Below are 72,089 nucleotides of genomic sequence, written 5' to 3' on the forward strand. Positions count from 1 at the left end.
CTATCAGATTAGAGCAATAAGGGAGCCTAGACATCAACCACTATCAGATTAGAGCCATAAGGGAGAATAGACATCTACCACCCCACTACCACTATCAGATTAGAGCCATAAGGGAGACTAGACATCTACCACCCCACTACCACTATCAGATTAGAGCCATAAGGGAGACTAGACATCTACCACCCCACTACCACTATCAGATTAGAGCCATAAGGGAGACTAGACATCTACCACCCCACTACCACTATCAGATTAGAGCCATAAGGGAGACTAGACATCTACCACCCCACTACCACTATCAGATTAGAGTCATAAAGTAGACTAGACATCTACCACCCCACTACCACTATCAGATTAGAGCCATAAGGGAGACTAGACATCTACCAACCACCTACCACTATCAGATTAGAGCCACAAGGGAGTATAGACATCTACCACCCCACTACCACTATCAGATTAGAGCCATAAGGGAGACTAGACATCTACCACCCCACTAACACTATCAGATTAGAGCCATAAGGGAGACTAGACATCTACCACCCCACTACCACTATCAGATTAGAGCCATAAGGGAGACTAGACATCTACCACCCACCTACCACTATCAGATTAGAGCCATAAGGGAGACTAGACATCTACCACCCCACTACCACTATCAGATTAGAGCCATAAGGGAGACTAGACATCTACCACTATCAGATAAGAGCCATAAGGGAGACTAGACATCTACCACCCCACTACCACTATCAGATTAGAGCCATAAGAAAGATTAGACATCTACCAACCTACTACCACTATCAGATTAGAGCCATAAAGTAGACTAGACATCTACCACCCCACTACCACTATCAGATTAGAGCCATAAGGTAGAGTAGACATCTACTACCCCACTACCACTATCAGATTAGAGCCATAAAGTAGACTAGACATCTACCACCACTATCAGATTAGAGCCATAAAGTAGACTAGACATCTACCACCCCACTACCACTATCAGATTAGAGCCATAAGGGAGACTAGACATCTACCAACCACCTGCCACTATCATATTAGAGCCATAAGGGAGACTAGACATCTACCACCCCACTACCACTATCAGATTAGAGCCATAAGGGAGTTTAGACATCTACCACCCCACTACCACTATCAGATTAGAGCCATAAAGGAGACTAGACATCTACCACCCCACTACCACTATCAGATTAGAGCAATATGGGAGTCTAGACATCTACTAACCAACTACCACTATCAGATTAGAGCCATAAGGGAGACTAGACATCTACCACCCAACTACCACTATCAGATTAGAGCCATAAAGTAGACTAGACATCTACCACCCCACTGCCACTATCAGATTAGATACAAAAGGGAGACTAGACATCTACTACCCTACTACAAATATCAGATTAGACACATAAGGGAGACTAGACATCTACTACCCCACTACCACTATCATATTAGAGCCATAAGGGAGTCCAGACATCTACTGCCCAACTACAACTATCAGATTAGAGCCATAAGGGAGACTAGACATCTACCACCCCACGACCACTATCAGATTAGAGCCAAAAGTAGACTAGACATCTACCACCCCACTACCACAATCAGATTAGTGCCATAAAGTAGACTAGACATCTACCACTATCAGATTAGAGCCATAAGGGAGACTAGACATCTACCACCCACCTACCACTATCAGATTAGAGCCATAAGGGAGACTAGACATCTACCACCCCACTACCACTATCAGATTAGAGCCATAAGGGAGTCTAGACATCTACCACCCCACTACCACTATCAGATTAGAGCAATAAGGGAGACTAGACATCTACCACTATCAGATTAGGGCCATAAGGGAGACTAGACATCTACCACTCTCAGATTAGAGCAATAAGGGAGACTAGACATCTACCACTATCAGATTAGAGCCATAAGGGAGACTAGACATCTACCAGCCCACTACCACTATCAGATTAGAGCCATAAGGGAGACTAGACATCTACCACCCCACTACCACTATCAGATTAGAGCCATAAGGGAGACTAGACATCTACCACCCCACTACCACTATCAGATTAGAGCCATAAGGGAGTCTAGACATCTACCACTATCAGATTAGAGCCATAAGGGACTCTAGACATCTACCACTATCAGATTAGAGCCATAAGGGAGACTAGACATCTACCACTATCAGATTAGAGCCATAAGGGAGACTAGACATCTACCACTCCACTACCACTATCAGATTAGAGCAATATGGGAGTCTAGACATCTACTAACCAACTACCACTATCAGATTAGAGCCATAAGGGAGACTAGACATCTACCACCCAACTACCACTATCAGATTAGAGCCATAAAGTAGACTAGACATCTACCACCCCACTACCACTATCAGATTAGATACAAAAGGGAGACTAGACATCTACTACCCTACTACAAATATCAGATTAGACACATAAGGGAGACTAGACATCTACTACCCCACTACCACTATCATATTAGAGCCATAAGGGAGTCCAGACATCTACTGCCCAACTACAACTATCAGATTAGAGCCATAAGGGAGACTAGACATCTACCGGCCCACGACCACTATCAGATTAGAGCCAAAAGTAGACTAGACATCTACCACCCCACTACCACAATCAGATTAGTGCCATAAAGTAGACTAGACATCTACCACTATCAGATTAGAGCCATAAGGGAGACTAGACATCTACCACCCACCTACCACTATCAGATTAGAGCCATAAGGGAGACTAGACATCTACCACCCCACTACCACTATCAGATTAGAGCCATAAGGGAGTCTAGACATCTACCACCCCACTACCACTATCAGATTAGAGCAATAAGGGAGACTAGACATCTACCACTATCAGATTAGGGCCATAAGGGAGACTAGACATCTACCACTCTCAGATTAGAGCAATAAGGGAGACTAGACATCTACCACTATCAGATTAGAGCCATAAGGGAGACTAGACATCTACCACCCCACTACCACTATCAGATTAGAGCCATAAGGGAGACTAGACATCTACCACCCCACTACCACTATCAGATTAGAGCCATAAGGGAGACTAGACATCTACCACCCCACTACCACTATCAGATTAGAGCCATAAGGGAGACTAGACATCTACCACCCCACTACCACTATCAGATTAGAGCCATAAAGTAGACTAGACATCTACCACCCCACTACCACTATCAGATTAGAGCCATAAGGGAGACTAGACATCTACCAACCACCTACCACTATCAGATTAGAGCCACAAGGGAGACTAGACATCTACCACCCCACTACCACTATCAGATTAGAGCCATAAGGGAGACTAGACATCTACCACCCCACTACCACTATCAGATTAGAGCAATAAGGGAGACTAGACATCTACCACTATCAGATTAGGGCCATAAGGGAGACTAGACATCTACCACTCTCAGATTAGAGCAATAAGGGAGACTAGACATCTACCACTATCAGATTAGAGCAATAAGGGAGCCTAGACATCAACCACTATCAGATTAGAGCCATAAGGGAGACTAGACATCTACCACCCCACTACCACTATCAGATTAGAGCCATAAGGGAGACTAGACATCTACCACCCCACTACCACTATCAGATTAGAGCCATAAGGGAGACTAGACATCTACCACTATCAGATTAGGGCCATAAGGGAGACTAGACATCTACCACTCTCAGATTAGAGCAATAAGGGAGACTAGACATCTACCACTATCAGATTAGAGCAATAAGGGAGCCTAGACATCAACCACTATCAGATTAGAGCCATAAGGGAGACTAGACATCTACCACCCCACTACCACTATCAGATTAGAGCCATAAGGGAGACTAGACATCTACCACCCCACTACCACTATCAGATTAGAGCCATAAGGGAGACTAGACATCTACCACCCCACTACCACTATCAGATTAGAGCCATAAGGGAGACTAGACATCTACCACCCCACTACCACTATCAGATTAGAGCCATAAGGGAGACTAGACATCTACCACCCCACTACCACTATCAGATTAGAGTCATAAAGTAGACTAGACATCTACCACCCCACTACCACTATCAGATTAGAGCCATAAGGGAGACTAGACATCTACCAACCACCTACCACTATCAGATTAGAGCCACAAGGGAGTATAGACATCTACCACCCCACTACCACTATCAGATTAGAGCCATAAGGGAGACTAGACATCTACCACCCCACTACCACTATCAGATTAGAGCCATAAGGGAGACTAGACATCTACCACCCCACTACCACTATCAGATTAGAGCCATAAGGGAGACTAGACATCTACCACCCACCTACCACTATCAGATTAGAGCCATAAGGGAGACTAGACATCTACCACCCCACTACCACTATCAGATTAGAGCCATAAGGGAGACTAGACATCTACCACTATCAGATAAGAGCCATAAGGGAGACTAGACATCTACCACCCCACTACCACTATCAGATTAGAGTCATAAGAAAGATTAGACATCTACCAACCTACTACCACTATCAGATTAGAGCCATAAAGTAGACTAGACATCTACCACCCCACTACCACTATCAGATTAGAGCCATAAGGTAGAGTAGACATCTACTACCCCACTACCACTATCAGATTAGAGCCATAAAGTAGACTAGACATCTACCACCACTATCAGATTAGAGCCATAAAGTAGACTAGACATCTACCACCCCACTACCACTATCAGATTAGAGCCATAAGGGAGACTAGACATCTACCAACCACCTGCCACTATCATATTAGAGCCATAAGGGAGACTAGACATCTACCACCCCACTACCACTATCAGATTAGAGCCATAAGGGAGTTTAGACATCTACCACCCCACTACCACTATCAGATTAGAGCCATAAAGGAGACTAGACATCTACCACCCCACTACCACTATCAGATTAGAGCAATATGGGAGTCTAGACATCTACTAACCAACTACCACTATCAGATTAGAGCCATAAGGGAGACTAGACATCTACCACCCAACTACCACTATCAGATTAGAGCCATAAAGTAGACTAGACATCTACCACCCCACTGCCACTATCAGATTAGATACAAAAGGGAGACTAGACATCTACTACCCTACTACAAATATCAGATTAGACACATAAGGGAGACTAGACATCTACTACCCCACTACCACTATCATATTAGAGCCATAAGGGAGTCCAGACATCTACTGCCCAACTACAACTATCAGATTAGAGCCATAAGGGAGACTAGACATCTACCACCCCACGACCACTATCAGATTAGAGCCAAAAGTAGACTAGACATCTACCACCCCACTACCACAATCAGATTAGTGCCATAAAGTAGACTAGACATCTACCACTATCAGATTAGAGCCATAAGGGAGACTAGACATCTACCACCCACCTACCACTATCAGATTAGAGCCATAAGGGAGACTAGACATCTACCACCCCACTACCACTATCAGATTAGAGCCATAAGGGAGTCTAGACATCTACCACCCCACTACCACTATCAGATTAGAGCAATAAGGGAGACTAGACATCTACCACTATCAGATTAGGGCCATAAGGGAGACTAGACATCTACCACTCTCAGATTAGAGCAATAAGGGAGACTAGACATCTACCACTATCAGATTAGAGCCATAAGGGAGACTAGACATCTACCAGCCCACTACCACTATCAGATTAGAGCCATAAGGGAGACTAGACATCTACCACCCCACTACCACTATCAGATTAGAGCCATAAGGGAGACTAGACATCTACCACCCCACTACCACTATCAGATTAGAGCCATAAGGGAGACTAGACATCTACCACCCCACTACCACTATCAGATTAGAGCCATAAAGTAGACTAGACATCTACCACCCCACTACCACTATCAGATTAGAGCCATAAGGGAGACTAGACATCTACCACCCCACTACCACTATCAGATTAGAGCCATAAGGGAGACTAGACATCTACCACCCCACTACCACTATCAGATTAGAGCAATAAGGGAGACTAGACATCTACCACTATCAGATTAGGGCCATAAGGGAGACTAGACATCTACCACTCTCAGATTAGAGCAATAAGGGAGACTAGACATCTACCACTATCAGATTAGAGCAATAAGGGAGCCTAGACATCAACCACTATCAGATTAGAGCCATAAGGGAGACTAGACATCTACCACCCCACTACCACTATCAGATTAGAGCCATAAGGGAGACTAGACATCTACCACCCCACTACCACTATCAGATTAGAGCCATAAGGGAGACTAGACATCTACCACCCCACTACCACTATCAGATTAGAGCCATAAGGGAGACTAGACATCTACCACCCCACTACCACTATCAGATTAGAGCCATAAGGGAGACTAGACATCTACCACCCCACTACCACTATCAGATTAGAGCCATAAAGTAGACTAGACATCTACCACCCCACTACCACTATCAGATTAGAGCCATAAGGGAGACTAGACATCTACCAACCACCTACCACTATCAGATTAGAGCCACAAGGGAGACTAGACATCTACCACCCCACTACCACTATCAGATTAGAGCCATAAGGGAGACTAGACATCTACCACCCCACTACCACTATCAGATTAGAGCCATAAGGGAGACTAGACATCTACCACCCCACTACCACTATCAGATTAGAGCCATAAGGGAGACTAGACATCTACCACCCACCTACCACTATCAGAATAGAGCCATAAGGGAGACTAGACATCTACCACCCCACTACCACTATCAGATTAGAGCCATAAGGGAGACTAGACATCTACCACTATCAGATAAGAGCCATAAGGGAGACTAGACATCTACCACCCCACTACCACTATCAGATTAGAGCCATAAGAAAGATTAGACATCTACCACCCTACTACCACTATCAGATTAGAGCCATAAAGTAGACTAGACATCTACCACCCCACTACCACTATCAGATTAGAGCCATAAGGTAGAGTAGACATCTACTACCCCACTACCACTATCAGATTAGAGCCATAAAGTAGACTAGACATCTATCACCACTATCAGATTAGAGCCATAAAGTAGACTAGACATCTACCACCCCACTACCACTATCAGATTAGAGCCATAAGGGAGACTAGACATCTACCAACCACCTGCCACTATCATATTAGAGCCATAAGGGAGACTAGACATCTACCACCCCACTACCACTATCAGATTAGAGCCATAAGGGAGACTAGACATCTACCACTATCAAATTAGAGCCATAAGGGAGACTAGACATATACCACCCCACTACCACTATCAGATTAGAGCCATAAGGGAGACTAGACATCTACCACTATCATAGTAGAGCCATAAGGGAGACTAGACATCTACCACTATCAGATTAGAGCCATAAGGGAGACTAGACATCTACCACCCCACTACCACTATCAGATTAGAGCCATAAGGGAGACTAGACATCTACCACCCCACTACCACTATCAGATTAGAGCCGTAAGGGAGACTAGACATCTACCACCCCACTACCACTATCAGATTAGAGCCATAAGGAAGACTAGACATCTACCACCCCACTACCACTATCAGATTAGAGCCATAAAGTAGACTAGACATCTACCACCCCACTACCACTATCAGATTAGAGCCATAAGGGAGACTAGACATCTACCAACCACCTACCACTATCAGATTAGAGCCACAAGGGAGACTAGACATCTACCACCCCACTACCACTATCAGATTAGAGCCATAAGGGAGACTAGACATCTACCACCCCACTACCACTATCAGATTAGAGCAATAAGGGAGACTAGACATATACCACTATCAGATTAGGGCCATAAGGGAGACTAGACATCTACCACTCTCAGATTAGAGCAATAAGGGAGACTAGACATCTACCACTATCAGATTAGAGCAATAAGGGAGCCTAGACATCAACCACTATCAGATTAGAGCCATAAGGGAGACTAGACATCTACCACCCCACTACCACTATCAGATTAGAGCCATAAGGGAGACTAGACATCTACCACCCCACTACCACTTTCAGATTAGAGCCATAAGGGAGACCAGACATCTACCACCCCACTACCACTATCAGATTAGAGCCATAAGGGAGACTAGACATCTACCACCCCACTACCACTATCAGATTAGAGCCATAAGGGAGACTAGACATCTACCACCCCACTACCACTATCAGATTAGAGCCATAAAGTAGACTAGACATCTACCACCCCACTACCACTATCAGATTAGAGCCATAAGGGAGACTAGACATCTACCAACCACCTACCACTATCAGATTAGAGCCACAAGGGAGACTAGACATCTACCACCCCACTACCACTATCAGATTAGAGCCATAAGGGAGACTAGACATCTACCACCCCACTACCACTATCAGATTAGAGCCATAAGGGAGACTAGACATCTACCACCCCACTACCACTATCAGATTAGAGCCATAAGGGAGACTAGACATCTACCACCCACCTACCACTATCAGATTAGAGCCATAAGGGAGACTAGACATCTACCACCCCACTACCACTATCAGATTAGAGCCATAAGGGAGACTAGACATCTACCACTATCAGATCAGAGCCATACGGGAGACTAGACATCTACCACCCCACTACCACTATCAGATTAGAGCCATAAGAAAGATTAGATATCTACCACCCTACTACCACTATCAGATTAGAGCCATAAAGTAGACTAGACATCTACCACCCCACTACCACTATCAGATTAGAGCCATAAGGTAGAGTAGACATCTACTACCCCACTACCACTATCAGATTAGAGCCATAAAGTAGACTAGACATCTACCACCACTATCAGATTAGAGCCATAAAGTAGACTAGACATCTACCACCCCACTACCACTATCAGATTAGAGCCATAAGGGAGACTAGACATCTACCAACCACCTGCCACTATCATATTAGAGCCATAAGGGAGACTAGACATCTACCACCCCACTACCACTATCAGATTAGAGCCATAAGGGAGACTAGACATCTACCACTATCAAATTAGAGCCATAAGGGAGACTAGACATATACCACCCCACTACCACTATCAGATTAGAGCCATAAGGGAGACTAGACATCTACCACTATCATATTAGAGCCATAAGGGAGACTTGACATCTACCACCCCACTACCACTATCAGATTAGAGCCATAGGGGAGACTAGACATCTACCACCCCACTACCACTATCAGATTAGAGCCATAAGGGAGTCTAGACATCTACCACTATCAGATTAGAGCCATAAGGGAGTCTAGACATCTACCACTGTCAGATTAGAGCCATTAGGGAGACTAGACATCTACCACTATCAGATTAGAGCCATAAGGGAGACTAGACATCTACCACTCCACTACCACTATCAGATTAGAGCCATAAGGGAGACTAGACATCTACCACCCCACTACCACTATCAGATTAGAGCCATATGGAAGATTAGACATCTACCACCCTAATACCACTATCAGATTAGAGCCATAAAGTAGACTAGACATCTACCACCCTACTACCACTATCAGATTAGAGCCATAAAGTAGACTAGACATCTACTACCCCACTACCACTATCAGATTAGAGCCATAAAGTAGACTAGACATCTACCACCCCACTACCACTATCAGATTAGAGCCATAAGGGAGTTTAGACATCTACCACCCCACTACCACTATCAGATTAGAGCCATAAAGGAGACTAGACATCTACCACCCCACTACCACTATCAGATTAGAGCAATATGGGAGTCTAGACATCTACTAACCAACTACCACTATCAGATTAGAGCCATAAGGGAGACTAGACATCTACCACCCAACTACCACTATCAGATTAGAGCCATAAAGTAGACTAGACATCTACCACCCCACTACCACTATCAGATTAGATACATAAGGGAGACTAGACATCCACTACCCTACTACCAATATCAGATTAGACACATAAGGGAGACTAGACATCTACTACCCCACTACCACTATCATATTAGAGCCATAAGGGAGTCCAGACATCTACTGCCCAACTACAACTATCAGATTAGAGCCATAAGGGAGACTAGACATCTACCACCCCACGACCACTATCAGATTAGAGCCAAAAGTAGACTAGACATCTACCACCCCACTACCACAATCAGATTAGTGCCATAAAGTAGACTAGACATCTACCACTATCAGATTAGAGCCATAAGGGAGACTAGACATCTACCACCCACCTACCACTATCAGATTAGAGCCATAAGGGAGACTAGACATCTACCACCCCACTACCACTATCAGATTAGAGCCATAAGGGAGTCTAGACATCTACCACCCCACTACCACTATCAGATTAGAGCAATAAGGGGGACTAGACATCTACCACTATCAGATTAGGGCCATAAGGGAGACTAGACATCTACCACTATCAGATTAGAGCCATAAGGGAGTCTAGACATCTACCACTATCAGATTAGAGCCATAAGGGAGACTAGACATCTACCACTATCAGATTAGAGCCATAAGGGAGACTAGACATCTACCACTCCACTACCACTATCAGATTAGAGCCATAAGGGAGAATAGACATCTACCACCCCACTACCACTATCAGATTAGAGCCATAAGGAAGATTAGACATCTACCACCCTAATACCACTATCAGATTAGAGCCATAAAGTAGACTAGACATCTACCACCCTACTACCACTATCAGATTAGAGCCATAAAGTAGACTAGACATCTACTACCCCACTACCACTATCAGATTAGAGCCATAAAGTAGACTAGACATCTACCACCCCACTACCACTATCAGATTAGAGCCATAAGGGAGTTTAGACATCTACCACCCCACTACCACTATCAGATTAGAGCCATAAAGGAGACTAGACATCTACCACCCCACTACCACTATCAGATTAGAGCAATATGGGAGTCTAGACATCTACTAACCAACTACCACTATCAGATTAGAGCCATAAGGGAGACTAGACATCTACCACCCCACTACCACTATCAGATTAGATACATAAGGGAGACTAGACATCTACTACCCTACTACCAATATCAGATTAGACACATAAGGGAGACTAGACATCTACTACCCCACTACCACTATCATATTAGAGCCATAAGGGAGTCCAGACATCTACTGCCCAACTACAACTATCAGATTAGAGCCATAAGGGAGACTAGACATCTACTGCCCCACGACCACTATCAGATTAGAGCCAAAAGTAGACTAGACATCTACCACCCCACTACCACAATCAGATTAGTGCCATAAAGTAGACTAGACATCTACCACTATCAGATTAGAGCCATAAGGGAGACTAGACATCTACCACCCACCTACCACTATCAGATTAGAGCCATAAGGGAGACTAGACATCTACCACCCCACTACCACTATCAGATTAGAGCCATAAGGGAGTCTAGACATCTACCACCCCACTACCACTATCAGATTAGAGCAATAAGGGGGACTAGACATCTACCACTATCAGATTAGGGCCATAAGGGAGACTAGACATCTACCACTCTCAGATTAGAGCAATAAGGGAGACTAGACATCTACCACTATCAGATTAGAGCCATAAGGGAGACTAGACATCTACCACCCCACTACCACTATCAGATTAGAGCCATAAGGGAGACTAGACATCTACCACCCCACTACCACTATCAGATTAGAGCCATAAGGGAGACTAGACATCTACCACCCCACTACCACTATCAGATTAGAGCCATAAGGGAGACTAGACATCTACCACCCCACTACCACTATCAGATTAGAGCCATAAAGGAGACTAGACATCTACCACCCCACTACCACTATCAGATTAGAGCAATATGGGAGTCTAGACATCTACTAACCAACTACCACTATCAGATTAGAGCCATAAGGGAGACTAGACATCTACCACCCCACTACCACTATCAGATTAGAGCCATAAAGTAGACTAGACATCTACCACCCCACTACCACTATCAGATTAGATACATAAGGGAGACTAGACATCTACTGCCCAACTACAACTATCAGATTAGAGCCATAAGGGAGACTAGACATCTACTGCCCCACGACCACTATCAGATTAGAGCCAAAAGTAGACTAGACATCTACCACCCCACTACCACAATCAGATTAGTGCCATAAAGTAGACTAGACATCTACCACTATCAGATTAGAGCCATAAGGGAGACTAGACATCTACCACCCACCTACCACTATCAGATTAGAGCCATAAGGGAGACTAGACATCTACCACCCCACTACCACTATCAGATTAGAGCCATAAGGGAGTCTAGACATCTACCACCCCACTACCACTATCAGATTAGAGCAATAAGGGGGACTAGACATCTACCACTATCAGATTAGGGCCATAAGGGAGACTAGACATCTACCACTCTCAGATTAGAGCAATAAGGGAGACTAGACATCTACCACTATCAGATTAGAGCCATAATGGAGACTAGACATCTACCACCCCACTACCACTATCAGATTAGAGCCATAAGGGAGACTAGACATCTACCACCCCACTACCACTATCAGATTAGAGCCATAAGGGAGACTAGACATCTACCACCCCACTACCACTATCAGATTAGAGCCATAAGGGAGACTAGACATCTACCACCCCACTACCACTATCAGATTAGAGCCATAAGGGAGACTAGACATCTACCACCCACCTACCACTATCAGATTAGAGCCATAAGGGAGACTAGACATCTACCACCCCACTACCACTATCAGATTAGAGCCATAAGGGAGACTAGACATCTACCACTATCAGATTAGAGCCATAAGGGAGACTAGACATCTACCACCCCACTACCACTATCAGATTAGAGCTATAAAGGAGACTAGACATCTACCACCCCACTACCACTATCAGATTAGAGCCATAGGGGAGACTAGACATCTACCACTATCAGATTAGAGCCATAAAGGAGACTAGACATCTACCACCCCACTACCACTATCAGATTAGATACATAAGGGAGACTAGACATCTACTACCCTACTACCAATATCAGATTAGACACATAAGGGAGACTAGACATCTACTACCCCACTACCACTATCATATTAGAGCCATAAGGGAGTCCAGACATCTACTGCCCAACTACAACTATCAGATTAGAGCCATAAGGGAGACTAGACATCTACCACCCCACGACCACTATCAGATTAGAGCCAAAAGTAGACTAGACATCTACCACCCCACTACCACAATCAGATTAGTGCCATAAAGTAGACTAGACATCTACCACTATCAGATTAGAGCCATAAGGGAGACTAGACATCTACCACCCACCTACCACTATCAGATTAGAGCCATAAGGGAGACTAGACATCTACCACCCCACTACCACTATCAGATTAGAGCCATAAGGGAGTCTAGACATCTACCACCCCACTACCACTATCAGATTCGAGCAATAAGGGGGACTAGACATCTACCACTATCAGATTAGGGCCATAAGGGAGACTAGACATCTACCACTCTCAGATTAGAGCAATAAGGGAGACTAGACATCTACCACTATCAGATTAGAGCCATAAGGGAGACTAGACATCTACCACCCCACTACCACTATCAGATTAGAGCCATAAGGGAGACTAGACATCTACCACCCCACTACCACTATCAGATTAGAGCCATAAGGGAGACTAGACATCTACCACCCCACTACCACTATCAGATTAGAGCCATAAGGGAGACTAGACATCTACCACCCCACTACCACTATCAGATTAGAGCCATAAGGGAGACTAGACATCTACCACCCACCTACCACTATCAGATTAGAGCCATAAGGGAGACTAGACATCTACGACCCCACTACCACTATCAGATTAGAGCCATAAGGGAGACTAGACATCTACCACTATCAGATTAGAGCCATAAGGGAGACTAGACATCTACCACTCCACTACCACTATCAGATTAGAGTTATAAAGGAGACTAGACGTCTACCACCCCACTACCACTATCAGATTAGAGCCATAGGGGAGACTAGACATCTACCACTATCAGATTAGAGCCATAAAGGAGACTAGACATCTACCACTATCAGATTAGAGCCATAAGGGAGACTAGACATCTACCACTATCAGATTAGAGCCATAAGGGAGACTAGACATCTACCACTCCACTACCACTATCAGATTAGAGCCATAAGGGAGACTAGACATCTACCACCCCACTACCACTATCAGATTAGAGCCATAAAGTAGACTAGACATCTACCACCCTGCTACCACTATCAGATTAGAGCCATAAAGTAGACTCGACATCTACCACCCCACTACCACTATCAGATTAGAGCCATAAGAAAGATTAGACATCTACCACCCTACTACCACTATCAGATTAGAGCCATAAAGTAGACTAGACATCTACCACCCCACTACCACTATCAGATTAGAGCCATAAGGTAGAGTAGACATCTACTACCCCACTACCACTATCAGATTAGAGCCATAAAGTAGACTAGACATCTACCATCACTATCAGATTAGAGCCATAAAGTAGACTAGACATCTACCACCCCACTACCACTATCAGATTAGAGCCATAAGGGAGACTAGACATCTACCAACCACCTGCCACTATCAGATTAGAGCCATAAGGGAGACTAGACATCTACCACCCCACTACCACTATCAGATTAGAGCCATAAGGGAGACTAGACATCTACCACTATCAAATTAGAGCCATAAGGGAGACTAGACATATATCACCCCACTACCACTATCAGATTAGAGCCATAAGGGAGACTAGACATCTACCACCCCACTACCACTATCAGATTAGAGCCATAAAGTAGACTAGACATCTACCACCCCACTACCACTATCAGATTAGAGCCATAAGGAAGATTAGACATCTACCACCCTAATACCACTATCAGATTAGAGCCATAAAGTAGACTAGACATCTACCACCCTACTACCACTATCAGATTAGAGCCATAAAGTAGACTAGACATCTACTACCCCACTACCACTATCAGATTAGAGCCATAAAGTAGACTAGACATCTACCACCCCACTACCACTATCAGATTAGAGCCATAAGGGAGTTTAGACATCTACCACCCCACTACCACTATCAGATTAGAGCCAAAAAGGAGACTAGACATCTACCACCCCACTACCACTATCAGATTAGAGCAATATGGGAGTCTAGACATCTACTGCCCAACTACCACTATCAGATTAGAGACATAAGGGAGACTAGACATCTACCACCCTACTACCAATATCAGATTAGACACATAAGGGAGACTAGACATCTACTACCCCACTACCACTATCAGATTAGAGCCATAAGGGAGTCCAGACATCTACTGCCCAACTACAACTAACAGATTAGAGCCATAAGGGAGACTAGACATCTACCACCCACCTACCACTATCAGATTAGAGCCATAAGGGAGACTAGACATCTACCACCCCACTACCACAATCAGATTAGTGCCATAAAGTAGACTAGACATCTACCACTATCAGATTAGAGCCATAAGGGAGACTAGACATCTACCACCCACCTACCACTATCAGATTAGAGCCATAAGGGAGACTAGACATCTACCACCCCACTACCACTATCAGATTAGAGCCATAAGGGAGACTAGACATCTACCACTATCATATTAGAGCCATAAGGGAGACTAGACATCTACCACCCCACTACCACTATCAGATTAGAGCCATAGGGGAGACTAGACATCTACCACCCCACTACCACTATCAGATTAAAGCCATAAGGGAGTCTAGACATCTACCACTATCAGATTAGAGCCATAAGGGAAACTAGACATCTACCACTATCAGATTAGAGCCATAAGGGAGACTAGACATCTATCACTATCAGATTAGAGCCATAAGGGAGACTAGACATCTACCACTCCACTACCACTATCAGATTAGAGCCATAAGGGAGACTAGACATCTACCACCCCACTACCACTATCAGATTAGAGCCATAAAGTAGACTAGACATCTACCACCCCACTACCACTATCAGATTAGAGCCATAAGGAAGATTAGACATCTACCAACCTAATACCACTATCAGATTAAAGCCATAAAGTAGACTAGACATCTACCACCCTACTACCACTATCAGATTAGAGCCATAAAGTAGACTAGACATCTACTACCCCACTACCACTATCAGATTAGAGCCATAAAGTAGCCTAGACATCTACCACCCCACTACCACTATCAGATTAGAGCCATAAGGGAGTTTAGACATCTACCACCCCACTACCACTATCAGATTAGAGCCATAAAGTAGACTAGACATCTACCACCCCACTACCACTATCAGATTAGAGCCATAAGGAAGATTAGACATCTACAACCCTAATACCACTATCAGATTAGAGCCATAAAGTAGACTAGACATCTACCACCCTACTACCACTATCAGATTAGAGCCATAAAGTAGACTAGACATCTACTACCCCACTACCACTATCAGATTAGAGCCATAAAGTAGACTAGACATCTACCACACCACTACCACTATCAGATTAGAGCCATAAGGGAGTTTAGACATCTACCACCCCACTACCACTATCAGATTAGAGCCATAAAGGAGACTAGACATCTACCACCCCACTACCACTATCAGATTAGAGCAATATGGGAGACTAGACATCTACTAACCAACTACCACTATCAGATTAGAGCCATAAGGGAGACTAGACATCTACCACTATCATATTAGAGCCATAAGGGAGACTAGACATCTACCACCCCACTACCACTATCAGATTAGAGCCATAGGGGAGACTAGACATCTACCAAACCACTACCACTATCAGATTAAAGCCATAAGGGAGTCTAGACATCTACCACTATCAGATTAGAGCCATAAGGGAAACTAGACATCTACCACTATCAGATTAGAGCCATAAGGGAGACTAGACATCTATCACTATCAGATTAGAGCCATAAGGGAGACTAGACATCTACCACTCCACTACCACTATAAGATTAGAGCCATAAGGGAGACTAGACATCTACCACCCCACTACCACTATCAGATTAGAGCCATAAAGTAGACTAGACATCTACCACCCCACTACCACTATCAGATTAGAGCCATAAGGAAGATTAGACATCTACCAACCTAATACCACTATCAGATTAAAGCCATAAAGTAGACTAGACATCTACCACCCTACTACCACTATCAGATTAGAGCCATAAAGTAGACTAGACATCTACTACCCCACTACCACTATCAGATTAGAGCCATAAAGTAGCCTAGACATCTACCACCCCACTACCACTATCAGATTAGAGCCATAAGGGAGTTTAGACATCTACCACCCCACTACCAATATCAGATTAGAGCCATAAAGTAGACTAGACATCTACCACCCCACTACCACTATCAGATTAGAGCCATAAGGAAGATTAGACATCTACAACCCTAATACCACCATCAGATTAGAGCCATAAAGTAGACTAGACATCTACCACCCTACTACCACTATCAGATTAGAGCCATAAAGTAGACTAGACATCTACTACCCCACTACCACTATCAGATTAGAGCCATAAAGTAGACTAGACATCTACCACACCACTACCACTATCAGATTAGAGCCATAAGGGAGTTTAGACATCTACCACCCCACTACCACTATCAGATTAGAGCCATAAAGGAGACTAGACATCTACCACCCCACTACCACTATCAGATTAGAGCAATATGGGAGACTAGACATCTACTAACCAACTACCACTATCAGATTAGAGCCATAAGGGAGACTAGACATCTACCACCCAACTACCACTATCAGATTAGAGCCATAAAGTAGACTAGACATCTACCACCCCACTACCACTATCAGATTAGATACATAAGGGAGACTAGACATCTACTACCCTACTACCAATATCAGATTAGACACATAAGGGAGACTAGACATCTACTACCCCACTACCACTATCAGATTAGAGCCATAAGGGAGTCAAGACATCTACTGCCCAACTACAACTATCAGATTAGAGCCATAAGGGAGACTAGACATCTACCACCCCACGACCACTATCAGATTAGAGCCAAAAGTAGACTAGACATCTACCACCCCACTACCACAATCAGATTAGTGCCATAAAGTAGACTAGACATCTACCACTATCAGATTAGAGCCATAAGGGAGTCTAGACATCTACCACCCCACTACCACTATCAGATAAAAGCCATAAGGGAGTCTAGACATCTACCACCCCACTACCACTATCAGATTAGAGCAATAAGGGAGACTAGACATCTACCACTATCAGATTAGAGCCATAAGGGAGACTAGACATCTACCACTCTCAGATTAGAGCAATAAGGGAGACTAGACATCTACCACTATCAGATTAGAGCCATAAGGGAGACTAGACATCTACCACCCCACTACCACTATCAGATTAGAGCCATAAAGTAGACTAGACATCTACCACCCCACTACCACTATCAGATTAGAGCCATAAGGGAGTCTAGACATCTACCACCCCACTACCACTATCAGATTAGAGCCATAAAGGAGACTAGACATCTACCACCCCACTACCACTATCAGATTAGAGCAATATGGGAGTCTAGACATCTACTGCCAACTACCACTATCAGATTAGAGACATAAGGGAGACTAGACATCTACTACCCTACTACCAATATCAGATTAGACACATAAGGGAGACTAGACATCTACTACCCCACTACCACAATCAGATTAGAGCCATAAGGGAGTCCAGACATCTACTGCCCAACTACAACTATCAGATTAGAGCCATAAGGGAGACGAGACATCTACCACCCACCTACCACTATCAGATTAGAGCCATAAGGGAGACTAGACATCTACCACCCCACTACCACAATCAGATTAGTGCCATAAAGTAGACTAGACATCTACCACTATCAGATTAGAGCCATAAGGGAGACTAGACATCTACCACCCACCTACCACTATCAGATTAGAGCCATAAGGGAGACTAGACATCTACCACCCACTACCACTATCAGATTAGAGCCATAAGGGAGTCTAGACATCTACCACCCCACTACCACTATCAGATTAGAGCAATAAGGGAGACTAGACATCTACCACTATCAGATTAGAGCCATAAGGGAGACTAGACATCTACCACTCTCAGATTAGAGCAATAAGGGAGACTAGACATCTACCACTATCAGATTAGACCCATAAGGGAGACTAGACATCTACCACCCCACTACCACTATCAGATTAGAGCCATAAAGTAGACTAAACATCTACCACCCTGCTACCACTATCAGATTAGAGCCATAAAGTAGACTCGACATCTACCACCCCACTACCACTATCAGATTAGAGCCATAAGAAAGATTAGACATCTACCACTCCACTACCACTATCAGATTAGAGCCATAAGGGAGACTAGACATCTACCACCCCACTACCACTATCAGCTTAGAGCCATAAAGTAGACTAAACATCTACCACCCTGCTACCACTATCAGATTAGAGCCATAAAGTAGACTCGACATCTACCACCCCACTACCACTATCAGATTAGAGCCATAAGAAAGATTAGACATCTACCACCCTACTACCACTATCAGATTAGAGCCATAAAGTAGACTAGACATCTACCACCCCACTACCACTATCAGATTAGAGCCATAAGGTAGAGTAGACATCTACTACCCCACTACCACTATCAGATTAGAGCCATAAAGTAGACTAGACATCGACCACCCCACTACCACTATCAGATTAGAGCCATAAAGTAGACTAGACATCTACTACCCCACTACCACTATCAGATTAGAGCCATAAAGTAGACTAGACATCTACCACCCCACTACCACTATCAGATTAGAGCCATAAGGGAGACTAGACATCTACTACCCCACTACCACTATCAGATTAGAGCCATAAGGGAGTCTAGACATCTACCACCCCACTGCCACTATCAGATTAGAGGCATAAAGTAGACTAGACATCTTCCACCCCACTACCATTATCAGATTAGAGCCATAAGGGAGACTAGACATCTACTACCCCACTACCACTATCAGATTAGAGCCATAAGGGAGTCTAGACCTCTACCACCCCACTACCACTATCAGATTAGAGGCATAAAGTAGACTAGACATCTACCACCCCACTACCACTATCAGATTAGAGGACTAGACATCTACCACCCCACAACCACTATCAGATTAGAGCCATAAAGTAGACTAGACATCTACCACCCCACTACCATTATCAGATTAGAGCCATAAAGTAGACTAGACATCTACCACCCCACTACCACTATCAGACTAGAGCAATAAGGTAGACTAGACATCTACCACCCCACTACCACTATCAGATTAGAACCATAAGGGAGACTAGACATCTACCACTATCAGATTAGAGCCATAAAGGAGACTAGACATCTACCACCCCACTACCACTATCAGATTAGAGCCATAAGGGAGTCTAGACATCTACCACCCCACTACCACTATCAGATTAGAGCCATAAGGGAGACTAGACATCTACCACTATCAGATTAGAGCCATAAAAGAGAGTAGACATCTACCACTATCAGATTAGAGCCATAAAGGAGACTAGACATCTACCACTATCAGATTAGAGCCATAAGGGAGACTAAACATCTACCACTATCAGATTAGAGCCATAAGGGAAACTAGACATCTACCACTATCAGATTAGAGCCATAAGGGAGACTAGACATCTACCACTATCAGATTAGAGCCATAAGGGAGACTAGACATCTACCACTTCACTACCACTATCAGATTAGAGCCATAAGGGAGACTAGACATCTACCACCCCACTACAACTATCAGATTAGAGCCATAAAGTAGACTAAACATCTACCACCCTGCTACCACTATCAGATTAGAGCCATAAAGTAGACTCGACATCTACCACCCCACTACCACTATCAGATTAGAGCCATAAGAAAGATTAGACATCTACCACCCTACTACCACTATCAGATTAGAGCCATAAAGTAGACTAGACATCTACCACCCCACTACCACTATCAGATTAGAGCCATAAGGGAGACTAGACATCTACTACCCCACTACCACTATCAGATTAGAGCCATAAGGGAGTCTAGACATCTACCACCCCACTACCACTATCAGATTAGAGGCATAAAGTAGACTAGACATCTACCACCCCACTACCATTATCAGATTAGAGCCATAAGGGAGACTAGACATCTACTACCCCACTACCACTATCAGATTAGAGCCATAAGGGAGTCTAGACCTCTACCACCCCACTACCACTATCAGATTAGAGGCATAAAGTAGACTAGACATCTACCACCCCACTACCACTATCAGATTAGAGCCATAAAGTAGACTAGACATCTAGCACTATCAGATTAGAGCCATAAGGGAGACTAGACATCTACCACTCTCAGATTAGAGCAATAAGGGTGAAAAGACATCTACCACTATCAGATTAGAACCATAAGGGAGACTAGACATCTACCACCCCACTACCACTATCAGATTAGAGCCATAAAGGAGACTAGACATCTACCACCCCACTACCACTATCAGATTAGAGCCATAAAGTAGACTAGACATCTACCACCCCACTACCACTATCAGATTAGAGCCATAAGGGAGACTAGACATCTACCACTATCAGATTAGAGCCATAAGGGAGACTAGACATCTACCACCCCACTACCACTATCAGATTAGAGCCATAAGGGGGACTAGACATCTACCACTATCAGATTAGAGCCATAAGGGAGATTAGACATCTACTACCCCACTACCACTATCAGATTAGAGCCATAAGGGAGTCTAGACCTCTACCACCCCACTACCACTATCAGATTAGAGGCATAAAGTAGACTAGACATCTACCACCCCACTACCACTATCAGATTAGAAGCATAAAGGAGACTAGACATCTACCACCCCACAACCACTATCAGATTAGAGCCATAACGTAGACTAGACATCTACCACCCCACTACCACTATCAGATTAGAGCCATAAGAGAGACTAGACATCTACCACCCCACTACCATTATCAGATTAGAGCCATAAAGTAGACTAGACATCTACCACCCCACTACCACTATCAGATTAGAGCCATAAAGTAGACTAGACATCTACCACCCCACTACCACTATCAGATTAGAGCCATAAGAGAGACTAGACATCTACCACCCCACTACCACTATCAGACTAGAGCAATAAGGTAGACTAGACATCTACCACCCCACTACCACTATCAGATTAGAGCCATAAGGAAGATTAGACATCTACCACCCCACTACCACTATCAGATTATAGCAATAAGGGAGTCTAGACATCTCCTGCCCCACTACCACTATCAGATTAGAGCCATAAGGTTGTCTAGACATCTTCTGCCCCACTACCACTATCAGATTAGAGCCATAAGGGAGACTAGACATCTACCACCCCACTACCACTATCAGATTAGAGCCATAAGGGAGACTAGACATCTACCACTATCAGATTAGAGCCATAAGGGAGACTAGACATCTACCACCCCACTACCACTATCAGATTAGAGCTATAAAGGAGACTAGACATCTACCACCCCACTACCACTATCAGATTAGAGCCATAGGGGAGACTAGACATCTACCACCCCACTACCACTATCAGATTAGAGCCATAAGGGAGTCTAGACATCTACTACCCCACTACCACTATCAGATTAGAGCCATAAAGTAGACTAGACATCTACCACCCCACTACCACTATCAGATTAGAGCCATAAGGTAGAGTAGACATCTACTACCCCACTACCACTATCAGATTAGAGCCATAAAGTAGACTAGACATCTACCACCCTACTACCACTATCAGATTAGAAGCATAAAGGAGACTAGACATCTACCACCCCACAACCACTATCAGATTAGAGCCATAACGTAGACTAGACATCTACCACCCCACTACACTATAAGATTAGAGCCATAAGAGAGACTAGACATCTACCACCCCACTACCATTATCAGATTAGAGCCATAAAGTAGACTAGACATCTACCACCCCACTACCACTATCAGATTAGAGCCATAAAGTAGACTAGACATCTACCACCCCACTACCACTATCAGATTAGAGCCATAAGAGAGACTAGACATCTACCACCCCACTACCACTATCAGACTAGAGCAATAAGGTAGACTAGACATCTACCACCCCACTACCACTATCAGATTAGAGCCATAAGGAAGATTAGACATCTACCACCGCACTACCACTATCAGATTAGAGCAATAAGGGAGTCTAGACATCTACTGCCCCACTACCACTATCAGATTAGAGCCATAAGGTTGTCTAGACATCTTCTGCCCCACTACCACTATCAGATTAGAGCCATAAGGGAGACTAGACATCTACCACCCCACTACCACTATCAGATTAGAGCCATAAGGGAGACTAGACATCTACCACTATCAGATTAGAGCCATAAGGGAGACTAGACATCTACCACCCCACTACCACTATCAGATTAGAGCTATAACGGAGACTAGACATCTACCACCCCACTACCACTATCAGATTAGAGCCATAGGGGAGACTAGACATCTACCACCCCACTACCACTATCAGATTAGAGCCATAAGGGAGTCTAGACATCTACTACCCCACTACCACTATCAGATTAGAGCCATAAAGTAGACTAGACATCTACCACCCCACTACCACTATCAGATTAGAGCCATAAGGTAGAGTAGACATCTACTACCCCACTACCACTATCAGATTAGAGCCATAAGGTAGAGTAGACATCTACTACCCCACTACCACTATCAGATTAGAGCCATAAAGTAGACTAGACATCTACCACCCTACTACCACTATCAGATAAGAGCCATAAAGTAGACTAGACATCTACTACCCCACTACCACTATCAGATTAGAGCCATAAAGTAGACTAGACATCTACCACCCCACTACCACTATCAGATTAGAGCCATAAGGGAGACTAGACATCTACTACCCCACTACCACTATCAGATTAGAGCCATAAGGGAGTCTAGACATCTACCACCCCACTACCACTATCAGATTAGAGCCATAGGGGAGACTAGACATCTACCACCCCACTACCACTATCAGATTAGAGCCATAAGGGAGTCTAGACATCTACCACCCTACTACCACTATCAGATTAGAGCCATAAAGTAGACTAGACATCTACCACCCCACTACCACTATCAGATTAGAGCCATATGGTAGAGTAGACATCTACTACCCCACTACCACTATCAGATTAGAGCCATAAAGTAGACTAGACATCTACCACCCTACTACCACTATCAGATTAGAGCCATAAAGTAGACTAGACATCTACTACCCCACTACCACTATCAGATTAGAGCCATAAAGTAGACTAGACATCTGCCACCCCACTACCACTATCAGATTAGAGCCATAAGGGAGACTAGACATCTACTACCCCACTACCACTATCAGATTAGAGCCATAAGGGAGTCTAGACATCTACCACCCCACTACCACTATCAGATTAGAGGCATAAAGTAGACTAGACATCTACCACCCCACTACCATTATCAGATTAGAGCCATAAGGGAGACTAGACATCTACTACCCCACTACCACTATCAGATTAGAGCCATAAGGGAGTCTAGACCTCTACCACCCCACTACAACTATCAGATTAGAGGCATAAAGTAGACTAGACATCTACCACCCCACTACCACTATCAGATTAGAGCCATAAAGTAGACTAGACATCTAGCACTATCAGATTAGAGCCATAAGGGAGACTAGACATCTACCACTCTCAGATTAGAGCAATAAGGGTGAATAGACATCTACCACTATCAGATTAGAACCATAAGGGAGACTAGACATCTACCACCCCACTACCACTATCAGATTAGAGCCATAAAGGAGACTAGACATCTACCACCCCACTACCACTATCAGATTAGAGCCATAAGGGAGACTAGACATCTACCACTATAAGATTAGAGCCATAAGGGAGACTAGACATCTACCACCCCACTACCACTATCAGATTAGAGCCATAAGGGGGACTAGACATCTACCACTATCAGATTAGAGCCATAAGGGAGATTAGACATCTACTACCCCACTACCACTATCAGATTAGAGCCATAAGGGAGTCTAGACCTCTACCACCCCACTACCACTATCAGATTAGAGGCATAAAGTAGACTAGACATCTACCACCCCACTACCACTATCAGATTAGAAGCATAAAGGAGACTAGACATCTACCACCCCACAACCACTATCAGATTAGAGCCATAACGTAGACTAGACATCTACCACCCCACTACCACTATCAGATTAGAGCCATAAGAGAGACTAGACATCTACCACCCCACTACCATTATCAGATTAGAGCCATAAAGTAGACTAGACATCTACCACCCCACTACCACTATCAGATTAGAGCCATAAAGTAGACTAGACATCTACCACCCCACTACCACTATCAGATTAGAGCCATAAGAGAGACTAGACATCTACCACCCCACTACCACTATCAGACTAGAGCAATAAGGTAGACTAGACATCTACCACCCCACTACCACTATCAGATTAGAGCCATAAGGAAGATTAGACATCTACCACCCCACTACCACTATCAGATTAGAGCAATAAGGGAGTCTAGACATCTACTGCCCCACTACCACTATCAGATTAGAGCCATAAAGTTGTCTAGACATCTTCTGCCCCACTACCACTATCAGATTAGAGCCATAAGGGAGACTAGACATCTACCACCCCACTACCACTATCAGATTAGAGCCATAAGGGAGACTAGACATCTACCACTATCAGATTAGAGCCATAAGGGAGACTAGACATCTACCACCCCACTACCACTATCAGATTAGAGCTATAAAGGAGACTAGACATCTACCACCCCACTACCACTATCAGATTAGAGCCATAGGGGAGACTAGACATCTACCACCCCACTACCACTATCAGATTAGAGCCATAAGGGAGTCTAGACATCTACTACCCCACTACCACTATCAGATTAGAGCCATAAAGTAGACTAGACATCTACCACCCCACTACCACTATCAGATTAGAGCCATAAGGTAGAGTAGACATCTACTACCCCACTACCACTATCAGATTAGAGCCATAAAGTAGACTAGACATCTACCACCCCACTACCACTATCAGATTAGAGCCATAAAGTAGACTAGACATCTACTACCCCACTACCACTATCAGATTAGAGCCATAAAGTAGACTAGACATCTACCACCCCACTACCACTATCAGATTAGAGCCATAAGGGAGACTAGACATCTACTACCCCACTACCACTATCAGATTAGAGCCATAAGGGAGTCTAGACATCTACCACCCCACTACCACTATCAGATTAGAGGCATAAAGTAGACTAGACATCTACCACCCCACTACCATTATCAGATTAGAGCCATAAGGTTGTCTAGACATCTTCTGCCCCACTACCACTATCAGATTAGAGCCATAAGGTTGTCTAGACATCTTCTGCCCCACTACCACTATCAGATTAGAGCCATAAGGGAGACTAGACATCTACCACCCCACTACCACTATCAGATTAGAGCCATAAGGGAGACTAGACATCTACCACTATCAGATTAGAGCCATAAGGGAGACTAGACATCTACCACCCCACTACCACTATCAGATTAGAGCTATAAAGGAGACTAGACATCTACCACCCCACTACCACTATCAGATTAGAGCCATAGGGGAGACTAGACATCTACCACCCCACTACCACTATCAGATTAGAGCCATAAGGGAGTCTAGACATCTACCACCCTACTACCACTATCAGATTAGAGCCATAAAGTAGACTAGACATCTACCACCCCACTACCACTATCAGATTAGAGCCATAAGGTAGAGTAGACATCTACTACCCCACTACCACTATCAGATTAGAGCCATAAAGTAGACTAGACATCTACCACCCTACTACCACTATCAGATTAGAGCCATAAAGTAGACTAGACATCTACTACCCCACTACCACTATCAGATTAGAGCCATAAAGTAGACTAGACATCTACCACCCCACTACCACTATCAGATTAGAGCCATAAGGGAGACTAGACATCTACTACCCAACTACCACTATCAGATTAGAGCCATAATGGAGTCTAGACATCTACCACCCCACTACCACTATCAGATTAGAGGCATAAAGTAGAATAGACATCTACCACCCCACTACCATTATCAGATTAGAGCCATAAGGGAGATTAGACATCTACTACCCCACTACCACTATCAGATTAGAGCCATAAGGGAGTCTAGACCTCTACCACCCCACTACCACTATCAGATTAGAGGCATAAAGTAGACTAGACATCTACCACCCCACTACCACTATCAGATTAGAGCCATAAGGGAGTCTAGACATCTACTACCCCACTACCACTATCAGATTAGAGCCATAAAGTAGACTAGACATCTACCACCCCACTACCACTATCAGATTAGAGCCATAAGGTAGAGTAGACATCTACTACCCCACTACCACTATCAGATTAGAGCCATAAAGTAGACTAGACATCTACCACCCTACTACCACTATCAGATTAGAGCCATAAAGTAGACTAGACATCTAATACCCCACTACCACTATCAGATTAGAGCCATAAAGTAGACTAGACATCTACCACCCCACTACCACTATCAGATTAGAGCCATAAGGGAGACTAGACATCTACTACCCCACTACCACTATCAGATTAGAGCCATAAGGGAGTCTAGACATCTACCACCCCACTACCACTATCAGATTAGAGGCATAAAGTAGACTAGACATCTACCACCCCACTACCATTATCAGATTAGAGCCATAAGGTTGTCTAGACATCTTCTGCCCCACTACCACTATCAGATTAGAGCCATAAGGTTGTCTAGACATCTTCTGCCCCACTACCACTATCAGATTAGAGCCATAAGGGAGACTAGACATCTACCACCCCACTACCACTATCAGATTAGAGCCATAAGGGAGACTAGACATCTACCACTATCAGATTAGAGCCATAAGGGAGACTAGACATCTACCACCCCACTACCACTATCAGATTAGAGCTATAAAGGAGACTAGACATCTACCACCCCACTACCACTATCAGATTAGAGCCATAGGGGAGACTAGACATCTACCACCCCACTACCACTATCAGATTAGAGCCATAAGGGAGTCTAGACATCTACCACCCTACTACCACTATCAGATTAGAGCCATAAAGTAGACTAGACATCTACCACCCCACTACCACTATCAGATTAGAGCCATAAGGTAGAGTAGACATCTACTACCCCACTACCACTATCAGATTAGAGCCATAAAGTAGACTAGACATCTACCACCCTACTACCACTATCAGATTAGAGCCATAAAGTAGACTAGACATCTACTACCCCACTACCACTATCAGATTAGAGCCATAAAGTAGACTAGACATCTACCACCCCACTACCACTATCAGATTAGAGCCATAAGGGAGACTAGACATCTACTACCCCACTACCACTATCAGATTAGAGCCATAATGGAGTCTAGACATCTACCACCCCACTACCACTATCAGATTAGAGGCATAAAGTAGAATAGACATCTACCACCCCACTACCATTATCAGATTAGAGCCATAAGGGAGATTAGACATCTACTACCCCACTACCACTATCAGATTAGAGCCATAAGGGAGTCTAGACCTCTACCACCCCACTAACACTATCAGATTAGAGGCATAAAGTAGACTAGACATCTACCACCCCACTACCACTATCAGATTAGAGCCATAAGGGAGTCTAGACATCTACTACCCCACTACCACTATCAGATTAGAGCCATAAAGTAGACTAGACATCTACCACCCCACTACCACTATCAGATTAGAGCCATAAGGTAGAGTAGACATCTACTACCCCACTACCACTATCAGATTAGAGCCATAAAGTAGACTAGACATCTACCACCCTACTACCACTATCAGATTAGAGCCATAAAGTAGACTAGACATCTAATACCCCACTACCACTATCAGATTAGAGCCATAAAGTAGACTAGACATCTACCACCCCACTACCACTATCAGATTAGAGCCATAAGGGAGACTAGACATCTACTACCCCACTACCACTATCAGATTAGAGCCATAAGGGAGTCTAGACATCTACCACCCCACTACCACTATCAGATTAGAGGCATAAAGTAGACTAGACATCTACCACCCCACTACCATTATCAGATTAGAGCCATAAGGTTGTCTAGACATCTTCTGCCCCACTACCACTATCAGATTAGAGCCATAAGGTTGTCTAGACATCTACCACCCCACTACCACTATCAGATTAGAGCTATAAAGGAGACTAGACATCTACCACCCCACTACCACTATCAGATTAGAGCCATAGGGGAGACTAGACATCTACCACCCCACTACCACTATCAGATTAGAGCCATAAGGGAGTCTAGACATCTACCACCCTACTACCACTATCTGATTAGAGCCATAAAGTAGACTAGACATCTACCACCCCACTACCACTATCAGATTAGAGCCATAAGGTAGACTAGACATCTACCACTATCAGATTAGAGCCATAAAGTAGACTAGACATCTACCACTATCAGATTAGAGCCATAAGGGAGACTAGACATCTACCACCCTACTACCACTATCTGATTAGAGCCATAAAGTAGACTAGACATCTACCACCCCACTACCACTATCAGATTAGAGCCATAAGGTAGACTAGACATCTACCACTATCAGATTAGAGCCATAAAGTAGACTAGACATCTACCACCCCACTACCACTATCAGATTAGAGCCATAAGGGAGACTAGACATCTACTACCCCACTACCACTATCAGATTAGAGCCATAATGGAGTCTAGACATCTACCACCCCACTACCACTATCAGATTAGAGGCATAAAGTAGAATAGACATCTACCACCCCACTACCATTATCAGATTATAGCCATAAGGGAGATTAGACATCTACTACCCCACTACCACTATCAGATTAGAGCCATAAGGGAGTCTAGACCTCTACCACCCCACTACCACTATCAGATTAGAGGCATAAAGTAGACTAGACATCTACCACCCCACTACCACTATCAGATTAGAGGCATAAAGGAGACTAGACATCTACCACCCCACAACCACTATCAGATTAGAGCCATAAAGTAGACTAGACATCTACCACCCCACTACCACTATCAGATTAGAGCCATAAGAGAGACTAGACATCTACCACCCCACTACCACTATCAGATTAGAGCCATAAAGTAGACTAGACATCTACCACCCCACTACCACTATCAGATTAGAGCCATAAGAGAGACTAGACATCTACCACCCCACTACCACTATCAGACTAGAGCAATAAGGTAGACTAGACATCTACCACCCCACTACCACTATCAGATTAGAGCCATAAGGAAGATTAGACATCTACCACCCCACTACCACTATCAGATTAGAGCAATAAGGGAGTCTAGACATCTACTGCCCCACTACCACTATCAGATTAGAGCCATAAGGTTGTCTAGACATCTTCTGCCCCACTACCACTATCAGATTAGAGCAATAAGGGAGACTAGACATCTACCACTATCAGATTAGAGCCATAAAGGAGACTAGACATCTACCACCCCACTACCACTATCAGATTAGAGCCATAAGGGAGACTAGACATCTACTACCCCACTACCACTATCAGATTAGAGCCATAATGGAGTCTAGACATCTACCACCCCACTACCACTATCAGATTAGAGGCATAAAGTAGAATAGACATCTACCACCCCACTACCATTATCAGATTAGAGCCATAAGGGAGATTAGACATCTACTACCCCACTACCACTATCAGATTAGAGCCATAAGGGAGTCTAGACCTCTACCACCCCACTACCACTATCAGATTAGAGGCATAAAGTAGACTAGACATCTACCACCCCACTACCACTATCAGATTAGAGCCATAAGGGAGTCTAGACATCTACTACCCCACTACCACTATCAGATTAGAGCCATAAAGTAGACTAGACATCTACCACCCCACTACCACTATCAGATTAGAGCCATAAGGTAGAGTAGACATCTACTACCCCACTACCACTATCAGATTAGAGCCATAAAGTAGACTAGACATCTACCACCCTACTACCACTATCAGATTAGAGCCATAAAGTAGACTAGACATCTACTACCCCACTACCACTATCAGATTAGAGCCATAAAGTAGACTAGACATCTACCACCCCACTACCATTATCAGATTAGAGCCATAAGGGAGATTAGACATCTACTACCCCACTACCACTATCAGATTAGAGCCATAAGGGAGTCTAGACCTCTACCACCCCACTACCACTATCAGATTAGAGGCATAAAGTAGACTAGACATCTACCACCCCACTACCACTATCAGATTAGAGCCATAAGGGAGTCTAGACATCTACTACCCCACTACCACTATCAGATTAGAGCCATAAAGTAGACTAGACATCTACCACCCCACTACCACTATCAGATTAGAGCCATAAGGTAGAGTAGACATCTACTACCCCACTACCACTATCAGATTAGAGCCATAAAGTAGACTAGACATCTACCACCCTACTACCACTATCAGATTAGAGCCATAAAGTAGACTAGACATCTACTACCCCACTACCACTATCAGATTAGAGCCATAAGGTTGTCTAGACATCTTCTGCCCCACTACCACTATCAGATTAGAGCCATAAGGGAGACTAGACATCTACCAACCCACTACCACTATCAGATTAGAGCCATAAGGGAGACTAGACATCTACCACTATCAGATTAGAGCCATAAGGGAGACTAGACATCTACCACCCCACTACCACTATCAGATTAGAGCTATAAAGGAGACTAGACATCTACCACCCCACTACCACTATCAGATTAGAGCCATAGGGGAGACTAGACATCTACCACCCCACTACCACTATCAGATTAGAGCCATAAGGGAGTCTAGACATCTACCACCCTACTACCACTATCAGATTAGAGCCATAAAGTAGACTAGACATCTACCACCCCACTACCACTATCAGATTAGAGCCATAAGGTAGAGTAGACATCTACTACCCCACTACCACTATCAGATTAGAGCCATAAAGTAGACTAGACATCTACCACCCTACTACCACTATCAGATTAGAGCCATAAAGTAAACTAGACATCTACTACCCCACTACCACTATCAGATTAGAGCCATAAAGTAGACTAGACATCTACCACCCCACTACCACTATCAGATTAGAGCCATAAGGGAGACTAGACATCTACTACCCCACTACCACTATCAGATTAGAGCCATAATGGAGTCTAGACATCTACCACCCCACTACCACTATCAGATTAGAGGCATAAAGTAGAATAGACATCTACCACCCCACTACCATTATCAGATTAGAGCCATAAGGGAGATTAGACATCTACTACCCCACTACCACTATCAGATTAGAGCCATAAGGGAGTCTAGACCTCTACCACCCCACTACCACTATCAGATTAGAGGCATAAAGTAGACTAGACATCTACCACCCCACTACCACTATCAGATTAGAGGCATAAAGGAGACTAGACATCTACCACCCCACAACCACTATCAGATTAGAGCCATAAAGTAGACTAGACATCTACCACCCCACTACCACTATCAGATTAGAGCCATAAGAGAGACTAGACATCTACCACCCCACTACCATTATCAGATTAGAGCCATAAAGTAGACTAGACATCTACCACCCCACTACCACTATCAGATTAGAGCCATAAAGTAGACTAGACATCTACCACCCCACTACCACTATCAGATTAGAGCCATAAGAGAGACTAGACATCTACCACCCCACTACCACTATCAGACTAGAGCAATAAGGTAGACTAGACATCTACCACCCCACTACCACTATCAGATTAGAGCCATAAGGAAGATTAGACATCTACCACCCCACTACCACTATCAGATTAGAGCAATAAGGGAGTCTAGACATCTACTGCCCCACTACCACTATCAGATTAGAGCCATAAGGTTGTCTAGACATCTTCTGCCCCACTACCACTATCAGATTAGAGCAATAAGGGAGACTAGACATCTACCACTATCAGATTAGAGCCATAAAGGAGACTAGACATCTACCACCCCACTACCACTATCAGATTAGAGCCATAAGGGAGACTAGACATCTACTACCCCACTACCACTATCAGATTAGAGCCATAATGGAGTCTAGACATCTACCACCCCACTACCACTATCAGATTAGAGGCATAAAGTAGAATAGACATCTACCACCCCACTACCATTATCAGATTAGAGCCATAAGGGAGATTAGACATCTACTACCCCACTACCACTATCAGATTAGAGCCATAAGGGAGTCTAGACCTCTACCACCCCACTACCACTATCAGATTAGAGGCATAAAGTAGACTAGACATCTACCACCCCACTACCACTATCAGATTAGAGCCATAAGGGAGTCTAGACATCTACTACCCCACTACCACTATCAGATTAGAGCCATAAAGTAGACTAGACATCTACCACCCCACTACCACTATCAGATTAGAGCCATAAGGTAGAGTAGACATCTACTACCCCACTACCACTATCAGATTAGAGCCATAAAGTAGACTAGACATCTACCACCCTACTACCACTATCAGATTAGAGCCATAAAGTAGACTAGACATCTACTACCCCACTACCACTATCAGATTAGAGCCATAAAGTAGACTAGACATCTACCACCCCACTACCATTATCAGATTAGAGCCATAAGGGAGATTAGACATCTACTACCCCACTACCACTATCAGATTAGAGCCATAAGGGAGTCTAGACCTCTACCACCCCACTACCACTATCAGATTAGAGGCATAAAGTAGACTAGACATCTACCACCCCACTACCACTATCAGATTAGAGCCATAAGGGAGTCTAGACATCTACTACCCCACTACCACTATCAGATTAGAGCCATAAAGTAGACTAGACATCTACCACCCCACTACCACTATCAGATTAGAGCCATAAGGTAGAGTAGACATCTACTACCCCACTACCACTATCAGATTAGAGCCATAAAGTAGACTAGACATCTACCACCCTACTACCACTATCAGATTAGAGCCATAAAGTAGACTAGACATCTACTAACCCACTACCACTATCAGATTAGAGCCATAAAGTAGACTAGACATCTACCACCCCACTACCACTATCAGATTAGAGCCATAAGGGAGACTAGACATCTACTACCCCACTACCACTATCAGATTAGAGCCATAAGGGAGTCTAGACATCTACCACCCCACTACCACTATCAGATTAGAGGCATAAAGTAGACTAGACATCTACCACCCCACTACCATTATCAGATTAGAGCCATAAGGTTGTCTAGACATCTTCTGCCCCACTACCACTATCAGATTAGAGCCATAAGGTTGCCTAGACATCTTCTGCCCCACTACCACTATCAGATTAGAGCCATAAGGGAGACTAGACATCTACCACCCCACTACCACTATCAGATTAGAGCCATAAGGGAGACTAGACATCTACCACTATCAGATTAGAGCCATAAGGGAGACTAGACATCTACCACCCCACTACCACTATCAGATTAGAGCTATAAAGGAGACTAGACATCTACCACCCCACTACCACTATCAGATTAGAGCCATAGGGGAGACTAGACATCTACCACCCCACTACCACTATCAGATTAGAGCCATAAGGGAGTCTAGACATCTACCACCCTACTACCACTATCAGATTAGAGCCATAAAGTAGACTAGACATCTACCACCCCACTACCACTATCAGATTAGAGCCATAAGGTAGAGTAGACATCTACTACCCCACTACCACTATCAGATTAGAGCCATAAAGTAGACTAGACATCTACCACCCTACTACCACTATCAGATTAGAGCCATAAAGTAGACTAGACATCTACTACCCCACTACCACTATCAGATTAGAGCCATAAAGTAGACTAGACATCTACCACCCCACTACCACTATCAGATTAGAGCCATAAGGGAGACTAGACATCTACTACCCCACTACCACTATCAGATTAGAGCCATAATGGAGTCTAGACATCTACCACCCCACTACCACTATCAGATTAGAGGCATAAAGTAGAATAGACATCTACCACCCCACTACCATTATCAGATTAGAGCCATAAGGGAGATTAGACATCTACTACCCCACTACCACTATCAGATTAGAGCCATAAGGGAGTCTAGACCTCTACCACCCCACTACCACTATCAGATTAGAGGCATAAAGTAGACTAGACATCTACCACCCCACTACCACTATCAGATTAGAGGCATAAAGGAGACTAGACATCTACCACCCCACAACCACTATCAGATTAGAGCCATAAAGTAGACTAGACATCTACCACCCCACTACCACTATCAGATTAGAGCCATAAGAGAGACTAGACATCTACCACCCCACTACCATTATCAGATTAGAGCCATAAAGTAGACTAGACATCTACCACCCCACTACCACTATCAGATTAGAGCCATAAAGTAGACTAGACATCTACCACCCCACTACCACTATCAGATTAGAGCCATAAGAGAGACTAGACATCTACCACCCCACTACCACTATCAGACTAGAGCAATAAAGTAGACTAGACATCTACCACCCCACTACCACTATCAGATTAGAGCCATAAGGAAGATTAGACATCTACCACCCCACTACCACTATCAGATTAGAGCAATAAGGGAGTCTAGACATCTACTGCCCCACTACCACTATCAGATTAGAGCCATAAGGTTGTCTAGACATCTTCTGCCCCACTACCACTATCAGATTAGAGCAATAAGGGAGACTAGACATCTACCACTATCAGATTAGAGCCATAAAGGAGACTAGACATCTACCACCCCACTACCACTATCAGATTAGAGCCATAAGGGAGACTAGACATCTACTACCCCACTACCACTATCAGATTAGAGCCATAATGGAGTCTAGACATCTACCACCCCACTACCACTATCAGATTAGAGGCATAAAGTAGAATAGACATCTACCACCCCACTACCATTATCAGATTAGAGCCATAAGGGAGATTAGACATCTACTACCCCACTACCACTATCAGATTAGAGCCATAAGGGAGTCTAGACCTCTACCACCCCACTACCACTATCAGATTAGAGGCATAAAGTAGACTAGACATCTACCACCCCACTACCACTATCAGATTAGAGCCATAAGGGAGTCTAGACATCTACTACCCCACTACCACTATCAGATTAGAGCCATAAAGTAGACTAGACATCTACCACCCCACTACCACTATCAGATTAGAGCCATAAGGTAGAGTAGACATCTACTACCCCACTACCACTATCAGATTAGAGCCATAAAGTAGACTAGACATCTACCACCCTACTACCACTATCAGATTAGAGCCATAAAGTAGACTAGACATCTACTACCCCACTACCACTATCAGATTAGAGCCATAAAGTAGACTAGACATCTACCACCCCACTACCATTATCAGATTAGAGCCATAAGGGAGATTAGACATCTACTACCCCACTACCACTATCAGATTAGAGCCATAAAGTAGACTAGACATCTACCACCCTACTACCACTATCAGATTAGAGCCATAAAGTAGACTAGACATCTACTACCCCACTACCACTATCAGATTAGAGCCATAAAGTAGACTAGACATCTACCACCCCACTACCACTATCAGATTAGAGCCATAAGGGAGACTAGACATCTACTACCCCACTACCACTATCAGATTAGAGCCATAATGGAGTCTAGACATCTACCACCCCACTACCACTATCAGATTAGAGGCATAAAGTAGAATAGACATCTACCACCCCACTACCATTATCAGATTAGAGCCATAAGGGAGATTAGACATCTACTACCCCACTACCACTATCAGATTAGAGCCATAAGGGAGTCTAGACCTCTACCACCCCACTACCACTATCAGATTAGAGGCATAAAGTAGACTAGACATCTACCACCCCACTACCACTATCAGATTAGAGGCATAAAGGAGACTAGACATCTACCACCCCACAACCACTATCAGATTAGAGCCATAAAGTAGACTAGACATCTACCACCCCACTACCACTATCAGATTAGAGCCATAAGAGAGACTAGACATCTACCACCCCACTACCATTATCAGATTAGAGCCATAAAGTAGACTAGACATCTACCACCCCACTACCACTATCAGATTAGAGCCATAAAGTAGACTAGACATCTACCACCCCACTACCACTATCAGATAAGAGCCATAAGAGAGACTAGACATCTACCACCCCACCACCACTATCAGACTAGAGCAATAAGGTAGACTAGACATCTACCACCCCACTACCACTATCAGATTAGAGCCATAAGGAAGATTAGACATCTACCACCCCACTACCACTATCAGATTAGAGCAATAAGGGAGTCTAGACATCTTCTGCCCCACTACCACTATCAGATTAGAGCAATAAGGGAGACTAGACATCTACCACTATCAGATTAGAGCCATAAAGGAGACTAGACATCTACCACCCCACTACCACTATCAGATTAGAGCCATAAGGGAGACTAGACATCTACTACCCCACTACCACTATCAGATTAGAGCCATAATGGAGTCTAGACATCTACCACCCCACTACCACTATCAGATTAGAGGCATAAAGTAGAATAGACATCTACCACCCCACTACCATTATCAGATTAGAGACATAAGGGAGATTAGACATCTACTACCCCACTACCACTATCAGATTAGAGCCATAAGGGAGTCTAGACCTCTACCACCCCACTACCACTATCAGATTAGAGGCATAAAGTAGACTAGACATCTACCACCCCACTACCACTATCAGATTAGAGCCATAAGGGAGACTAGACATCTACTACCCCACTACCACTATCAGATTAGAGCCATAATGGAGTCTAGACATCTACCACCCCACTACCACTATCAGATTAGAGGCATAAAGTAGAATAGACATCTACCACCCCACTACCATTATCAGATTAGAGCCATAAGGGAGATTAGACATCTACTACCCCACTACCACTATCAGATTAGAGCCATAAGGGAGTCTAGACCTCTACCACCCCACTACCACTATCAGATTAGAGGCATAAAGTAGACTAGACATCTACCACCCCACTACCACTATCAGATTAGAGGCATAAAGGAGACTAGACATCTACCACCCCACAACCACTATCAGATTAGAGCCATAAAGTAGACTAGACATCTACCACCCCACTACCACTATCAGATTAGAGCCATAAGAGAGACTAGACATCTACCACCCCACTACCATTATCAGATTAGAGCCATAAAGTAGACTAGACATCTACCACCCCACTACCACTATCAGATTAGAGCCATAAAGTAGACTAGACATCTACCACCCCACTACCACTATCAGATTAGAGCCATAAGAGAGACTAGACATCTACCACCCCACTACCACTATCAGACTAGAGCAATAAGGTAGACTAGACATCTACCACCCCACTACCACTATCAGATTAGAGCCATAAGGAAGATTAGACATCTACCACCCCACTACCACTATCAGATTAGAGCCATAAAGGAGACTAGACATCTACCACCCCACTACCACTATCAGATTAGAGCCATAAGGGAGACTAGACATCTACTACCCCACTACCACTATCAGATTAGAGCCATAATGGAGTCTAGACATCTACCACCCCACTACCACTATCAGATTAGAGGCATAAAGTAGAATAGACATCTACCACCCCACTACCATTATCAGATTAGAGCCATAAGGGAGATTAGACATCTACTACCCCACTACCACTATCAGATTAGAGCCATAAGGGAGTCTAGACCTCTACCACCCCACTACCACTATCAGATTAGAGGCATAAAGTAGACTAGACATCTACCACCCCACTACCACTATCAGATTAGAGCCATAAGGGAGTCTAGACATCTACTACCGCACTACCACTATCAGATTAGAGCCATAAAGTAGACTAGACATCTACCACCCCACTACCACTATCAGATTAGAGCCATAAGGTAGAGTAGACATCTACTACCCCACTACCACTATCAGATTAGAGCCATAAAGTAGACTAGACATCTACCACCCTATTACCACTATCAGATTAGAGCCATAAAGTAGACTAGACATCTACTACCCCACTACCACTATCAGATTAGAGCCATAAAGTAGACTAGACATCTACCACCCCACTACCATTATCAGATTAGAGCCATAAGGGAGATTAGACATCTACTACCCCACTACCACTATCAGATTAGAGCCATAAGGGAGTCTAGACCTCTACCACCCCACTACCACTATCAGATTAGAGGCATAAAGTAGACTAGACATCTACCACCCCACTACCACTATCAGATTAGAGCCATAAGGGAGTCTAGACATCTACTACCCCACTACCACTATCAGATTAGAGCCATAAAGTAGACTAGACATCTACCACCCCACTACCACTATCAGATTAGAGCCATAAGGTAGAGTAGACATCTACTACCCCACTACCACTATCAGATTAGAGCCATAAAGTAGACTAGACATCTACCACCCTACTGCCACTATCAGATTAGAGCCATAAAGTAGACTAGACATCTACTACCCCACTACCACTATCAGATTAGAGCCATAAAGTAGACTAGACATCTACCACCCCACTACCACTATCAGATTAGAGCCATAAGGGAGACTAGACATCTACTACCCCACTACCACTATCAGATTAGAGCCATAAGGGAGTCTAGACATCTACCACCCCACTACCACTATCAGATTAGAGGCATAAAGTAGACTAGACATCTACCACCCCACTACCATTATCAGATTAGAGCCATAAGGTTGTCTAGACATCTTCTGCCCCACTACCACTATCAGATTAGAGCCATAAGGTTGTCTAGACATCTTCTGCCCCACTACCACTATCAGATTAGAGCCATAAGGGAGACTAGACATCTACCACCCCACTACCACTATCAGATTAGAGCCATAAGGGAGACTAGACATCTACCACTATCAGATTAGAGCCATAAGGGAGACTAGACATCTACCACCCCACTACCACTATCAGATTAGAGCTATAAAGGAGACTAGACATCTACCACCCCACTACCACTATCAGATTAGAGCCATAGGGGAGACTAGACATCTACCACCCCACTACCACTATCAGATTAGAGCCATAAGGGAGTCTAGACATCTACCACCCTACTACCACTATCAGATTAGAGCCATAAAGTAGACTAGACATCTACCACCCCACTACCACTATCAGATTAGAGCCATAAGGTAGAGTAGACATCTACTACCCCACTACCACTATCAGATTAGAGCCATAAAGTAGACTAGACATCTACCACCCTACTACCACTATCAGATTAGAGCCATAAAGTAGACTAGACATCTACTACCCCACTACCACTATCAGATTAGAGCCATAAAGTAGACTAGACATCTACCACCCCACTACCACTATCAGATTAGAGCCATAAGGGAGACTAGACATCTACTACCCCACTACCACTATCAGATTAGAGCCATAATGGAGTCTAGACATCTACCACCCCACTACCACTATCAGATTAGAGGCATAAAGTAGAATAGACATCTACCACCCCACTACCATTATCAGATTAGAGCCATAAGGGAGATTAGACATCTACTACCCCACTACCACTATCAGATTAGAGCCATAAGGGAGTCTAGACCTCTACCACCCCACTACCACTATCAGATTAGAGGCATAAAGTAGACTAGACATCTACCACCCCACTACCACTATCAGATTAGAGGCATAAAGGAGACTAGACATCTACCACCCCACAACCACTATCAGATTAGAGCCATAAAGTAGACTAGACATCTACCACCCCACTACCACTATCAGATTAGAGCCATAAGAGAGACTAGACATCTACCACCCCACTACCATTATCAGATTAGAGCCATAAAGTAGACTAGACATCTACCACCCCACTACCACTATCAGATTAGAGCCATAAAGTAGACTAGACATCTACCACCCCACTACCACTATCAGATTAGAGCCATAAGAGAGACTAGACATCTACCACCCCACTACCACTATCAGACTAGAGCAATAAGGTAGACTAGACATCTACCACCCCACTACCACTATCAGATTAGAGCCATAAGGAAGATTAGACATCTACCACCCCACTACCACTATCAGATTAGAGCAATAAGGGAGTCTAGACATCTACTGCCCCACTACCACTATCAGATTAGAGCCATAAGGTTGTCTAGACATCTTCTGCCCCACTACCACTATCAGATTAGAGCAATAAGGGAGACTAGACATCTACCACTATCAGATTAGAGCCATAAGGGAGACTAGACATCTACCACCCCACTACCACTATCAGATTAGAGCCATAAGGGAGACTAGACATCTCCCACTATCAGATTAGAGCCATAAAGGAGACTAGACATCTACCACCCCACTACCACTATCAGATTAGAGCCATAAGGGAGTCTAGACATCTACCACCCCACTACCACTATCAGATTAGAGCCATAAGGGAGACTAGACATCTACCACTATCAGATTAGAGCCATAAAGGAGAGTAGACATCTACAACTATCAGATTAGAGCCATAAAGGAGACTAGACATCTACCACTATCAGATTAGAGCCATAAGGGAGACTAGACATCTACCACTATCATATTAGAGCCATAAGGGAAACTAGACTTCTACCACTATCAGATTAGAGCCATAAGGGAGACTAGACATCTACCACAATCAGATTAGAGCCATAAGGGAGACTAGACATCTACCACTCCACTACCACTATCAGATTAGAGCCATAAGGGAGACTAGACATCTACCACCCCACTACCACTATCAGATTAGAGCCATAAAGTAGACTAGACATCTACCACCCCACTACCACTATCAGATTAGAGCCATAAGGAAGATTAGACATCTACCACCCTACTACCACTATCAGATTAGAGCCATAAAGTAGACTAGACATCTACCACCCCACTACCACTATCAAATTAGAGCCATAAGGTAGAGTAGACATCTACTACCCCACTACCACTATCAGATTAGAGCCATAAAGTAGACTAGACATCTGCTACCCCACTACCACTATCAGATTAGAGCCATAAAGTAGACTAGACATCTACCACCCCACTACCACTATCAGATTAGAGCCATAAGGGAGTCTAGACATCTACCACCCCACTACCACTATCAGATTAGAGCCATAAAGGAGACTAGACATCTACCACCCCACTACCACTATCAGATTAGAGCAATATGGGAGTCCAGACATCTACTGCCCAACTACAACTATCAGATTAGAGCCATAAGGGAGACTAGACATCTACCACCCCACTACCACTATCAGATTAGAGCCATAAGGGAGACTAGACATCTACCACCCCACTACCACTATCAGATTAGAGCCATATAGTGGACTAGACATCTACCACCCCACTACCACTATCAGATTAGAGCCATAAAGTAGACTAGACATCTACCACCCCACTACCACTATCAGATTAGAGCCATAAAGTATACTAGACATCTACCACTATCAGATTAGAGCCATAAGGGAGACTAGACATCTACCACCCACCTACCACTATCAGATTAGAGCCATAAGGGAGACTAGACATCTGCCACCCCACTACCACTATCAGATTAGAGCCATAAGGGAGTCTAGACATCTACCACCCCACTACCACTATCAGATTAGAGCAATAAGGGAGACTAGACATCTACTACTATCAGATTAGAGCCATAAGGGAGACTAGACATCTACCACTCTCAGATTAGAGCCATAAGGGCGAATAGGCATCTACCACTATCAGATTAGAACCATAAGGGAGACTAGACATCTACCACCCCACTACCACTATCAGATTAGAGCCATAAGGGAGTCTAGACATCTTCCACCCCACTACCACTATCAGATTAGAGCCATAAAGTAGACTAGACATCTACCACCCCACTACCACTATCAGATTAGAGCCATAAGGGAGACTAGACATCTACCACCCACCTACCACTATCAGATTAGAGCCATAAGGGAGACTAGACATCTACCACTATCAGATTAGAGCCATAAGGGAGACTAGACATCTACCACTCTCAGATTAGAGCAATAAGGGCGACTAGACATCTACCACTCTCAGATTAGAACCATAAGGGAGACTAGACATCTACCACCCCACTACCACTATCAGATTAGAGCCATAAAGCAGACTAGACATCTACCACCCCACTACCACTATCAGATTAGAGCCATAAGGGAGACTAGACATCTACCACTATCAGATTAGAGCCATAAGGGAGACTAGACATCTACCACCCCACTACCACTATCAGATTAGAGCCATAAGGGAGACTAGACATCTACCACTATCAGATTAGAGCCATAAGGGAGACTAGACATCTACCACCCCACTACCACTATCAGATTAGAGCTATAAAGGAGACTAGACATCTACCACCCCACTACCACTATCAGATTAGAGCCATAGGGGAGACTAGACATCTACCACCCCACTACCACTATCAGATTAGAGGCATAAGGGAGTATAGACATCTACCACCCCACTACCACTATCAGATTAGAGCCATAAGGGAGTCTAGACATCTACCACTATCAGATTAGAGCCATAAGGGAGACTAGACATCTACCACCCCACTACCACTATCAGATTAGAGCCATAAGGGAGTCTAGACATCTACCACCCCACTACCACTATCAGATTAGAGCCATAAGGGAGTCTAGACATCTACCACTATCAGATTAGAGCCATAAAGGAGACTAGACATCTACCACTATCAGATTAGAGCCATAAGGGAGACTAGACATCTACCACTATCAGATTAGAGCCATAAGGGAGTCTAGACATCTACCACTCCACTACCACTATCAGATTAGAGCCATAAAGTAGACTAGACATCTACCACCCCACTACCACTATCAGATTAGAGCCATAAGGGAGACTAGACATCTACTACCCCACTACCACTATCAGATTAGAGCCATAAGGGAGTCTAGACATCTACTACCCCACTACCACTATCAGATTAGAGGCATAAAGTAGACTAGACATCTACCACCCCACTACCATTATCAGATTAGAGCCATAAGGGAGACTAGACATCTACTACCCCACTACCACTATCAGATTAGAGGCATAAAGTAGACTAGACATCTACCACCCCACTACCACTATAAGATTAGAGGCATAAAGGAGACTAGACATCTACCACCCCACAACCACAATCAGATTAGTGCCATAAAGTAGACTAGACATCTACCACTATCAGATTAGAGCCATAAGGGAGACTAGACATCTACCACCCACCTACCACTATCAGATTAGAGCCATAAGGGAGACTAGACATCTACCACCCCACTACCGCTATCAGATTAGAGCCATAAGGGAGTCTAGACATCTACCACACCACTACCAATATCAGATTAGAGCAATAAGGGAGACTAGACATCTACCACTATCAGATTAGAGCCATAAGGGAGACTAGACATCTACCACTCTCAGATTAGAGCCATAAGGGCGAATAGACATCTACCACTATCAGATTAGAACCATAAGGGAGACTAGACATCTACCACCCCACTACCACTATCAGATTAGAGCCATAAGGGAGTCTAGACATCTACCACCCCACTACCACTATCAGATTAGAGCCATAAAGTAGACTAGACATCTACCACCCCACTACCACTATCAGATTAGAGCCATAAGGGAGACTAGACATCTACCACCCACCTACCACTATCAGATTAGAGCCATAAGGGAGACTAGACATCTACCACCCCACTACCACTATCAGATTAGAGCAATAAGGGAGACTAGACATCTACCACTATCAGAATAGAGCCATAAAGGAGAGTAGACATCTACCACTATCAGATTAGAGCCATAAAGGAGACTAGACATCTACCACTATCAGATTAGAGCCATAAGGGAGACTAGACATCTACCACTATCATATTAGAGCCATAAGGGAAACTAGACATCTACCACTATCAGATTAGAGCCATAAGGGATACTAGACATCTACCACAATCAGATTAGAGCCATAAGGGAGACTAGACATCTACCACCCCACTACCACTATCAGATTAGAGCCCTAAACATTTACATTTAAGTCATTTAGCAGACGCTCTTATCCAGAGCGACTTACAAATTGGTGCATTCACCTAATGACATCCAGTGGAGCAGCCACTTTACAATAGTGCATCTAAATCTTTTAAGGGGGGGGGGGGGGCAGAAGGATTGCTTTATCCTATCCTAGGTATTCCTTGAAGAGGTGGGGTTTCAGGTGTCTCCGGAAGGTGGTGATTGACTCCGCTGTCCTGGCGTCGTGAGGGAGTTTGTTCCACCATTGGGGTGCCAGAGCAGCGAACAGTTTTGACTGGGCTGAGCGGGAACTGTACTTCCTCAGTGGTAGGGAGGCGAGCAGGCCAGAGGTGGATGAACGCAGTGCCCTTGTTTGGGTGTAGGGCCTGATCAGAGCCTGAAGGTACTGAGGTGCCGTTCCCCTCACAGCTCCGTAGGCAAGCACCATGGTCTTGTAGCGGATGCGAGCTTCAACTGGAAGCCAGTGGAGAGAGCGGAGGAGCGGGGTGACGTGAGAGAACTTGGGAAGGTTGAACACCAGACGGGCTGCGGCGTTCTGGATGAGTTGTAGGGGTTTGATGGCACAGGCAGGGAGCCCAGCCAACAGCGAGTTGCAGTAATCCAGACGGGAGATGACAAGTGCCTGGATCAGGACCTGCGCCGCTTCCTGTGTGAGGCAGGGTCGTACTCTGCGGATGTTGTAGAGCATGAACCTACAGGAACGGGCCACCGCCTTGATGTTAGTTGAGAACGACAGGGTGTTGTCCAGGATCACGCCAAGGTTCTTAGCGCTCTGGGAGGAGGACACAATGGAGTTGTCAACCGTGATGGCGAGATCATGGAACGGGCAGTCCTTCCCCGGGAGGAAGAGCAGCTCCGTCTTGCCGAGGTTCAGCTTGAGGTGGTGATCCGTCATCCACACTGATATGTCTGCCAGACATGCAGAGATGCGATTCGCCACCTGGTCATCAGAAGGGGGAAAGGAGAAGATTAGTTGTGTGTCGTCTGCATAGCAATGATAGGAGAGACCATGTGAGGTTATGACAGAGCCAAGTGACTTGGTGTATAGCGAGAATAGGAGAGGGCCTAGAACAGAGCCCTGGGGGACACCAGTGGTGAGAGCGCGTGGTGAGGAGACAGATTCTCGCCACGCCACCTGGTAGGAGCGACCTGTCAGGTAGGACGCAATCCAAGCGTGGGCCGCGCCGGAGATGCCCAACTCGGAGAGGGTGGAGAGGAGGATCTGATGGTTCACAGTATCGAAGGCAGCCGATAGGTCTAGAAGGATGAGAGCAGAGGAAAGAGAGTTAGCTTTAGCAGTGCGGAGCGCCTCCGTGATACAGAGAAGAGCAGTCTCAGTTGAGTGACTAGTCTTGAAACCTGACTGATTTGGATCAAGAAGGTCATTCTGAGAGAGATAGCAGGAGAGCTGGCCAAGGACGGCACGTTCAAGAGTTTTGGAGAGAAAAGAAAGAAGGGATACTGGTCTGTAGTTGTTGACATCGGAGGGATCGAGTGTAGGTTTTTTCAGAAGGGGTGCAACTCTCGCTCTCTTGAAGACGGAAGGGACGTAGCCAGCGGTCAGGGATGAGTTGATGAGCGAGGTGAGGTAAGGGAGAAGGTCTCCGGAAATGGTCTGGAGAAGAGAGGAGGGGATAGGGTCAAGCGGGCAGGTTGTTGGGCGGCCGGCCGTCACAAGACGCGAGATTTCATCTGGAGAGAGAGGAGAGAAAGAGGTCAAAGCACAGGGTAGGGCAGTGTGAGCAGAACCAGCGGTGTCGTTTGACTTAGCAAACGAGGATCGGATGTCGTCGACCTTCTTTTCAAAATGGTTGACGAAGTCGTCTGCAGAGAGGGAGGAGGGGGGGGGGAGGGGGAGGAGGATTCAGGAGGGAGGAGAAGGTGGCAAAGAGCTTCCTAGGGTTAGAGGCAGATGCTTGGAATTTAGAGTGGTAGAAAGTGGCTTTAGCAGCAGAGACAGAAGAGGAAAATGTAGAGAGGAGGGAGTGAAAGGATGCCAGGTCCGCAGGGAGGCGAGTTTTCCTCCATTTCCGCTCGGCTGCCCGGAGCCCTGTTCTGTGAGCTCGCAATGAGTCGTCGAGCCACGGAGCGGGAGGGGAGGACCGAGCCGGCCTGGAGGATAGGGGACATAGAGAGTCAAAGGATGCAGAAAGGGAGGAGAGGAGGGTTGAGGAGGCAGAATCAGGAGATAGGTTGGAGAAGGTTTGGGCAGAGGGAAGAGATGATAGGATGGAAGAGGAGAGAGTAGCGGGGGAGAGAGAGCGAAGGTTGGGACGGCGCGATACCATCCGAGTAGGGGCAGTGTGGGAAGTGTTGGATGAGAGCGAGAGGGAAAAGGATACAAGGTAGTGGTCGGAGACTTGGAGGGGAGTTGCAATGAGGTTAGTGGAAGAACAGCATCTAGTAAAGATGAGGTCAAGCGTATTGCCTGCCTTGTGAGTAGGGGGGGAAGGTGAGAGGGTGAGGTCAAAAGAGGAGAGGAGTGGAAAGAAGGAGGCGGAGAGGAATGAGTCAAAGGTAGACATGGGGAGGTTAAAGTCACCCAGAACTGTGAGAGGTGAGCCGTCCTCAGGAAAGGAGCTTATCAAGGCATCAAGCTCATTGATGAACTCTCCAAGGGAACCTGGAGGGCGATAAATGATAAGGATGTTAAGCTTGAAAGGGCTGGTAACTGTGACAGCATGGAATTCAAAGGAGGCGATAGACAGATGGGTAAGGGGAGAAAGAGAGAATGACCACTTGGGAGAGATGAGGATCCCGGTGCCACCACCCCGCTGACCAGAAGCTCTCGGGGTGTGCGAGAACACGTGGGCAGACGAAGAGAGAGCAGTAGGAGTAGCAGTGTTATCTGTGGTGAGCCATGTTTCCGTCAGTGCCAAGAAGTCGAGGGACAGGAGGGACGCATAGGCTGAGATGAGCTCTGCCTTGTTGGCCGCGGATCGGCAGTTCCAGAGGCTACCGGAGACCTGGAACTCCACGTGGGTCGTGCGGGCTGGGACCACCAGGTTAGGGTGGGCGCGGCCACGCGGTGTGAGGCGTTTGTATGGTCTGTGCAGAGAGGAGAGAACAGGGATAGACAGACACATATTTGACAGGCTACAGAAGAGGCTACGCTAAAGCAAAGGGGATTAGAATGACAAGTGGGCTACACGTCTCGAATGTTCAGAAAGTTAAGCTTACGTAGCAAAAAATCAATAAAATTAAAAATCTTATTGACTAAAATGATATAGTACTGCTGGCTGGTGAAGTAGCCTGGCTAGCAGTAGCTGCGTTGTTGAAAGTGAAGCTGGCTATAAAGTAGACTAGACATCTACCACCCCACTACCACTATCAGATTAGAGCCATAAGGAAGATTAGACATCTACCACCCTACTACCACTATCAGATTAGAGCCATAAAGTAGACTAGACATCTACCACCCCACTACCACTATCAAATTAGAGCCATAAGGTAGAGTAGACATCTACTACCCCACTACCACTATCAGATTAGAGCCATAAAGTAGACTAGACATCTGCTACCCCACTACCACTATCAGATTAGAGCCATAAAGTAGACTAGACATCTACCACCCCACTACCACTATCAGATTAGAGCCATAAGGGAGTCTAGACATCTACCACCCCACTACCACTATCAGATTAGAGCCATAAAGGAGACTAGACATCTACCAGCCCACTACCACTATCAGATTAGAGCAATATGGGAGTCTAGACATCTACTGCCCAACTACCACTATCAGATTAGAGCCATAAGGGAGACTAGACATCTACCACCCAACTACCACTATCAGATTAGAGCCATAAAGTAGACTAGACATCTGCTACCCCACTACCACTATCAGATTAGAGCCATAAAGTAGACTAGACATCTACCACCCCACTACCACTATCAGATTAGAGACATAAGGGAGACTAGACATCTACTACGCTACTACCAATATCAGATTAGACACATAAGGGAGACTAGACATCTACTACCCCACTACCACTATCAGATTAGAGCCATAAGGGAGTCCAGACATCTACTGCCCAACTACAACTATCAGATTAGAGCCATAAGGGAGACTAGACATCTACCACCACACTACCACTATCAGATTAGAGCCATAAGGGAGACTAGACATCTACCACCCCACTACCACTATCAGATTAGAGCCATATAGTGGACTAGACATCTACCACCCCACTACCACTATCAGATTAGAGCCATAAAGTAGACTAGACATCTACCACCCCACTACCACTATCAGATTAGAGCCATAAAGTATACTAGACATCTACCACTATCAGATTAGAGCCATAAGGGAGACTAGACATCTACCACCCACCTACCACTATCAGATTAGAGCCATAAGGGAGACTAGACATCTGCCACCCCACTACCACTATCAGATTAGAGCCATAAGGGAGTCTAGACATCTACCACCCCACTACCACTATCAGATTAGAGCAATAAGGGAGACTAGACATCTACTACTATCAGATTAGAGCCATAAGGGAGACTAGACATCTACCACTCTCAGATTAGAGCCATAAGGGCGAATAGGCATCTACCACTATCAGATTAGAACCATAAGGGAGACTAGACATCTACCACCCCACTACCACTATCAGATTAGAGCCATAAGGGAGTCTAGACATCTTCCACCCCACTACCACTATCAGATTAGAGCCATAAAGTAGACTAGACATCTACCACCCCACTTCCACTATCAGATTAGAGCCATAAGGGAGACTAGACATCTACCACCCACCTACCACTATCAGATTAGAGGCATAAGGGAGTATAGACATCTACCACCCCACTACCACTATCAGATTAGAGCCATAAGGGAGTCTAGACATCTACCACTATCAGATTAGAGCCATAAGGGAGACTAGACATCTACCACCCCACTACCACTATCAGATTAGAGCCATAAGGGAGTCTAGACATCTACCACCCCACTACCACTATCAGATTAGAGCCATAAGGGAGTCTAGACATCTACCACTATCAGATTAGAGCCATAAAGGAGACTAGACATCTACCACTATCAGATTAGAGCCATAAGGGAGACTAGACATCTACCACTATCAGATTAGAGCCATAAGGGAGTCTAGACATCTACCACTCCACTACCACTATCAGATTAGAGCCATAAAGTAGACTAGACATCTACTACCCCACTACCACTATCAGATTAGAGCAATAAAGTAGACTAGACATCTACCACCCCACTACCACTATCAGATTAGAGCCATAAGGGAGACTAGACATCTACTACCCCACTACCACTATCAGATTAGAGCCATAAGGGAGTCTAGACATCTACTACCCCACTACCACTATCAGATTAGAGGCATAAAGTAGACTAGACATCTACCACCCCACTACCATTATCAGATTAGAGCCATAAGGGAGACTAGACATCTACTACCCCACTACCACTATCAGATTAGAGGCATAAAGTAGACTAGACATCTACCACCCCACTACCACTATAAGATTAGAGGCATAAAGGAGACTAGACATCTACCACCCCACAACCACAATCACATTAGTGCCATAAAGTAGACTAGACATCTACCACTATCAGATTAGAGCCATAAGGGAGACTAGACATCTACCACCCACCTACCACTATCAGATTAGAGCCATAAGGGAGACTAGACATCTACCACCCCACTACCGCTATCAGATTAGAGCCATAAGGGAGTCTAGACATCTACCACACCACTACCACTATCAGATTAGAGCAATAAGGGAGACTAGACATCTACCACTATCAGATTAGAGCCATAAGGGAGACTAGACATCTACCACTCTCAGATTAGAGCCATAAGGGCGAATAGACATCTACCACTATCAGATTAGAACCATAAGGGAGACTAGACATCTACCACCCCACTACCACTATCAGATTAGAGCCATAAGGGAGTCTAGACATCTACCACCCCACTACCACTATCAGATTAGAGCCATAAAGTAGACTAGACATCTACCACCCCACTACCACTATCAGATTAGAGCCATAAGGGAGACTAGACATCTACCACCCACCTACCACTATCAGATTAGAGCCATAAGGGAGACTAGACATCTACCACCCCACTACCACTATCAGATTAGAGCAATAAGGGAGACTAGACATCTACCACTATCAGAATAGAGCCATAAAGGAGAGTAGACATCTACCACTATCAGATTAGAGCCATAAAGGAGACTAGACATCTACCACTATCAGATTAGAGCCATAAGGGAGACTAGACATCTACCACTATCATATTAGAGCCATAAGGGAAACTAGACATCTACCACTATCAGATTAGAGCCATAAGGGAGACTAGACATCTACCACAATCAGATTAGAGCCATAAGGGAGACTAGACATCTACCACCCCACTACCACTATCAGATTAGAGCCATAAAGTAGACTAGACATCTACCACCCCACTACCACTATCAGATTAGAGCCATAAGGAAGATTAGACATCTACCACCCTACTACCACTATCAGATTAGAGCCATAAAGTAGACTAGACATCTACCACCCCACTACCACTATCAAATTAGAGCCATAAGGTAGAGTAGACATCTACTACCCCACTACCACTATCAGATTAGAGCCATAAAGTAGACTAGACATCTGCTACCCCACTACCACTATCAGATTAGAGCCATAAAGTAGACTAGACATCTACCACCCCACTACCACTATCAGATTAGAGCCATAAGGGAGTCTAGACATCTACCACCCCACTACCACTATCAGATTAGAGCCATAAAGGAGACTAGACATCTACCACCCCACTACCACTATCAGATTAGAGCAATATGGGAGTCTAGACATCTACTGCCCAACTACCACTATCAGATTAGAGCCATAAGGGAGACTAGACATCTACCACCCAACTACCACTATCAGATTAGAGCCATAAAGTAGACTAGACATCTGCTACCCCACTACCACTATCAGATTAGAGCCATAAAGTAGACTAGACATCTACCACCCCACTACCACTATCAGATTAGAGACATAAGGGAGACTAGACATCTACTACGCTACTACCAATATCAGATTAGACACATAAGGGAGACTAGACATCTACCACCCCACTACCACTATAAGATTAGAGGCATAAAGGAGACTAGACATCTACCACCCCACAACCACAATCACATTAGTGCCATAAAGTAGACTAGACATCTACCACTATCAGATTAGAGCCATAAGGGAGACTAGACATCTACCACCCACCTACCACTATCAGATTAGAGCCATAAGGGAGACTAGACATCTACCACCCCACTACCGCTATCAGATTAGAGCCATAAGGGAGTCTAGACATCTACCACACCACTACCACTATCAGATTAGAGCAATAAGGGAGACTAGACATCTACCACTATCAGATTAGAGCCATAAGGGAGACTAGACATCTACCACTCTCAGATTAGAGCCATAAGGGCGAATAGACATCTACCACTATCAGATTAGAACCATAAGGGAGACTAGACATCTACCACCCCACTACCACTATCAGATTAGAGCCATAAGGGAGTCTAGACATCTACCACCCCACTACCACTATCAGATTAGAGCCATAAAGTAGACTAGACATCTACCACCCCACTACCACTATCAGATTAGAGCCATAAGGGAGACTAGACATCTACCACCCACCTACCACTATCAGATTAGAGCCATAAGGGAGACTAGACATCTACCACCCCACTACCACTATCAAATTAGAGCCATAAGGTAGAGTAGACATCTACTACCCCACTACCACTATCAGATTAGAGCCATAAAGTAGACTAGACATCTGCTACCCCACTACCACTATCAGATTAGAGCCATAAAGTAGACTAGACATCTACCACCCCACTACCACTATCAGATTAGAGCCATAAGGGAGTCTAGACATCTACCACCCCACTACCACTATCAGATTAGAGCCATAAAGGAGACTAGACATCTACCACCCCACTACCACTATCAGATTAGAGCAATATGGGAGTCTAGACATCTACTGCCCAACTACCACTATCAGATTAGAGCCATAAGGGAGACTAGACATCTACCACCCAACTACCACTATCAGATTAGAGCCATAAAGTAGACTAGACATCTGCTACCCCACTACCACTATCAGATTAGAGCCATAAAGTAGACTAGACATCTACCACCCCACTACCACTATCAGATTAGAGACATAAGGGAGACTAGACATCTACTACGCTACTACCAATATCAGATTAGACACATAAGGGAGACTAGACATCTACCACCCCACTACCACTATAAGATTAGAGGCATAAAGGAGACTAGACATCTACCACCCCACAACCACAATCACATTAGTGCCATAAAGTAGACTAGACATCTACCACTATCAGATTAGAGCCATAAGGGAGACTAGACATCTACCACCCACCTACCACTATCAGATTAGAGCCATAAGGGAGACTAGACATCTACCACCCCACTACCGCTATCAGATTAGAGCCATAAGGGAGTCTAGACATCTACCACACCACTACCACTATCAGATTAGAGCAATAAGGGAGACTAGACATCTACCACTATCAGATTAGAGCCATAAGGGAGACTAGACATCTACCACTCTCAGATTAGAGCCATAAGGGCGAATAGACATCTACCACTATCAGATTAGAACCATAAGGGAGACTAGACATCTACCACCCCACTACCACTATCAGATTAGAGCCATAAGGGAGTCTAGACATCTACCACCCCACTACCACTATCAGATTAGAGCCATAAAGTAGACTAGACATCTACCACCCCACTACCACTATCAGATTAGAGCCATAAGGGAGACTAGACATCTACCACCCACCTACCACTATCAGATTAGAGCCATAAGGGAGACTAGACATCTACCACCCCACTACCACTATCAGATTAGAGCAATAAGGGAGACTAGACATCTACCACTATCAGAATAGAGCCATAAAGGAGAGTAGACATCTACCACTATCAGATTAGAGCCATAAAGGAGACTATACATCTACCACTATCAGATTAGAGCCATAAGGGAGACTAGACATCTACCACTATCATATTAGAGCCATAAGGGAAACTAGACATCTACCACTATCAGATTAGAGCCATAAGGGAGACTAGACATCTACCACAATCAGATTAGAGCCATAAGGGAGACTAGACATCTACCACCCCACTACCACTATCAGATTAGAGCCATAAAGTAGACTAGACATCTACCACCCCACTACCACTATCAGATTAGAGCCATAAGGAAGATTAGACATCTACCACCCTACTACCACTATCAGATTAGAGCCATAAAGTAGACTAGACATCTACCACCCCACTACCACTATCAAATTAGAGCCATAAGGTAGAGTAGACATCTACTACCCCACTACCACTATCAGATTAGAGCCATAAAGTAGACTAGACATCTGCTACCCCACTACCACTATCAGATTAGAGCCATAAAGTAGACTAGACATCTACCACCCCACTACCACTATCAGATTAGAGCCATAAGGGAGTCTAGACATCTACCACCCCACTACCACTATCAGATTAGAGCCATAAAGGAGACTAGACATCTACCACCCCACTACCACTATCAGATTAGAGCAATATGGGAGTCTAGACATCTACTGCCCAACTACCACTATCAGATTAGAGCCATAAGGGAGACTAGACATCTACCACCCAACTACCACTATCAGATTAGAGCCATAAAGTAGACTAGACATCTGCTACCCCACTACCACTATCAGATTAGAGCCATAAAGTAGACTAGACATCTACCACCCCACTACCACTATCAGATTAGAGACATAAGGGAGACTAGACATCTACTACGCTACTACCAATATCAGATTAGACACATAAGGGAGACTAGACATCTACTACCCCACTACCACTATCAGATTAGAGCCATAAGGGAGTCCAGACATCTACTGCCCAACTACAACTATCAGATTAGAGCCATAAGGGAGACTAGACATCTACCACCCCACTACCACTATCAGATTAGAGCCATAAGGGAGACTAGACATCTACCACCCCACTACCACTATCAGATTAGAGCCATATAGTGGACTAGACATCTACCACCCCACTACCACTATCAGATTAGAGCCATAAAGTAGACTAGACATCTACCACCCCACTACCACTATCAGATTAGAGCCATAAAGTATACTAGACATCTACCACTATCAGATTAGAGCCATAAGGGAGACTAGACATCTACCACCCACCTACCACTATCAGATTAGAGCCATAAGGGAGACTAGACATCTGCCACCCCACTACCACTATCAGATTAGAGCCATACGGGAGTCTAGACATCTACCACCCCACTACCACTATCAGATTAGAGCAATAAGGGAGACTAGACATCTACTACTATCAGATTAGAGCCATAAGGGAGACTAGACATCTACCACTCTCAGATTAGAGCCATAAGGGCGAATAGGCATCTACCACTATCAGATTAGAACCATAAGGGAGACTAGACATCTACCACCCCACTACCACTATCAGATTAGAACCATAAGGGAGTCTAGACATCTTCCACCCCACTACCACTATCAGATTAGAGCCATAAAGTAGACTAGACATCTACCACCCCACTACCACTATCAGATTAGAGCCATAAGGGAGACTAGACATCTACCACCCACCTACCACTATCAGATTAGAGCCATAAGGGAGACTAGACATCTACCACTATCAGATTAGAGCCATAAGGGAGACTAGACATCTACCACTCTCAGATTAGAGCAATAAGGGCGAATAGACATCTACCACTATCAGATTAGAACCATAAGGGAGACTAGACATCTACCACCCCACTACCACTATCAGATTAGAGCCATAAAGTAGACTAGACATCTACCACCCCACTACCACTATCAGATTAGAGCCATAAGGGAGACTAGACATCTACCACTATCAGATTAGAGCCATAAGGGAGACTAGACATCTACCACCCCACTACCACTATCAGATTAGAGCCATAAGGGAGACTAGACATCTACCACTATCAGATTAGAGCCATAAGGGAGACTAGACATCTACCACCCCACTACCACTATCAGATTAGAGCCATAAAGTAGACTAGACATCTACCACCCCACTACCACTATCAGATTAGAGACATAAGGGAGACTAGACATCTACTACGCTACTACCAATATCAGATTAGACACATAAGGGAGACTAGACATCTACTACCCCACTACCACTATCAGATTAGAGCCATAAGGGAGTCCAGACATCTACTGCCCAACTACAACTATCAGATTAGAGCCATAAGGGAGACTAGACATCTACCACCCCACTACCACTATCAGATTAGAGCCATAAGGGAGACTAGACATCTACCACCCCACTACCACTATCAGATTAGAGCCATAAAGTATACTAGACATCTACCACTATCAGATTAGAGCCATAAGGGAGACTAGACATCTACCACCCACCTACCACTATCAGATTAGAGCCATAAGGGAGACTAGACATCTGCCACCCCACTACCACTATCAGATTAGAGCCATAAGGGAGTCTAGACATCTACCACCCCACTACCACTATCAGATTAGAGCAATAAGGGAGACTAGACATCTACTACTATCAGATTAGAGCCATAAGGGAGACTAGACATCTACCACTCTCAGATTAGAGCCATAAGGGCGAATAGGCATCTACCACTATCAGATTAGAACCATAAGGGAGACTAGACATCTACCACCCCACTACCACTATCAGATTAGAGCCATAAGGGAGTCTAGACATCTTCCACCCCACTACCACTATCAGATTAGAGCCTTAAAGTAGACTAGACATCTACCACCCCACTACCACTATCAGATTAGAGCCATAAGGGAGACTAGACATCTACCACCCACCTACCACTATCAGATTAGAGCCATAAGGGAGACTAGACATCTACCACTATCAGATTAGAGCCATAAGGGAGACTAGACATCTACCACTCTCAGATTAGAGCAATAAGGGCGAATAGACATCTGCCACTATCAGATTAGAACCATAAGGGAGACTAGACATCTACCACCCCACTACCACTATCAGATTAGAGCCATAAAGTAGACTAGACATCTACCACCCCACTACCACTATCAGATTAGAGCCATAAGGGAGACTAGACATCTACCACTATCAGATTAGAGCCATAAGGGAGACTAGACATCTACCACCCCACTACCACTATCAGATTAGAGCCATAAGGGAGACTAGACATCTACCACTATCAGATTAGAGCCATAAGGGAGACTAGACATCTACCACCCCACTACCACTATCAGATTAGAGCTATAAAGGAGACTAGACATCTACCACCCCACTACCACTATCAGATTAGAGCCATAGGGGAGACTAGACATCTACCACCCCACTACCACTATCAGATTAGAGGCATAAGGGAGTATAGACATCTACCACCCCACTACCACTATCAGATTAGAGCCATAAGGGAGTCTAGACATCTACCACTATCAGATTAGAGCCATAAGGGAGACTAGACATCTACCACCCCACTACCACTATCAGATTAGAGCCATAAGGGAGTCTAGACATCTACCACCCCACTACCACTATCAGATTAGAGCCATAAGGGAGTCTAGACATCTACCACTATCAGATTAGAGCCATAAAAGAGACTAGACATCTACCACTATCAGATTAGAGCCATAAGGGAGACTAGACATCTACCACTATCAGATTAGAGCCATAAGGGAGTCTAGACATCTACCACTCCACTACCACTATCAGATTAGAGCCATAAAGTAGACTAGACATCTACTACCCCACTACCACTATCAGATTAGAGCCATAAGGGAGACTAGACATCTACTACCCCACTACCACTATCAGATTAGAGCCATAAGGGAGTCTAGACATCTACCACTCCACTACCACTATCAGATTAGAGCCATAAAGTAGACTAGACATCTACTACCCCACTACCACTATCAGATTAGAGCAATAAAGTAGACTAGACATCTACCACCCCACTACCACTATCAGATTAGAGACATAAGGGAGACTAGACATCTACTACCCCACTACCACTATCAGATTAGAGCCATAAGGGAGTCTAGACATCTACTACCCCACTACCACTATCAGATTAGAGGCATAAAGTAGACTAGACATCTACCACCCCACTACCATTATCAGATTAGAGCCATAAGGGAGACTAGACATCTACTACCCCACTACCACTATCAGATTAGAGGCATAAAGTAGACTAGACATCTACCACCCCACTACCACCATAAGATTAGAGGCATAAAGGAGACTAGACATCTACCACCCCACAACCACAATCAGATTAGTGCCATAAAGTAGACTAGACATCTACCACTATCAGATTAGAGCCATAAGGGAGACTAGACATCTACCACCCACCTACCTCTATCAGATTAGAGCCATAAGGGAGACTAGACATCTACCACCCCACTACCACTATCAGATTAGAGCCATAAGGGAGTCTAGACATCTACCACACCACTACCACTATCAGATTAGAGAAATAAGGGAGACTAGACATCTACCACTATCAGATTAGAGCCATAAGGGAGACTAGACATCTACCACTCTCAGATTAGAGCCTTAAGGGCGAATAGACATCTACCACTATCAGATTAGAACCATAAGGGAGACTAGACATCTACCACCCCACTACCACTATCAGATTAGAGCCATAAGGGAGTCTAGACATCTACCACTATCAGATTAGAGCCATAAGGGAGACTAGACATCTACCACCCCACTACCACTATCAGATTAGAGCCATAAGGGAGTCTAGACATCTACCACCCCACTACCACTATCAGATTAGAGCCATAAGGGAGTCTAGACATCTACCACTATCAGATTAGAGCCATAAAAGAGACTAGACATCTACCACTATCAGATTAGAGCCATAAGGGAGACTAGACATCTACCACTATCAGATTAGAGCCATAAGGGAGTCTAGACATCTACCACTCCACTACCACTATCAGATTAGAGCCATAAAGTAGACTAGACATCTACTACCCCACTACCACTATCAGATTAGAGCCATAAGGGAGACTAGACATCTACTACCCCACTACCACTATCAGATTAGAGCCATAAGGGAGTCTAGACATCTACCACTCCACTACCACTATCAGATTAGAGCCATAAAGTAGACTAGACATCTACTACCCCACTACCACTATCAGATTAGAGCAATAAAGTAGACTAGACATCTACCACCCCACTACCACTATCAGATTAGAGACATAAGGGAGACTAGACATCTACTACCCCACTACCACTATCAGATTAGAGCCATAAGGGAGTCTAGACATCTACTACCCCACTACCACTATCAGATTAGAGGCATAAAGTAGACTAGACATCTACCACCCCACTACCATTATCAGATTAGAGCCATAAGGGAGACTAGACATCTACTACCCCACTACCACTATCAGATTAGAGGCATAAAGTAGACTAGACATCTACCACCCCACTACCACCATAAGATTAGAGGCATAAAGGAGACTAGACATCTACCACCCCACAACCACAATCAGATTAGTGCCATAAAGTAGACTAGACATCTACCACTATCAGATTAGAGCCATAAGGGAGACTAGACATCTACCACCCACCTACCTCTATCAGATTAGAGCCATAAGGGAGACTAGACATCTACCACCCCACTACCACTATCAGATTAGAGCCATAAGGGAGTCTAGACATCTACCACACCACTACCACTATCAGATTAGAGAAATAAGGGAGACTAGACATCTACCACTATCAGATTAGAGCCATAAGGGAGACTAGACATCTACCACTCTCAGATTAGAGCCTTAAGGGCGAATAGACATCTACCACTATCAGATTAGAACCATAAGGGAGACTAGACATCTACCACCCCACTACCACTATCAGATTAGAGCCATAAGGGAGTCTAGACATCTACCACCCCACTACCACTATCAGATTAGAGCCATAAAGTAGACTAGACATCTACCACCCCACTACCACTATCAGATTAGAGCCATAAGGGAGACTAGACATCTACCACCCACCTACCACTATCAGATTAGAGCCATAAGGGAGACTAGACATCTACCACCCCACTACCACTATCAGATTAGAGCAATAAGGGAGACTAGACATCTACCACTATCAGATTAGAGCCATAAGGGAGACTAGACATCTACCACCCCACTACCACTATCAGATTAGAGCCATAAGGGAGACTAGACATCTACCACTATCAGATTAGAGCCATAAGGGAGACTAGACATCTACCACCCCACTACCACTATCAGATTAGAGCTATAAAGGAGACTAGACATCTACCACCCTACTACCACTATCAGATTAGAGCCATAGGGGAGACTAGACATCTACCACTATCAGATTAGAGCCATAAGGGAGACTAGACATCTACCACCCACCTACCACTATCAGATTAGAGCCATAAGGGAGACTAGACATCTACCACCCCACTACCACTATCAGATTAGAGCCATAAGGGAGTCTCGACATCTACCACACCACTACCACTATCAGATTAGAGCAATAAGGGAGACTAGACATCTACCACTATCAGATTAGAGCCATAAGGGAGACTAGACATCTACCACTCTCAGATTAGAGCCATAAGGGTGAATAGACATCTACCACTATCAGATTAGAACCATAAGGGAGACTAGACATCTACCACCCCACTACCACTATCAGATTAGAGCCATAAGGGAGTCTAGACATCTACCACCCCACTACCACTATCAGATTAGAGCCATAAAGTAGACTAGACATCTACCACCCCACTACCACTATCAGATTAGAGCCATAAGGGAGACTAGACATCTACCACCCACCTACCACTATCAGATTAGAGCCATAAGGGAGACTAGACATCTACCACCCCACTACCACTATCAGATTAGAGCCATAAGGGAGACTAGACATCTACCACTATCAGATTAGAGCCATAAGGGAGACTAGACATCTACCACCCCACTACCACTATCAGATTAGAGCCATAAGGGAGACTAGACATCTACCACTATCAGATTAGAGCCATAAGGGAGACTAGACATCTACCACCCCACTACCACTATCAGATTAGAGCTATAAAGGAGACTAGACATCTACCACCCTACTACCACTATCAGATTAGAGCCATAGGGGAGACTAGACATCTACCACTATCAGATTAGAGCCATAAGGGAGACTAGACATCTACCACCCCACTACCACTATCAGATTAGAGCCATAAGGGAGACTAGACATCTACCACCCCACTACCACTATCAGATTAGAGCCATAAGGGAGTCTAGACATCTACCACCCCACTACCACTATCAGATTAGAGCCATAAGGGAGTCTAGACATCTTCCACTATCAGATTAGAGCCATAAAGGAGACTAGACATCTACCACTATCAGATTAGAGCCATAAGGGAGACTAGACATCTACCACTATCAGATTAGAGCCATAAGGGAGTCTAGACATCTACCACTCCACTACCACTATCAGATTAGAGCCATAAGGGAGACTAGACATCTACCACCCCACTACCACTATCAGATTAGAGCCATAAAGTAGACTAGACATCTACTACCCCACTACCACTATCAGATTAGAGCCATAAAGTAGACTAGACATCTACCACCCCACTACCACTATCAGATTAGAGCCATAAGGGAGACTAGACATCTACCACCCACCTACCACTATCAGATTAGAGCCATAAGGGAGACTAGACATCTACCACCCCACTATCACTATCAGATTAGAGCCATAAGGGAGTCTAGACATCTACCACCCCACTACCACTATCAGATTAGAGGCATAAAGTAGACTAGACATCTACCACCCCACTACCATTATCAGATTAGAGCCATAAGGGAGACTAGACATCTACTACCCCACTACCACTATCAGATTAGAGGCATAAAGTAGACTAGACATCTACCACCCCACTACCACTATCAGATTAGAGGCATAAAGGAGACTAGACATCTACCACCCCACAACCACTATCAGATTAGAGCCATAAAGTAGACTAGACATCTACCACCCCACTACCACTATCAGATTAGAGCCATAAGGGAGACTAGACATCTACCACCCCACTACCATTATCAGATTAGAGCCATAAAGTAGACTAGACATCTACCACCCCACTACCATTATCAGATTAGAGCAATAAGGTAGACTAGACATCTACCACCCCACTACCACTATCAGATTAGAGCCATAAGGAAGATTAGACATCTACCACCACACTACCACTATCAGATTAGAGCAATAAGGGAGTCTAGACATCTTCTGCCCCACTACCACTATCAGATTAGAGCCATAAGGGAGTCTAGACATCTACCACCCCACTACCACTATCAGATTAGAGCCATAAGGGAGACTAGACATCTACCACCCCACTACCACTATCAGATTAGAGCCATAAAGTAGACTAGACATCTACCACCCCACTACCACTATCAGATTAGAGCCATAAGGGAGACTAGACATCTACCACCCACCTACCACTATCAGATTAGAGCCATAAGGGAGACTTAACATCTACCACCCCACTACCACTATCAGATTAGAGCCATAAGGGAGACTAGACATCTACCACTATCAGATTAGAGCCATAAGGGAGACTAGACATCTACCACCCCACTACCACTATCAGATTAGAGCTATAAAGGAGACTAGACATCTACCACCCTACTACCACTATCCGATTAGAGCCATAGGGTAGACTAGACATCTACCACTATCACATTAGAGCCATAAGGGAGACTAGACATCTACCACCCCACTACCACTATCAGATTAGAGCCATAAGGGAGTCTAGACATCTACCACCCCACTACCACTATCAGATTAGAGCCATAAGGAGACTAGACATCTACCACTATCAGATTAGAGCCATAAAGGAGACTAGACATCTACCACTATCAGATTAGAGCCATAAGGGAGACTAGACATCTACCACTATCAGATTAGCGCCATAAGGGAGTCTAGACATCTACCACTCCACTACCACTATCAGATTAGAGCCATAAGGGAGACTAGACATCTACCACCCCACTACCACTATCAGATTAGAGCCATAAAGTAGACTAGACATCTACTACCCCACTACCACTATCAGATTAGAGCCATAAGGGAGACTAGACATCTACCACCCCACTACCACTATCAGATTAGAGCCATAAAGTAGACTAGACATCTACCACCCCACTACCACTATCAGATTAGAGCCATAAGGGAGACTAGACATCTACCACCCACCTACCACTATCAGATTAGAGCCATAAGGGAGACTTAACATCTACCACCCCACTACCACTATCAGATTAGAGCCATAAGGGAGACTAGACATCTACCACTATCAGATTAGAGCCATAAGGGAGACTAGACATCTACCCCCCCACTACCACTATCAGATTAGAGCCATAAAGTAGACTAGACATCTACCACCCCACTACCACTATCAGATTAGAGCCATAAGGGAGACTAGACATCTACCACCCACCTACCACTATCAGATTAGAGCCATAAGGGAGACTTAACATCTACCACCCCACTACCACTATCAGATTAGAGCCATAAGGGAGACTAGACATCTACCACCCCACTACCACTATCAGATTAGAGCTATAAAGGAGACTAGACATCTACCACCCTACTACCACTATCCGATTAGAGCCATAGGGGAGACTAGACATCTACCACTATCAGATTAGAGCCATAAGGGAGACTAGACATCTACCACCCCACTACCACTATCAGATTAGAGCCATAAGGGAGTCTAGACATCTACCACCCCACTACCACTATCAGATTAGAGCCATAAGGAGACTAGACATCTACCACTATCAGATTAGAGCCATAAAGGAGACTAGACATCTACCACTATCAGATTAGAGCCATAAGGGAGACTAGACATCTACCACTATCAGATTAGAGCCATAAGGGAGTCTAGACATCTACCACTCCACTACCACTATCAGATTAGAGCCATAAGGGAGACTAGACATCTACCACCCCACTATCACTATCAGATTAGAGCCATAAGGGAGTCTAGACATCTACCACCCCACTACCACTATCAGATTAGAGGCATAAAGTAGACTAGACATCTACCACCCCACTACCATTATCAGATTAGAGCCATAAGGGAGACTAGACATCTACTACCCCACTACCACTATCAGATTAGAGGCATAAAGTAGACTAGACATCTACCACCCCACTACCACTATCAGATTAGAGGCATAAAGGAGACTAGACATCTACCACCCCACAACCACTATCAGATTAGAGCCATAAAGTAGACTAGACATCTACCACCCCACTACCACTATCAGATTAGAGCCATAAGGGAGACTAGACATCTACCACCCCACTACCATTATCAGATTAGAGCCATAAAGTAGACTAGACATCTACCACCCCACTACCATTATCAGATTAGAGCAATAAGGTAGACTAGACATCTACCACCCCACTACCACTATCAGATTAGAGCCATAAGGAAGATTAGACATCTACCACCACACTACCACTATCAGATTAGAGCAATAAGGGAGTCTAGACATCTTCTGCCCCACTACCACTATCAGATTAGAGCCATAAGGGAGTCTAGACATCTACCACCCCACTACCACTATCAGATTAGAGCCATAAGGGAGACTAGACATCTACCACCCCACTACCACTATCAGATTAGAGCCATAAAGTAGACTAGACATCTACCACCCCACTACCACTATCAGATTAGAGCCATAAGGGAGACTAGACATCTACCACCCACCTACCACTATCAGATTAGAGCCATAAGGGAGACTTAACATCTACCACCCCACTACCACTATCAGATTAGAGCCATAAGGGAGACTAGACATCTACCACTATCAGATTAGAGCCATAAGGGAGACTAGACATCTACCACCCCACTACCACTATCAGATTAGAGCTATAAAGGAGACTAGACATCTACCACCCTACTACCACTATCCGATTAGAGCCATAGGGTAGACTAGACATCTACCACTATCACATTAGAGCCATAAGGGAGACTAGACATCTACCACCCCACTACCACTATCAGATTAGAGCCATAAGGGAGTCTAGACATCTACCACCCCACTACCACTATCAGATTAGAGCCATAAGGAGACTAGACATCTACCACTATCAGATTAGAGCCATAAAGGAGACTAGACATCTACCACTATCAGATTAGAGCCATAAGGGAGACTAGACATCTACCACTATCAGATTAGCGCCATAAGGGAGTCTAGACATCTACCACTCCACTACCACTATCAGATTAGAGCCATAAGGGAGACTAGACATCTACCACCCCACTACCACTATCAGATTAGAGCCATAAAGTAGACTAGACATCTACTACCCCACTACCACTATCAGATTAGAGCCATAAGGGAGACTAGACATCTACCACCCCACTACCACTATCAGATTAGAGCCATAAAGTAGACTAGACATCTACCACCCCACTACCACTATCAGATTAGAGCCATAAGGGAGACTAGACATCTACCACCCACCTACCACTATCAGATTAGAGCCATAAGGGAGACTTAACATCTACCACCCCACTACCACTATCAGATTAGAGCCATAAGGGAGACTAGACATCTACCACTATCAGATTAGAGCCATAAGGGAGACTAGACATCTACCCCCCCACTACCACTATCAGATTAGAGCCATAAAGTAGACTAGACATCTACCACCCCACTACCACTATCAGATTAGAGCCATAAGGGAGACTAGACATCTACCACCCACCTACCACTATCAGATTAGAGCCATAAGGGAGACTTAACATCTACCACCCCACTACCACTATCAGATTAGAGCCATAAGGGAGACTAGACATCTACCACCCCACTACCACTATCAGATTAGAGCTATAAAGGAGACTAGACATCTACCACCCTACTACCACTATCCGATTAGAGCCATAGGGGAGACTAGACATCTACCACTATCAGATTAGAGCCATAAGGGAGACTAGACATCTACCACCCCACTACCACTATCAGATTAGAGCCATAAGGGAGTCTAGACATCTACCACCCCACTACCACTATCAGATTAGAGCCATAAGGAGACTAGACATCTACCACTATCAGATTAGAGCCATAAAGGAGACTAGACATCTACCACTATCAGATTAGAGCCATAAGGGAGACTAGACATCTACCACTATCAGATTAGCGCCATAAGGGAGTCTAGACATCTACCACTCCACTACCACTATCAGATTAGAGCCATAAGGGAGACTAGACATCTACCACCCCACTACCACTATCAGATTAGAGCCATAAAGTAGACTAGACATCTACTACCCCACTACCACTATCAGATTAGAGCCATAAGGGAGACTAGACATCTACCACCCCACTACCACTATCAGATTAGAGCCATAAGGGAGACTAGACATCTACCACCCCACTACCAGATTAGAGCCATAAAGTAGACTAGACATCTACCACCCCACTACCACTATCAGATTAGAGCCATAAGGGAGACTAGACATCTACCACCCACCTACCACTATCAGATTAGAGCCATAAGGGAGACTTAACATCTACCACCCCACTACCACTATCAGATTAGAGCCATAAGGGAGACTAGACATCTACCACTATCAGATTAGAGCCATAAGGGAGACTAGACATCTACCCCCCCACTACCACTATCAGATTAGAGCCATAAGGGAGACTAGACATCTACCACTATCAGATTAGAGCCATAAGGGAGACTAGACATCTACCACCCCACTACCACTATCAGATTAGAGCTATAAAGGAGACTAGACATCTACCACCCTACTACCACTATCCGATTAGAGCCATAGGGGAGACTAGACATCTACCACTATCAGATTAGAGCCATAAGGGAGACTAGACATCTACCACCCCACTACCACTATCAGATTAGAGCCATAAGGGAGTCTAGACATCTACCACCCCACTACCACTATCAGATTAGAGCCATAAGGAGACTAGACATCTACCACTATCAGATTAGAGCCATAAAGGAGACTAGACATCTACCACTATCAGATTAGAGCCATAAGGGAGACTAGACATCTACCACTATCAGATTAGCGCCATAAGGGAGTCTAGACATCTACCACTCCACTACCACTATCAGATTAGAGCCATAAGGGAGACTAGACATCTACCACCCCACTACCACTATCAGATTAGAGCCATAAAGTAGACTAGACATCTACTACCCCACTACCACTATCAGATTAGAGCCATAAAGTAGACTAGACATCTACGACCCCACTACCACTATCAGATTAGAGCCATAAGGGAGACTAGACATCTACCACCCCACTACCACTATCAGATTAGAGGCATAAAGTAGACTAGACATCTACCACCCCACTACCACTATCAGATTAGAGCCATAAGGGAGACTAGACATCTACCACCCCACTACCACTATCAGATTAGAGCCATAAGGGAGACTAGACATCTACCACTATCAGATTAGAGCCACAAGGGAGTCTAGACATCTACCACTCCACTACCACTATCAGATTAGAGCCATAAGGGAGACTAGACATCTACCACCCCACTACCACTATCAGATTAGAGGCATAAAGTAGACTAGACATCTACCACCCCACTACCACTATCAGATTAGAGCCATAAGGGAGACTAGACATCTACCACCCCACTACCACTATCAGATTAGAGCCATAAGGGAGACTAGACATCTACCACTATCAGATTAGAGCCACAAGGGAGTCTAGACATCTACCACTCCACTACCACTATCAGATTAGAGCCATAAGGGAGACTAGACATCTACCAACCCACTACCACTATCAGATTAGAGCCATAAAGTAGACTAGACATCTACTACCCCACTACCACTATCAGATTAGAGCCATAAAGTAGACTAGACATCTACCACCCCACTACCACTATCAGATTAGAGCCATAAGGGAGACTAGACATCTACTACCCCACTACCACTATCAGATTAGAGCCATAAGGGAGTCTAGACATCTACCACCCCACTACCACTATCAGATTAGAGGCATAAAGTAGACTAGACATCTACCACCCCACTACCATTATCAGATTAGAGCCATAAGGGAGACTAGACATCTACTACCCCACTACCACTATCAGATTAGAGGCATAAAGTAGACTAGACATCTACCACCCCACTACCACTATCAGATTAGAGGCATAAAGGAGACTAGACATCTACCACCCCACAACCACTATCAGATTAGAGCCATAAAGTAGACTAGACATCTACCACCCCACTACCACTATCAGATTAGAGCCATAAGGGAGACTAGACATCTACCACCCCACTACCATTATCAGATTAGAGCCATAAAGTAGACTAGACATCTACCACCCCACTACCATTATCAGATTAGAGCAATAAGGTAGACTAGACATCTACCACCCCACTACCACTATCAGATTAGAGCCATAAGGAAGATTAGACATCTACCACCACACTATCACTATCAGATTAGAGCAATAAGGGAGTCTAGACATCTTCTGCCCCACTACCACTATCAGATTAGAGCCATAAGGGAGTCTAGACATCTACCACCCCACTACCACTATCAGATTAGAGCCATAAGGGAGACTAGACATCTACCACCCCACAACCACTATCAGATTAGAGCCATAAAGTAGACTAGACATCTACCACCCACCTACCACTATCAGATTAGAGCCATAAGGGAGACTTAACATCTACCACCCTACTACCACTATCCGATTAGAGCCATAGGGGAGACTAGACATCTACCACTATCAGATTAGAGCCATAAGGGAGACTAGACATCTACCACCCCACTACCACTATCAGATTAGAGCCATAAGGGAGTCTAGACATCTACCACCCCACTACCACTATCAGATTAGAGCCATAAGGAGACTAGACATCTACCACTATCAGATTAGAGCCATAAAGGAGACTAGACATCTACCACTATCAGATTAGAGCCATAAGGGAGACTAGACATCTACCACTATCAGATTAGCGCCATAAGGGAGTCTAGACATCTACCACTCCACTACCACTATCAGATTAGAGCCATAAGGGAGACTAGACATCTACCACCCCACTACCACTATCAGATTAGAGCCATAAAGTAGACTAGACATCTACTACCCCACTACCACTATCAGATTAGAGCCATAAAGTAGACTAGACATCTACGACCCAACTACCACTATCAGATTAGAGCCATAAGGGAGACTAGACATCTACCACCCCACTACCACTATCAGATTAGAGGCATAAAGTAGACTAGACATCTACCACCCCACTACCACTATCAGATTAGAGCCATAAGGGAGACTAGACATCTACCACCCCACTACCACTATCAGATTAGAGCCATAAGGGAGACTAGACATCTACCACTGTCAGATTAGAGCCACAAGGGAGTCTAGACATCTACCACTCCACTACCACTATCAGATTAGAGCCATAAGGGAGACTAGACATCTACCACCCCACTACCACTATCAGATTAGAGGCATAAAGTAGACTAGACATCTACCACCCCACTACCACTATCAGATTAGAGCCATAAGGGAGACTAGACATCTACCACCCCACTACCACTATCAGATTAGAGCCATAAGGGAGACTAGACATCTACCACTATCAGATTAGAGCCACAAGGGAGTCTAGACATCTACCACTCCACTACCACTATCAGATTAGAGCCATAAGGGAGACTAGACATCTACCAACCCACTACCACTATCAGATTAGAGCCATAAAGTAGACTAGACATCTACTACCCCACTACCACTATCAGATTAGAGCCATAAAGTAGACTAGACATCTACCACCCCACTACCACTATCAGATTAGAGCCATAAGGGAGACTAGACATCTACTACCCCACTACCACTATCAGATTAGAGCCATAAGGGAGTCTAGACATCTACCACCCCACTACCACTATCAGATTAGAGGCATAAAGTAGACTAGACATCTACCACCCCACTACCATTATCAGATTAGAGCCATAAGGGAGACTAGACATCTACTACCTCACTACCACTATCAGATTAGAGGCATAAAGTAGACTAGACATCTACCACCCCACTACCACTATCAGATTAGAGGCATAAAGGAGACTAGACATCTACCACCCCACAACCACTATCAGATTAGAGCCATAAAGTAGACTAGACATCTACCACCCCACTACCACTATCAGATTAGAGCCATAAGGGAGACTAGACATCTACCACCCCACTACCATTATCAGATTAGAGCCATAAAGTAGACTAGACATCTACCACCCCACTACCATTATCAGATTAGAGCAATAAGGTAGACTAGACATCTACCACCCCACTACCACTATCAGATTAGAGCCATAAGGAAGATTAGACATCTACCACCACACTACCACTATCAGATTAGAGCAATAAGGGAGTCTAGACATCTTCTGCCCCACTACCACTATCAGATTAGAGCCATAAGGGAGTCTAGACATCTACCACCCCACTACCACTATCAGATTAGAGCCATAAGGGAGACTAGACATCTACCACCCCACTACCACTATCAGATTAGAGCCATAAAGTAGACTAGACATCTACCACCCCACTACCACTATCAGATTAGAGCCATAAGGGAGACTAGACATCTACCACCCACCTACCACTATCAGATTAGAGCCATAAGGGAGACTTAACATCTACCACCCCACTACCACTATCAGATTAGAGCCATAAGGGAGACTAGACATCTACCACTATCAGATTAGAGCCATAAGGGAGACTAGACATCTACCACCCCACTACCACTATCCGATTAGAGCCATAAGGGAGACTAGACATCTACCACTGTCAGATTAGAGCCATAAGGGAGACTAGACATCTACCACCCCACTACCACTATCAGATTAGAGCCATAAGGGAGTCTAGACATCTACCACCCCACTACCACTATCAGATTAGAGCCATAAGGAAGATTAGACATCTACCACCACACTACCACTATCAGATTAGAGCAATAAGGGAGTCTAGACATCTTCTGCCCCACTACCACTATCAGATTAGAGCCATAAGGGAGTCTAGACATCTACCACCCCACTACCACTATCAGATTAGAGCCATAAGGGAGACTAGACATCTACCACCCCACTACCACTATCAGATTAGAGCCATAAAGTAGACTAGACATCTACCACCCCACTACCACTATCAGATTAGAGCCATAAGGGAGACTAGACATCTACCACCCACCTACCACTATCAGATTAGAGCCATAAGGGAGACTTAACATCTACCACCCCACTACCACTATCAGATTAGAGCCATAAGGGAGACTAGACATCTACCACTATCAGATTAGAGCCATAAGGGAGACTAGACATCTACCACCCCACTACCACTATCCGATTAGAGCCATAAGGGAGACTAGACATCTACCACTATCAGATTAGAGCCATAAGGGAGACTAGACATCTACCACCCCACTACCACTATCAGATTAGAGCCATAAGGGAGTCTAGACATCTACCACCCCACTACCACTATCAGATTAGAGCCATAAGGGAGTCTAGACATCTACCACTATCAGATTAGAGCCA

Source organism: Salvelinus fontinalis, unplaced genomic scaffold (assembly GCF_029448725.1).
Source record: "Salvelinus fontinalis isolate EN_2023a unplaced genomic scaffold, ASM2944872v1 scaffold_0001, whole genome shotgun sequence".
Lineage (NCBI taxonomy): Eukaryota > Metazoa > Chordata > Actinopteri > Salmoniformes > Salmonidae > Salvelinus > Salvelinus fontinalis.